The sequence below is a fragment of the Saccopteryx bilineata genome, chromosome 7 (genome assembly GCF_036850765.1).
Source record: "Saccopteryx bilineata isolate mSacBil1 chromosome 7, mSacBil1_pri_phased_curated, whole genome shotgun sequence".
Taxonomy (NCBI): domain Eukaryota; kingdom Metazoa; phylum Chordata; class Mammalia; order Chiroptera; family Emballonuridae; genus Saccopteryx; species Saccopteryx bilineata.
In genome coordinates, this window is record NC_089496.1 from 107176149 (window position 1) to 107245759 (window position 69611).

The 69611-nt window shown below is 47.9% G+C and overlaps 3 protein-coding genes and 1 pseudogene across 9 annotated transcripts; 3 read left to right on the forward strand and 1 right to left on the reverse strand.

Annotated features, from left to right (window-relative positions):
* The first annotated feature begins 5952 nt into the window (after window positions 1-5952).
* Window positions 5953-8719, forward strand: HMX3 (H6 family homeobox 3). The gene is made up of 2 exons (XM_066239287.1): window positions 5953-6393; window positions 7037-8719. The coding sequence occupies exons 1-2, from the start codon at window positions 5988-5990 to the stop codon at window positions 7708-7710; spliced, it is 1080 nt and encodes a 359-aa protein (XP_066095384.1). The 5' UTR covers window positions 5953-5987; the 3' UTR covers window positions 7711-8719.
* A 3438-nt stretch (window positions 8720-12157) lies between these two features.
* Window positions 12158-20503, forward strand: HMX2 (H6 family homeobox 2). 4 transcript variants are annotated; one of them, XM_066239375.1, is made up of 4 exons: window positions 12270-12289; window positions 16692-16781; window positions 18242-18510; window positions 19407-20503. In XM_066239375.1, exons 3-4 carry the CDS (start codon window positions 18243-18245, stop codon window positions 19958-19960), a joined length of 822 nt encoding a protein of 273 aa, XP_066095472.1. In that variant the 5' UTR covers window positions 12270-12289; window positions 16692-16781; window position 18242; the 3' UTR covers window positions 19961-20503. The 4 variants fall into 4 exon arrangements, with proteins under 4 accessions (XP_066095471.1, XP_066095475.1, XP_066095472.1 ...); XM_066239374.1 differs by lacking the exon at window positions 16692-16781 and having other exon boundaries at window positions 12158-12289; XM_066239378.1 differs by lacking the exon at window positions 16692-16781 and having other exon boundaries at window positions 12158-12289; window positions 19482-20503.
* Window positions 20504-24349: 3846 nt separating this feature from the next.
* Window positions 24350-37733, forward strand: BUB3 (BUB3 mitotic checkpoint protein). 4 transcript variants are annotated; one of them, XM_066238780.1, is made up of 8 exons: window positions 24350-24449; window positions 24873-25067; window positions 25592-25661; window positions 27404-27555; window positions 30221-30379; window positions 31973-32150; window positions 32401-32617; window positions 36062-37729. In XM_066238780.1, exons 2-8 carry the CDS (start codon window positions 24873-24875, stop codon window positions 36111-36113), a joined length of 1023 nt encoding a protein of 340 aa, XP_066094877.1. In that variant the 5' UTR covers window positions 24350-24449; the 3' UTR covers window positions 36114-37729. The 4 variants fall into 4 exon arrangements, with proteins under 4 accessions (XP_066094877.1, XP_066094879.1, XP_066094880.1 ...); XM_066238782.1 differs by lacking the exon at window positions 36062-37729 and adding an exon at window positions 34818-35158; XM_066238781.1 differs by lacking the exon at window positions 24350-24449 and adding an exon at window positions 24456-24601 and having other exon boundaries at window positions 36062-37733.
* Window positions 37734-48301: 10568 nt separating this feature from the next.
* LOC136311075 (large ribosomal subunit protein uL15m pseudogene) lies at window positions 48302-49194 on the reverse strand (annotated as a pseudogene).
* Window positions 49195-69611: the final 20417 nt, after the last annotated feature.

The window sequence follows — 69611 nt, forward strand, 5'->3', positions numbered from 1 at the left end:
AAAATCAAATCAATGGTCTCTTGCCTGACTGATGGTGGTGCAGTGGACAGAGTGTCAACCTGGGACTCCCAGGTTCGAAACCCTGAGGTCACCTGCTTGAGTTCAGGCTCACTCTGCTTGAGCACAGGGTCACTGGCTTGAGTGTGGGATCATCAAAATGACCCCATGATCTTTGGCTTGATCCCAAAGGTCACTGGCTTGAGCAAGGGGTTACTGGCTCATCTGGAGCCCCCCAGTCAAGGCACCTATGAGAAGCAATCCATGAACAACTAAAAAAAGTACCACAATGACAGATGGATGCTTCTCATCTCTCTCCCTTCCTGTCTGTCTGTCTCTCTCTAAAAATAAATACACAAGTAAATACATAAGTAAAAAATTTTTTTAAAAAGACTCAGTGGAGCAAAATGCCAAAATCTACACTTGTTTTCCCCTAATGAGAACGCTGTACTGTAGATGGAAGGCATTCTGTGAATAACTACAGGAAGAGACTCTTGGTTTGGGGATTTTTTTTTTTCAGAAAACAAGAGAAGTGGGGCATGTGGGAGGGCTAGCTCATGCCTTGATCACCAATTAAGGCCCCCCGGTGGCACGGGAGCCAGTCCAAGGCACCGGTGCCTCCCTTGTAAGGTGCACTAGATTTCTCGGAGAAACCTTGCAAGAATGGATTTCTGGCCCATTCTGGGCTCGTCCTGAAAAGTGAATGAAGAACAACAAGAGCCAGCACTTACATAGCACTTACTGTATGCCCGCACTGTCCTTGTAACAACCCTCTGAGGCTAAATGTGTTTAGTACTCTGTCCCCTTTGTCATTGGGGACAATGTCTCTGTGGCCCAGTTTGCTTATCTGTCAAATAGAAAAGGTAATAGTACCTGCCTCGCCAGATTACAGTGCCTGGCTATAATGAAGACTCCGTGACTGTTCGCTGATATCCCCTCTCCATATAATTTTCTGCTCTCAGGAATGGGTTAGATGTTCAGCCACTCTAAGGACATTGTGTGTGACTTAGGATGCATATGTGATCAAGAACAGGATGGCTCTGGCCCATGTCTGAGGGCTGTGCATTTTCTCCGAGTCATAGTCATTAGCCAAAGGGATGGAGGGGTCTTTGGCAGCCTTCCTGGCAGCACTAGAACAGATAGGAGAGAACTTTCTATGAAGAGGTCCAGAGCACAGGCAGCCTGGGGCCGTTTCCCCAGGATCACACTTCCAAGGCTTTTGTCTATTCTGCCTACAGACCCAGCAGGTTAAAATGTGCCCATCAGAACCAGCGCAGACTCTGGCTAGGTTACGGTGGGGAGCCTCCCTGCCCAGGAGCTTTGCAGCCTTCACCCAAAGCCTACACAGTCCCTCCCACTCCTTGGGGAAGCGCTTGGGCTATTCAGGGAGTTATTCCAAGAAGTACCCAATGGAGGGAAGTAGAGGAAGCTTCAGAGAATATGAAAAAGTTCTCCCCTGGGAAACTCACTACTTACTAACTCGTACATATGTGTATGTGCACGGTGTTCTGGTCACGGGGTGAGAGGTGTGGGACAGCCATTCTAAGCACTCCTATGCCAGACCTCACTCTTTTGTGTAAAAGTTGGGTGTTAATCACCAGTATTCTCTGGGGCCCCTCTGCCCTCTGGGTTCCTTGTTTTACTAGGGAGCAGTGCAGACACTGCTGCAGGGCCTATCACCTGGGATCAGCCTGTGAAAAGCCACCTAGTGGTCTGGTTGCTGGGGTTCCTCTCCCTTTGGTGAAATGTGTCATCAAAAGATCTCAGGTTCACCTGACCAGGCGGTGGCACAGTGGATAAAGCGTGGGACTAGGATGCGGAGGACCCAGGTTTGAGACCCTGAGGTCGCCAGCTTGAGCGCAGGCTCATCTGGTTTGAGCAAAACTCACCAGCTTGGACCCAAGGTCGCTGGCTCGAGCAAGGGGTTACTCGGTCCACTGAAGACCTGTGATCAAGGCACATATGAAAAAGCAATCAATGAACAACTAAAGTGTCGCAATGCGCAACGAAAAACTAATGATTGATGCTTCTCGTCTCTCTGTTCCTGTCTGTCTGTCCCTGTCTATCCTTCTCTCTGAATTTCTCTGTCTCTGTTAAAAAATAAAAATAATAATAAAAAAAGATCTCAGGTTCATTTGACTGGTGGTGGTACAGTGGGTAGAACATCGACCTGGGATGCTGAGGTCCCAGGTTCAAAACCCAGAGGTCTCTGGCTTGAGCGCGGGTTCACCAACTTGAGTGTGGGGTCATGGGCTTGAGTGCCAGGTCATGGGCTTGATTGTGGAATCATCTACATGATCCAAAGGTCGCTAGCTTGAGCAAGGGGTCACTGGCTCAGCTGGAGGCCCTGGTCAAGGCACAATGAGAAGCAATCAGTGAATGACACAACTACTAGTTAATGTTTCTTATCTCTCTCTCTCTCTCAAAAAATAAAATCTCAGGTTCTCATTAAACTTTTTAAAGATTATTTTTGGGTATGATCAGGCTATCTGAAGGAACCTAATCAACTAGGCAAGTCCCCTGCCATGGGAATTGGGAATCTGCTCATTTTTTCATTCACTCACGCATTAACACCAGGGGTTACTGAGCACCACTGGTTGGCCTACTGTGCCCTGAGTCGTCCTGGGAAGACGACGAATAAGACAGCTCTTTCGCCCAGCGTCTTCCACAGAGCTCACATTTAGCCTGCGGTCAAGATGGGCACCTCAGTTGGTGGTACAGATCCGTTACCAGCAGGAACATTAAATGGGCCCTAAAATAGGGGCAGGAAAAGAGGGGTTGAGGGTGAGAAGCAGGCGAGACCACTTTCTATAGAGATCAGCACAGATCTGCAGGCAGTTTCACTCTCTGCCTCTCCCGGAATCCAGAGGGGGAAAAATGCTTTTGTTCTCTAGCCAAGGTCGGTAAGGGTGAGACCCCGATGGCTTTTAAACACATTGCGTGCGGAGACTGGTTTTTCCCGCCGAGCTAGCAGGTTTGGTTTAGAGGACTTCCCTTAGAGGGCGCTGTTTGCCTGACTTTGAATGGAGTGGACGCGAGTAAACAGAGGCAACACCCCTCGCTAGAGGAACAGTGGAGTCACGTTTGTGCCCGGGTCCGTACGCACAAACTTCATCCAAGCAGTAGAAAAGAAAGATTTACTCTGTGCACTCGGATGTTCAAGCACAGCATCCCTGAAACTTAGGGGACTGTTTAGGGTGCTGACACCTGAGCAATTCCTCTCTGTGGTCAAAATGCTCGCGGGCTCTCTCTCTCTCTCTCTCTCTCTCTCTCTCTCTCACACACACACACACACACACACACACACACACACACACACACACACCAACACTACAGCGCCCCCGGAAAAACTTGGGAAGACCGGAGAGTGAGGCTCAGGTAGTGGAGCCTCAGGGTGCGCCTCATGGTGGCTGTCCCAGACCCACCTCCCGCCAGCCTGGACCCCTTCTAGTCCCCGAGTTGCGAGTTTCCAACATCCCAGAGCCCGCTTCTCCAGCACAAACTCTGCCAGGCGCTTCCTTTTCTCGGGAGATGAGCCTTTCTATTCATCTCATTTTAAAGGCGGCTTCCACACGTCAGAACTTTGGAAAAGTTTTGCACACATCCCCCTGGGACCGGAGAGCTGGCGCAACACCACGCACACTCGTGCAGGAGCCTCTCTACCACATGCCTCGCCCTGTGGCGTGCGGGTGCAGACGGTATCCACCCAACCTGCGTAGACCTACGCGAATCGAGCTATTTTTGCAGTTGGGAAGAAAATGACTGCTGGGTTTCCAGCGCCGGTTGGGTGACCTTGGCCCAGTCTCCTCTTCTCCAGAAGCCCGTTTCCATCTATTAAACCCGAGTATAAGACCCTCTCTGCTTGAGCCTCAGGGCTGTGATTGGTTCCAACTCGGATCACTGTTTAGCGTTTTGCGTTACAGTAAAGCCCCGTACAAACTCAAGAGAGTAATAATAATGAGAATAATAATTGTTTATGGAAGCACCATTTACAATGCTTCCAGGTTCCCAACGCAAAAATATGGTTCACTACGGTAGATGAATGTTTGCCGAAAGAAGCATTAAATGTGCCCATCGAGATTTGATGGAGGAGGTCTGAAGCCCCGGATCAGAAAATAAAACATACCCACTTCTCAACTAGGGAACCAGAGCAGTCGCATCTACCAAGGCAGGGTGGCCTTGTGTTAGGTGAGGGCTCTATCTAACGAAAAAGAAGGCGATGGGCAGGCGAAGGGACTACAGAAAGATTTCAGATGTACTGAAGATCACAGTAGCTGGTGCAGAGTGATGGCCAGTTTGCCACCTTTCTCTGACTAGGGAGCTGTTTCTAGGGAAGGGACCCCATAAGCAATTCTGATTATGTGATGCTTAAATCTAGAGCTTTAAATGCCTGCCTTACGGAATTGTTGTGCCACCTGAGGAGTTGTTTTTAAAGCCAATGGTGTCGAGTGAATGTCTGCCCAGCTGTCCCTCAGAGGTCCAGCAGGTTCTTTCTCTAGGGATCTGGAGGCCGTTGGGACACATTGCAGGTGCCCCTGGCAGGGCCACAGCCGTGGAATGTAAGCCGGTTTTTCTTCGGATCTCTTTGCCCCTATTAAAGCTGACATTCCAAACGTCAGCCGGTGAGACTTCCAGGGAGAAAGTGCTGTTTTCAGGGCCCCGGGATCCTAGCTGATCATCAAGCTTTGGGCCTCAGTGGTCGGAGAAGAGCACCCTTCCTAGAGTAGCTGAGAGTAGCCGTCGGTGCCTGGACGCCACTGGCCCAGCCGTTTCACTAAAGTTACGCGCGGGCATCAGCCCATTCTGCGTGCACACTCGAGTGAGTAGAGATGCACACTCACTCTTGCTACCAGGAAAGGCTCACCCTTCGGCTTCTCAGGGCCAAAGGCCAAGGCCACGAGGATTCCTGAGCCCGCTGACGCAGTGCAAGGACTTACACCCCGATTCCCTTCCTATCGACTAGTGACGGTGCGTTGGGAAACCAAGTCTTGGTTGCTGCGCCCTTAGCAAACATTAGGGGACCCCAAAGGGTAGGTAAGTGCTGAGTTCGCTGGGGGCCAGAGGTTGCGTCTTGCCTTCAGGGCTTGCGCTGCATTGCTTTCCATCTGCGTGGGGGTGGCCGCCCCTGCCAAGCCCCTGGGGGCGGGCGAGCAGCAGCTGCTATCACGGATAACCCGGAGGTGACCCGGGCGGGCCGGGCCCGCCCCTTCCCCCTCCCGCAAGCCAGGCGGCTGGATGCTGGTCTCTGAGCCGAGGAGAGTGGGGGTTGAGGGGGTGACAGGCACAGGCTCCGGGCCGGGTGGCTGTCAGTGCGCTCCCGGCTGGGGGGCGCCGCCAGCTCTGAGTCCCTCGATCGCCTCCTGCGCGCGCCGGAGCGCTCAGAGTGCCTCTTTAGCGGGAGCCAATATCCTTTTGTGCTAATAGGCTTGTCCTCATTTGCTGCCTAATTGGACTATATAAAGCCAATAACAGGCGGGCTCTCATAGCCCGAAGCCAAAGCGCCAAAATCCTAGGTTAGGCAAGGAGGGGGCTGTGGTGGAGGCGGCCGTGGGGCCCGGGAGCGGCTGTGCCTTCGCCTGCCTAATCCCATTTGCCATTGTACGCGCCCAATCGCCGTATACTCCCCGCATTTAACTTGGATGACATTTTTATTTCATCATTAGCATCCGGCGCCGGATTGACGCAGCCCCAAGCCTGGGACTGCTCTTGCCGCCTCCTCCGTGGGAGCTGTAGCCGCCGCCGGGCTGCTCCGCTCCCTCAGTGCGGCTGCTGGGCTGCTCCCCGCCCCTCCGCACTCCTCCCCATGCGAGCCCGCCCCAGCCGGTCCTCACCCCGCCCTCCCACCGCTGTCTCTGCGCCCAGGGCGGCCCTCGACTTTGCGCCCCATAGTTGAGTTCCGTTTATGGTCTGATTTCCGGCCGCCCGCTTGCCCGCCCGGCCGCTCGCCTGTCCGGCGCTCTCCCTCGCGGGGACCCGGAGGAGAGGGGACCATGCCGGAGCCCGGGCCGGATGCCCCCGGCACAGCTCCCGCACAGCCCCCGCCACGGCCACCCCCACCTCCCGCACCCAAGGAGTCCCCGTTCTCCATCAAGAACCTGCTCAACGGAGACCACCACCGGCCGCCCCCTAAGCCGCAGCCGCCCCCACGGACGATCTTCGCTCCGGCCTCGGCCGCTGCTGCCGCCGCCGCCGCTGCCGCTGCTGCCGCTGCGGCCAAGGGGGCCCTGGAGGGTGCGGCAGGCTTCGCGCTCTCGCAGGTGGGCGACCTGGCTTTCCCCCGCTTTGAGATCCCGGCGCAGAGGTTTGCCTTGCCCGCGCACTACCTGGAGCGCTCCCCGGCCTGGTGGTACCCCTACACCCTGACCCCCGCCGGTGGCCACCTCCCGCGACCTGAAGGTACCTACCGCTCTTTGAACTTTGGTTGTCCTTCTCGCGCGCCTGTCCCATTCCTGCCCCTGGCTGCCTCCCACCACAGCCCTGGGATACCCGCACCCTCCACCCGGCTGCTTGACCAACTTCTGGCCCCTGGCTTGCATCTCCCAGCCGCTCGCTCGGTTGCACTGCCCGAGAATCCAATCCCACTTGGTGAGAAAAGTGGAGTTAGAGCCCGGGCACTGCGCTTCCCGGGGAAACTGGCATCGGGTATGAATGGGGAGGCTTCTGGAGGCTGGGACGGGGGACTTGGCCTGGATGAAGAGAGTGACCCGGGCAGCCCCAACCAGAGTCTACCAGTCCACTCTCTCCTTGGGCCCCTGATGGGGATGCCGGGAGGGGGGAGGGAGGAAGCGGTCGCTCTGCCACCGTCCTGGGCTCTGCCGCCTGTCCTCGGGAGGAAAAGGATCCCAGGGCATCGAGCCCCTCTTCGGGCTCAGCCGGGCAGGTGGAGGCCGGAGCAGACGATGAGGCCTCGAGGCCTGGGATCCGGAGGCGGCACTGATGGAGCCTGCGGCCCCCAGGCGCGGGCCTCGCTGCCTGCGGTGTCGGTGGGTGTGCGGGTGTGCGTGCGTGCGTGTGCATCCGTCTGTCTGTCTCTCTCCAGCGTCGGAGAAGACCCTCCTGCGAGACTCCTCCCCCGCCTCTGGCACCGACCGCGACTCCCCGGAGCCGCTGCTCAAGGCCGACCCCGACCACAAGGAGCTGGACTCCAAGAGCCCAGATGAGATCATTCTAGAGGAGAGCGACTCGGAGGAAGGCAAGAAGGAGGGGGAGGCAGCACCTGGCGCGGCCGGGGCGAGTGTGGGAGCGGCGGCGGCCGCGCCGGGCTCCGAGGACTGGAAGAAGGGCGCCGACAGCCCCGAGAAGAAGCCCGCGTGCCGCAAGAAGAAGACGCGCACGGTCTTCTCGCGCAGCCAGGTCTTCCAGCTCGAGTCCACCTTCGACATGAAGCGCTACCTGAGCAGCTCGGAGCGCGCTGGCCTGGCTGCGTCGCTGCACCTCACCGAGACCCAGGTCAAGATCTGGTTCCAGAACCGCCGCAACAAGTGGAAGCGGCAGCTGGCGGCCGAGCTGGAGGCGGCCAACCTGAGCCACGCCGCGGCGCAGCGCATCGTGCGGGTGCCCATCCTCTACCACGAGAACTCGGCGGCGGAAGGCGCGGCGGCCGCGGCCGCTGGGGCCCCGGTGCCCGTCAGTCAGCCGCTGCTCACCTTTCCGCACCCGGTCTACTACTCGCACCCGGTGGTCTCGTCGGTGCCGCTGCTACGGCCCGTCTGAGGCCCGAGAGGGGAGATGGAGGGAGTGCCCGGCCTCCTTCCCAGACCCCGGAGGAGACTGGGCCGGGCCGAGGGCGCCGAGACGTCCAGCGGCCTTCGGGAACCGGGGCGTCAGCGCGCTGCCCCGGCCTCCCCTCCCCCAATCGGTAGCGTTTTGTAAGTATTGCAATGCATCTTCGTGCAATTCACCCCTAATGGATTTGAGGCGCTTCCCCTCTTACTTTTGGTTTTGGTTTATATTAAAAGAGCAGGAAAAAGATACAATTCCCGGGTCAAATATTTCGGCTCAAAGCTTTTGGAATATGGGCAACCCCTCTCTCATATTTGCATTGCGCTGTAGCTTTTTGGTTTTACTTTTATAGAAGGAAAGTAAGTGGGGGAAAAAAAAACCCTGAACCGCGCTAGTTCATTCAGTTTCTATAGAACTGTTTTCAGAAAGAGAATTCACATTGCAGTACTTTATTTCAGGATTTCTGGGTGTGGTTCCTCCTCTCCACCCCTAATCAGTTATCTTCCCCAATTTTCAAAATCTGAGCGGCCTCTTCCAAGCACCCTGATTCAGGCCGCTTTTCTCTCTGGCAGAGGTCTGTTCCCTTTGACCACTTCATCTGTCCTGCTTTGTGATGGAAGAATTCTCTAAGTGTTTAAAGGGAAAAGACAAGACAGCCAAAATCAGGCTTCTGATCATTGAAACAGCTCCACGTCTGGCCCGGTGTGAGTGGTATTATTTATTAGTGGCATTTATTTTTGGAATTTCATTTGTTGGTAACTTATTTATATTACTATCGTTCCTTTGCCCCCTGTCTTGAGAGAGTGATTTCGATATTTAAGAAACAAAAACCTCTGTGTCTTTCACCCTCTCCCTCTACGTTTTTGTTCGGCAGTAACTGTTGTACTTTTGACCTGTGCAATATTGTACAAAACTTCCTGGGAGCCCTGTTCTTCCTCCACTGACAAAAGCAGATGTTTCCACTGTATAATCCCGATCATTCGTTTAGGAAGAGAAATTTAAGGAGAAAGGCGGGGCGGGGGGGTGGGGGGGGAGGAAACAGGATAGGTAGCAATGCTCAAAGGAGTGAGACAGGATACTGGAGCGCTTTAAGTGAAGGACAATCAATTTAGGAGAATTTTAACTTATTTGATAAATGTACAGATTTCTTGTAAAGTTCACCCTCAACTCCGCAGGGCTTCCTGCCCGGCCACGCAGTCTGTTTCCGTCAGCCACACCTGTTGTTCTGCAGTAGTTTGTCCCTGTCGCCCCTCCCAACATCTCTCCATCTTTTCCCGGGTTCACTCCCTTTTTAAGAAAAAGAAAACAAGAAAAAGCAACAAAATATTGTTACACTTAATGTTGTGGTGAAACTGAATTAAAAAGAAAAGCGAAGCGTTGTGTGTTGCCGGCTGTGTGACTGAACGGTTCTGGGCGAGCAGGTGTCTATGAAACTCGTTGCTGCCCGGCTCCCGGCGGCCTCGGGCTGGCCCAGGACCGGGACGCACGTCCTCCGAACCCGGGAGGGGCCGAGACAAAGGCGCCTTTGTTCGCGACCGCTGCTGCTCTCTCCCGTGTCTTACTCGGCTTGAAATGCCTTGCGAGTAGGGGAGAATGAGGGCGGACGGGGCGAGGACCTAGGCTTTTCTAGGTTGCGAAACCGAGCCAAGCGGCGGCCAGAGCTCAGGCAGCGGCTGCTCCCTAACGCAGGGCTGCAGCCTCAGTGCGGTCCCCAAACTCGGCTCCTCCGAGTCGCGATCGCCCGGGGCAGGACGGCCCTGGCCACACCGCGGCGGGTCCGGAGCGCGGCGGGCTCTGGCGGTGGGGGGTGGGGGGGAGTGAATTCAGAGTTTAGCTGCGGCCACAGGCGGACCGGATCTCGAAGTCCGAGGGCGGGGAGAGGCCGGCAGGGAGAGAACAGCTCCGGGAGGCCGACCAGCCCCAGAGACAGGCGCGGCCTCCCCAGTCCTGGAGGAGCAGGGCTCCTGGGGCGGCTCGGGTGTGGGCGCGGTCCCGGCGTGTCCAATGCCAGAGAACAGAAACCACCGGAGTGCGGCGGCGACAATGGAAAGGGCCTCGTATCCTCCTAGCCCGGCCCATTTTTGCCAGCCTGCGTCCAACATCTCACGGGCAGCCTCCCCCGGGGTCCGGTCTCCGCCGCTGCCCGGAAGCGCTACGCGAGGTGTTCCCACGCGCCTGCTGGACGCAGAGCCATCGCGTTCGTGGCGGGCGCCTGCGGAGGCGCAGCGCTTGGGAGCCGCTGGGAAGCACGGATCCGCTGGGCTGAAGAACGTGGTTGGGCGCCCCTCGCCAGTCTGCCTTTGAGCACAGGGGCTGCACGCCAACTCCTGGAGGGACGCGTTGGAAGGCGGGGAACCAGAAGGGGGAGATGAAGAACCCGGAGAGGGCGAAGACTGCGGAGAGCACACCGCAGGGCGCGCCCACTGGGGAGCGCCTGCACGCTCTCCCAGCGCTTTGCTCGGTTCCTCAAACCCAATCGACACAATTGATTCTGTTATGACTGAAACGTCCAGTATTGTTTCCTATTGCTGGGAAACTGCCCCCAAATAAACTGGCATCAGTATTTATGGCAAAATTTTAGCCTGGACCTCAGTGAAGATAGATCTCCCTTTATTTCCCTCTGGTTTGGAATAAAAACGAGGGCATGTGTCGTAAATGAAAAATAAACAGAAATTCGGGGTCAAAATATGTTCTTCATTGTGTTACCTGCAAACACAGTGATGCCTTTTACTGTTGGCAATACTAACTGCGGGACAGGCCAATAACAGCTCATTAAAAATAATGTTGCAATAGCAAACACGTTCTTAGATTTTACAGCCAGAACACGATGTTATCAAATGCCAAGAAAATATTTTATTTGTGTTTGGATTCTGGAAAACGGTTCTTGACTGACCCAGTCTTTACAAAGTCGAGAAATAACTGGTTCTTCACACACTTTGTCCTGCTCCCTGAGGCCTCCTTTTCCCTCCTAAAGAGGCGCCCGACTCCCCCGGTGGGCAGGCGTGGCTCTCCCAGGAGCCAGGGGTGCATGCCCCAGGGGAGGAGGGTGGCAGCGATGCTGCGTGAGCCTAGAAGCCATCCCAGGTGGCAAACTCCTTCCTTTCTGTCCGGTGGGGTCGTGGTGTTTTCTCCAGTGCAAGAGGAAGGGGCTGTGCCAGGCTACGGGGCTGTGGGTGCCTTCCTGTGCCAGGCTGCGGGGCCGTGGGTGCCCAAGCCCCTCCACACAGGAGGCCCCCCAGGCTTGACTGCGGGTCTTTGGTGCCTTCCTGTGCCAGGCTGCGGGGCCGTGAGTGCCCAAGCCCCTCCACACAGGAGGCCCCCCAGGCTTGACTGCGGGTCTTTGGTGCCTTCCTGTGCCAGGCTGCGGGGCCGTGGGTGCCCAAGCCACTCCACACAGGAGGCACCCCAGGCTTGACTGCGGGTCTTTGGTGCCTTCCTGTCAGGAGAGGCCAAGAAAGTGGTTGGTGGAATGGTCACATCTGGGCAGCTGGCTGGGGTCATCTTCCTTCATGGAGAACATTCTCTCCCTGCTGCCTCTGCAAGGGATTGCGGGGAGCTGTTAAAACCACTCAACGGGATGGGGGTATTCATCTGAGGCAGAGAGGGTGCCTCTACCCAGTTCCTCCAACGTGCTCCATCATGGGAAGCCAGGGCAGTCCGCGTCCCCTACCCTAGGGCACTGAACTAACATTCCTGACTTTATCCTTTTATCTTCCCTCCCTTCAGATGGAAACCCAGCCTCCTCTCCTCCTACCCTAACTTCAGACCCTCCCCTATTTGCACCCCCAGTTAATCTAAAAGTCAGTGAAAATGACATCAGCTTCCCAGCTAAATGCTTTCTGCACCACCCAGACACATTCAGTCAGCGCGTAGGATACATTCACCACAACACACACAGTTAGTTAGATTTCCCAGCAGACTCCATACTGAGGGGCTCCCAGTACTCCCACCCACGTTTTTCAGCATCACAGCCACACGCTGCCAGGCACCCACTTTCAGGCACACGTGGCTGGAGGTTACTCCGGCGGCTGGGTAAAACCTTATGGGAAGGATTGAGCGGGGAGCAAGGTGGGGCTCCTGCCTCTCCTGCTCCCAGCCTGAAACCCTTCTGCAGGGCTGCCTCTTGCTCCCTCTTCACAAACCACCTGGGACAAATGAGGGGACCGGCCAACACGCCACCAGGGACCACCACACTCGTGTAGGCCTGGGCCTCACTGGGAGCTAGGGGCCCCACAGGGCAGGCTCTGGGCTCTGAGCACTAGAGAGCGCCTCTGGGCCCTGGGAGACCGCGGAGCCAGCGCGCTGTTTCTGTTGGCAACACAGATGTATTTCTTTTATTTGGTAGTAAATAGAGCAAGTGTGTGTACATCAAACAACAGCAAGACAGATATAAACTGCCCCCCCCCCCCGCCGCCGCCACTGGGTCCTTATTCTGAGGCGGGACGTTCCCTTGGCCAGCTACGGGCACGCCAGAGCCCGAGGCCAGGCGCGAGAAGCCCAGAACCTTCTCCTCTCCTGGCTCCCAGAGTGCACGCTGGAGGGTACAGCTGGGGGAAGAGGAGGCAAGAAGGTCGGTGGGGTTTGCTTTCTCTTCTGCAGGATGCCTGGTGGGCCTCCTAGGGTCTGGGCGCTGGGGGTGGGGGTCAGAACGATGGAGGCCCAAAGAGGTGCGCAGCTTTAGAGAGGTCGCCCCTTGTTGGGCTGCCCCGGCCGGACCATGCCTCTGCTTCCGCCTCTCTGTGCGCACTGGGCGCCTGAACTTCCCTCGGGAGGTCCTAGAAGGCCGCAGACTTTGCCAGGCACGGCCCCTGTTTGCCTCGAAGACTCCATTTTGCTCCACCTCTTGAGGTTGTCCACGCCCTGAGGCCCACTGACCTATGCAGGGGGCCATTTCCCATAGCGATCCAAACGTCGACTCCACAGAGGCGCTAGGAAAATACGTCTTTTACTGGGCCACCTCGACGAGGTCAGGGTGCAAGAACCGTGAGTCCTATAGAAATCCCCGTTTGGGGTCCAAAACGCAGGTGGGTAGCCCCAGGGGACACCGCGGGGCTGGGCACAAACACAAGGAGGCCCAGCAGGAGCAATCCAGGCGGCTCCTCCTCTGGCTTCCCGCCCCCTCTCTGCCTGCAGACCCTCCCAGGCTTTTGGGTACCAGCGATCTGTGCGCACATCTGGAAGCGTGCGGGTCTGGGTGCGCGGGGCAGATGTCGACCCTTTCACCTCCAAGAGGTTGTGGGTTGTCTCGGTGGCGGAAGAAAGGCAAGGGCCTCGAAGAGAACGAGGCTGACTGTACTCTGGAGCCCTGCCGGGTGCCTCGGACCCGGGTCTTGAGTTGAGACTGGGGGCGCGCTGGTCCCGGGCATGCCTCTCCTGAGGAAGCATCCTGAAACCTTGTCCAGCGGGAGCGGCAGCGTCTGGGAACCGCGTCTCAGACTGCCTGCCGCAGGGCCGTAGCCCCCACCGGGGTCCAGTTCTCCGCCTGGGACTTCTTCCCGTCCCTCTGCCTGCAGGATGCGGAATAACTTCACTCCTTGGTCGGGGCAGTTTTCCCAGACGCGAGACGGGGACAGCGGAGGCTGCTGCCCCTCCCAGAACCCCCAGCGGTGCACACTGGCGGTGCCGCCGAGGTCTCTTGCTTGACAGCTGCTACTGACGCCGCGTCCCTGGGGTGAAACTGTCCCAAATCTGGGTCGCTGGGGTTCCTAGAAGATCCTTTCTGGTTGCAGTGGATGGTGAGAAAAAAGAGCTGGGGGCGAGTCGTACAGCCAGCGAGTGGGAGAGCTTCCAGAGAACGTGTGCCCGTCACTGAGCCAGGAGCGGCGAGGTGGGCTCACCTGGTGTGCCTCGCCCGAGCTAGTGTCTTAGAGGAATAGAGAGAATCCCCTTCTCCCCCGAGCTCCCTCTTTGCCCTCGCCCCCCCTTGGTGATGGAGTGCACGCATCAGATTTTCATCAAAGTTCTATTAAGTGAAACATAGGTTGCAGGGCACCCTTTGATTGAAACAGTTTAAATTTTAATTGTGTTTTTAATTTGACATATAGTTGCAGAAAGGAATGACACTGCGTCGCCAAGGGGCGGTCGATTTTCTTAATTTCTCCCAGAGGAATTGATGAGTCTATCAGGCCACTAGATTGGAAACCCATTAAAGCTCTCTGGTTAGGCTGTTAATTGGAACTTGATGGATGTGGGGTGGGGGGTGGGTGTCAGGACTCGGCTATGCTGATCCAATCTTCAGGACTTTCTGTTTTACAATAAATTACACAATTCATTTTCCAGCCGCAGATTACATAAATTGTACACCTCTGGGGCTCTCTTTTTCAAATAGGGAGCCCTTTTCCCCAAAAGCCTATTGTGAGATGTCATTTGCACCAAAGAACGAACAGCAGAGGCCCTTGAATGAAAATCGAAACATAATCAACGTTTATACTTAGAAAATTTATTGAGATCATTTTCTCTGGTATTTCCTTATTTTAAAGTTTGGACGCGCCATATATCATAATCCACTGGCGTAAAGGGGGGGGGTGTCAGACTGTGTTTAATATTTATCGAAGCTTGATTCCAAGATCAAACTTGTTTATGACTTCATCTGTCATTTCGGAGAGAGCCTTCTTCCACTATTACCGGCTCAGCCAGCCTATTTCCCAACTGCTGCAGAGCAGAGGGGATCAATTTTTATTAGCCTCCTCGGCAAGTTTGCTCTGGGCCGCTTTAATATTGAGCAGTGGTATAATCTCCAGACCTAAACTTTAAGCGTCCTTTCAGTCTCAGAAAGTTTATCATTCCTTGGACCCCGGTTATGCCTGATTCCCAGGGGGTGGGGGTGGGGTGGAGGCGTCCCATCCCATCCCCCAAAAGAGGCGGGGCCACGGTCCAGAACGGAGGCTATTAATCGGAACGGAGGAGGGAGGGCGGAGCTCTCCGAGACTGGGAGGGTGGGGTCGGAGGCGGTGCGGAGTTGAGGGACAGCCAGACCCGAGGGCAGAGAGACCGGTGTCTGTCTGTGGGGGGTGGTTCCTGGAGCGCAGGGCTCCTGGGAGTGTGTTTTGCAGCTGCGCTGGGCCCACGAAAGGACGTCTGGGCCTTTGCGTTCTCGGTGAAGTCTTGGGGACCCTAGGATGCCCAAAGGGATGACGGGAAGACCGTGTTTTGGTCCCCCAGCCCCTGTAGTGTGACCACTCTTCAGTGCAGGAGGGGCGGGAGACCCTTCAGTGACCCGATGAGGCGAGCAGAAGAGGCGGGTAGAGTCCGTGGGGCTGCAGAGCCAGCAGGCTTTCCGGTCCCCGGCAGGGTCTCCCGCCTCTGTCCCGCGCCCGCCAGCACTTCCCTGGTGTAGGGGCGGGCGCTGCGCACGCTAGTCGGAGCTCAGCGGACGTTTGCTGACTGAATGTGTGTGTGTGTAAGCCTTTATGCAGGTTCGCGCATGCTACATACTTAAAGCGTGAGTCTCTGAAGATGTGGGGGAAGTGGGGTGCAGGGGTGGAGGAGGCCGCGCAAGACTTGGTTGTGGCGCTCCTCTGTGCCTCTGTGTAGACCAGAGTGTCAGTGAGTGTGGGAGAGGCGAGCAGGTGGGGAAGAGGGCAGATGGCTCCTTTGACTTTGAAACTAGCCTGGGGCGGTGTGTGTGTGGGGGGGGGGGTGTGGGGCTTCTAGGCTGGTCGTTTCCTAGCTTAGAGTCCTCAAGTCAAGCTCCAAGGGTCAGTCCCCAAGTCCCTCCCGCTCTCAGGTTTGGGAGCTGCTTCTCCAAATCCCACCCCAAGGTCTGGCCTCGGTCTGGCAAGGTGCCTGCCCTGTGAGAAGCCAACCCCGGGGCCCTCGGCCCCGCCCCCTCGTCCTGAGAGGGTGGCTCCTCCCTCAGTCTTGTACACACCCTCCCCGAACTCCACGCCGCTGCCTTCCCTGCCTCTGGGCCCTTCCCTAGGGCATGGTGTTGACAGTGCAACAACCGTGAACTTCAGTACTGGTTACTCTGCTTTGCCTGGTCACTTTTTTTTAAACCTCAGTTTCCCCACCTTTACATTGGAGTCAGGGATCTGCACCACAGGTTTGCTGTGAGGATTAAATAATGGGATGTTCCCCTCATGTCCCTGGTTGCCGGCACCGAGTATTTACCAGCCCAGAAGGGTTCAACCAACTCCTCCTCCCCTAATCCTTCTCTTCCCCAGTGGGTGGCGGGTTTCCCCAGTCGAGTTGCTCAGTTTCCCGGGTGGCTGCCTTGGCCAGGCCAGAAGACGGTGCCCAGTTAGGCTGCTTGTGCTGGTAAGGAGGAGAGGCTGCAGGTGGGTGCAAGGACCTCCCCTGTACCCCTCAACCAGACCGGAGCGTGAGAGTGGCTGCAATGTGGCCCGTACTGTGGCGGTGCAGAGGAGGACACACAGATTGTATTTCAGCGCCAGGTCCTTCCGGGTTAATGAGCTGACACCATGATTAAAGCTGACCATTTGTAATGTGTCTCGACCCCGCCGCCGAGACCTGAAGAGGTTAATGCAGTGGCGGAGGCCGGCACCTGCCCCTCGCTGGCCTCCCCGGCCTTGGCGCAAAGCCCCTGGCCCTGGCTCCCTCGCTTGCCCCTGCCCCGGCTGCGCCGCCAACTCCTAATCAATTAGCCCATTAACGAGCCTTCGTGGAGTTAAGTAGGGAGAGGTTCTGCCACTGGCAGGGCTGCAGTCGCTAACTCACGGCGGCTAATGATATTATAAGCGCTCTCCTCAATAACCTGGGCGCGGCGCGGGCAAGCAGGGAACTGCACCGTCACGGTGCAGCCTCTGGACGTCGGCGGGGACTGATTCCAGAGTCTCCTCTCACCCTTGGCTGCTCGTGTGGGGAACAGGCGGGGCTCGGCTTTTTGCTGGATTGATCGGAGGCCACAGACCCAAGAGATGGGGTTGCTGAGCGCCTTGGGGCCTCGCCTTACCTTCGTTTCCTCCAGGCTAGTATAGACAACTATGCACCCAATCGTTTTACCTCCGCAGGGGTGATTCCAGATCCAGTAACAACTGATCTGGGAATTGGAGACGAGAGCCAGGGCTCAGAGGGGCCTGTGCGGACAAGGAGGGAAGCAGGTTCGTTGAGCGGGTACTGCTTGCGCGGCTAGGAGTTGGACACTGACTTCACATGGCTTCTGCGAGGAGGACATTGCTTCCCCCAGTTTTAGGAATGAGGCGACCGAGGTTCAGAAAGTTTAAGTAGTAACAGGAGGTGACTCCTGTTCAGAGTCACCCAGTCGAGATGTGAATGGATTTTGCCAAGTCCCCTCCCCTCAACTCTTAACCCGAATCCCTCCCTCCCCCCCGCCCCCGGCGCTAAGTGTTTCTGTTTCTGCAGCAATTTAAGTGTTCTCCAGTATCTGCCAAGGGGTGGGGCGGGAAACAGCAACCGTGAAATCACGTATGGAACAGGAGGTGGCCGTGGCCTATTCAACAAAGGTCAGCAGAGTACCTACTATGAGCTCCTAGTACTTCTAGGCTTTCAGGGGCTTTTCCATTTCTACTTGAAGGCGATCCTCAAAATAGGAGGGGGGTGCTAGAGTTCATTTCGTGTATGAGGGCAATGAAGCTTGGTTCGGGACCGGAACTGTCCAAGTTCACGCGGCGTGTAAATGGTGGTGCTGGGACTTGAACCGGGATCTCTTAAAACAAGATCTAGGGCACCCAACTCCCAGCCCCACCTACGTTCTTCATGATCACGCCGCGGTGGGGTCTGTAGGCCAGGAAGGGTGGAAATGGTCTGCTCCTGGCTGCAGAACCAGGCTCTCGGGAATAGCAACAGTTTCAAGGCGCATGCTCTCCCTCTCCCTCCACCCCTCCACCCCTCTCCTCCGCGGGGCTCGTTGGTCTGGGGGCTCCCAGCCCCGCTAGCTCTCCCAGACGAGAAGAGGTGGGAGTCTGGGGGAGTCTTGGATCTCCCAGCGCTAGCTCTTCCAAGGGCATGAGGACCTGTCGCCTGAGGGAAGAGTCCGGCGGCCACTCCAGCTTGGAGCCCGGAACAGTCGCTGTCCCTCGAGGGAGTTGAGGCCCGAACGGTCAGAGCCGCAGTAGAGGCCAGGAACCTGGGCTGGAATCTATGCTGCTTTCGGCCCCGGCTTTTCCCGGTTGGATACGGCAGGTGCTCGCCCGGCGCTCTGCGCGCTCCTGGGTGCCAGGGAGCTGCTTGCTGGGTCTGGGCTTTTTGAAAATTTCCGGGGCCGCTCGCGGCGCTGCGATTGGCCACCTCCCGGTAACCTCTATGCAAATGAGGCCGCGCCACCTCCCGCAGCCGGAGACCCCGAAAGCTGGCGGGCAAAGAAGGGGCATTCGCGCTGGGGCCGGACCGGCGCACCCAGAGCCCGGCGGGCAAGGACCCCTGCGCAGCCGTCCCGTGCCCGCGTGTCCCCTGCGTGGCGGGGACGCCTTGCCAGTTTCGCCGTCCCCTCCCCCTGAGTCCCCTCCCCGCCCCTCCCTACCGCCTGCCCGCCCGCACCACCTTCCACTCAGATCATCTCTAAAGGGAGTTCTTGGTTTCCTCCGATTTCTTATGAATCCAGGATGGGCAGCAAGGAAGATGCAGGCAAGCGATGTCCTGCAGCCAGCGGCGTCTCCAGCTTCACCATCCAGTCCATCCTGGGCGGGGGCCCCTCGGAGGCGCCGCGGGAGTCGGCCGGCTGGCCCGCCAGGAAGCGCAGCCTGTCGGTGTCCTCGGAGGAGGAGGAGCCGGACGACGGCTGGAAGACACCCGCCTGCTTCTGCCCAGACCCGCACGGCCCCAAGGAGCCAGGCCCCAAGCACCACCCCCCCATCCCCTTCCCTTGCCTGGGTAAGGATCGCAAGCCGCCCAGTCGGCTGCAAGCGAGCTCTACGGGGGGCAGCTGCGCCGGGGCTCTGCGTCGGGCTCTCGCTGGCCGGAGCCATAGCCGCCCTGGTTCCGGGTTCGAGGGGAGGAAACGAGTGCGCGGTGCTGCCTCCTCGGCCCTGCGGCTGCTCGGGAGGAGACCCGGAGCACGAGCCCGGCTTGGCGCGGGAAGGTTGGGTTGGAGGGAGAGTGTAACCTAGCGGGCAGGGCACGAGCTGGCCGCACACGGGCTGCTCTCCATATCCCCTAAGCACATCTGATACTTTCCCAACACGAGGTCTGAACGTCGGGTCTGAGCGGTCCGTTTGTCTCCACCGCAATTTCTTTCAGCGCGCGTGCACTCTCTGTCTCTGTCTCTCGCTCTTTGTCTCTCCCTCTCCTCCTCCTCCTTCTCGGAATGATTAGCCCTCCAAGATGATTGACAATGGTGCCTTTCAGAGATGTTTCCTTTTTACAACATCTGACGAAGGGGAGCCTCGTGTTAGTCTGACTTCCGAACGAACGGCATGGGAAATGATGCCACCCTATAAGGCTCGCGGAACTCTTCCAGCTCGGTTATTAAAAGGCAAAATCACCTTTAAAATAATGCTAATGTTTCCCCTCTAGACCTCCTCCCGTGTTGCCACTTGTCCTTTCATGAAAATGGGAGCACAGAGACCCAGACTAGCTGGATCTCTCTGTTGCTTTAAAAACACCCGGGTGCTGGGCTTTGGGTTCCAGCGAGAGGAAAGGGTTTGGGACCAAAGAAAGTGGGACCAAGGCTGCGGCAGCGCGCCAACCCCCTGGTCCGGGCCAGAGCTGGGGCTCTCCGAGGGTCCCCAACTCCATGGCCTCCTTGTCTGTCTGTTCTCACTCCCCAGGTACCCCCAAGGGTAGCGGAGGCGCAGGGCCTGCGAGCTCGCAACACACGCCTTTCCTTTCTCCTTCGCATCCAGACTTTAAGGAAGAGAAAGAGAGGCTCCTGCCCGCGGGATCGCCGTCGCCGGGGTCCGAGCGGCCGCGGGACAGCGGCGCGGAGCGGCAGGCGGGCGCCGCCAAGAAGAAGACGCGCACGGTCTTCTCGCGCAGCCAGGTGTACCAGCTCGAGTCCACCTTCGACATGAAGCGCTACTTGAGCAGCTCGGAGCGCGCCTGCCTCGCCTCCAGCCTGCAGCTCACCGAGACCCAGGTCAAGACTTGGTTCCAGAACCGTCGCAACAAGTGGAAGCGGCAGCTCTCGGCTGAGCTGGAGGCGGCCAACATGGCGCACGCGTCGGCGCAGACTCTGGTGGGAATGCCGCTGGTGTTCCGGGACAGCTCGCTCCTGCGCGTGCCAGTGCCGCGCTCCCTCGCCTTCCCTACGCCACTCTACTACCCGGGCAGCAATCTCTCGGCCTTACCTCTCTACAACCTCTACAACAAGCTTGATTACTGAGCGGAGCGCCGGCCTAGCGCCGCCCTGCGCGACTGCCGCTGCCCGAAAGCCTGGCACGCGCTGCGCCCTCCCGGGCTCCGGAGCACGGCGGCACGTTGCCAGAAATATTAAGAAATACACCATGTGTATTCATTATCTCTTATTTATGGCCTCTGCCCTACTTTTTGTTTTGATTGTTTCGGGTACTTATCGGCATTCCTCAAACCAGATCTTCTGCTTTCTACCCCAAACAAACCAGTATGCTTTGAAAACCATTTTGTAAGGGATGTCCTCAGGTGGTAGGAGAGGGAGTTTCGGCCTCATCGGCGTTGATTGGTAGGAAAAAAAGGAAAACACCAACAAAACGAGGTACACTCTTCTCCCCACTGCCCTGCTATACATTTGTATATATACCTGCACACACAGTCGTCCACGCCAGTCCTTGGTGGCCTTGGACAGTGATCTCAACGCCTCTTCGTTTCCTTCGTCCCGAGGATGGCTGGGAATGAAAGGGGGAGATTTCAGATCTGTAAATATTTTTAAAGAAAAAATAAATAAAACATTTAAAGCATCGTTGCTAACTTTGGTGGCATTAATTGCCAGGCGTGCAGACACGTGGAAGGTCTTCTCGTTTTGGGGTGGAGGGGCTGGTGGGTGTGTGTTGGAAGAGGGCTGGCTTGGCGCACGTGGGGGGTAGCGCCGGGGTCAGGGACGAAAGGTTGGATGCTGACTCCGGCAGTGTGTGGGCTGGAGCGCACCCCCTGACCTCTCCCTAATGCTCAGTCCCGCAACTGTCTGAGGAGCCCCCGGGCCTATCCAGTCCCGGAACCGGCACCGAGAGGGACAGAAGCCGGGAGGCAAGTCTCACTGCTGAAGCGGATGCCTCCCCGGAGCGAGCATCTTCCCGCACCCGGATCTTCACGGGGTTGGCCGCAGCAGGGCGTCATGCGACTGGGCTCAACCTGTGACACTCGCTTCCTCTCCCGGGTGCGTAGGGCAGGTGGGGCGGCGCTTCCCGGAGCAGGTACAGAGCCCATTTTGCTCTTCCCCAGCCTAGCGTTGTAGGCTTGCAGCCGTGCCCAGTTCCCGGCCGGCGTCGCAGCTGTGCGTCCGCGCGGCGCGGGGACTGGGAGCGGAAAGGTGGCACTTCGGCCGAGGAGGGATCTGAGGCGAAAGAACGAGCAAAGAAAGCGCGGGAGGCGAAGGAGCCTCTCCCACACTTGCTGTTGGTGTTGTTTATAGTTTGTATCGTACGTAACTAAATGGCCAGCTCACCGGCAAGCACATGGTCGCTCGCATTGGATGAAAGCTTGGTGCGAGGCTCGCGCACCCACGGACTTCTGCTCCCCAACACCTGCGGTTCGCGCGGCACCCAGGGAATAACCTTGCGCGAGTATCGTGCAAACCCTTGTCTAGCAATGTTAGAGCGCAGCCACCTGCTCCTCGTAAAACATCAGAAAAGGGTGCCTGGGTTTAGGGGAGGCCTGTGGTTTGGTGTCAAGTGGGATGAGCCCCAGCCAGGGTCCTCCTCCTCCGTCCTCCGTCCTCCGTCCCTGGGGCTCCCGCTTAGCGGGTGCAAAGGTGCCGGGAGCCACAGTGCGCAGGCCCGATCTTATCTCCAAGGAAGCATGGACATAGTCTGCACATTGTGAAAGTGTACATGATATTTGTCAACCGTCTGAGTTACCCACAATATTCTGTCTAAAATGCCTGGCCTCTTGTCTGTTTTGATGATGATGATATATATATATTCTTCTCACATTAGATTTTATAAAAATCACAATTTATTTCCAGGTGACATCCAAAGGATGTGATCCAAGAACACACTCGCCACTGCTAAGTTAGTTCAGTTGCATTTATTTCATTCCAAGTGAATTCAATTCAATAAATATTTACTGGGCCCTACTACTTGCTGAGAACTATGCTAAATATTTGATATTCAGAGAGAGAAAACAAAAGTGATGGTAGATCCATTCTCTTCTGATCTATTTGATACACATATTTTAATTCAAGGACCTTCTCTTTCTCCAGATGACTCACTTTAACGTCTTCTTTCCTCTAAAGTTGCTATTTGAATATTCCATGCAGAAATAACCAAATTGTTTTCAAGGAATTACTTGTATAGGAATATTTCATGCATATCATTTTTGTCTGCATTTCAACAGAGTATGTAGGGTTTTTTCCCCCAAGAGATAATAGTTTTAAAATTATCGGTTCACTGTATCCTCCTTAGACTTCTCTTACAGAAAGTGGCTTCCTCTAGCCACTGTAGTTACTTAACGGCAAAATCTTGCCTTTAAGATTTTAGTTTATCATATCATGTTCCTCATTTCACTAATCCAGAAATTAGCAGTCAAAGGAATCCAACACTGTAATAAGGTTCTAGCAATTCCTGTCTCTTACAGGTGACTAAGCATATACACACACAACTTTGCGCTAAGATTTAAAATGTTGTTCGAGACTTCATTGTGGCTAGATTTCCTGTCTCAAGACTATCAATTCATTTGAATAATCAGCAAAATCATTGGCCTCCTTTCAGGTTCTAAACTGGATTTAAAAGATAGACGTTTCTTAAAACTCAAATCGAGTCTGATTACAACTGCATGCCCAGAAAGACCTGAATCATACACACATTGGATAATGAAATACACTCAGATTTTATTAGTGGATAATTCATGCTCAGAATCTCAAAACACTAATAGAATTAAATAAGCAATGGGGAGAGGAAACCAAATAAAATTATTTGGAGATAAAATTATTTAGCCAAACTTGGAATGGAGGCAAGGCACTGCATTTTAAAATTCTTAACCTAGCCAGTAATTTACTGAAAGAGAAGAGATAGAGAACCCTCTTTGAGGACTGATGAGAAGGAGGAGCAAGAATCTGACCTTTTAGCGGTGATGTCATCAATATAGTGGGGAGAAGGGTGGTTGTGGGGGCATTTATTGTGCCAAGAATTAGAAAAAGATGTGCACCCGAGTCAGTGTTTGAGATTGCATTAAAGACCAAGCTTTTTTCTTTATTAACGTGCAATAAAAGTAAAACACTTTAAACTCAACAATTTTCTCTACTTCATACAAAGTTACATGATAAAAAAAGTTTTGTGGTTTTTTGTTGTTGTTGTTTTTCTGCCCTGGCCAGGTGACTCAGTGAATAATGCGTCAGCCCAGCATGCCAGAGGTTGCTGGTTTGACCTTGGTCAGGGCACTGGAAGCAATCAATGAGTGCACAAGTAAAAAATGAAACAACTAAGTGAAATGAGTTGATGCTTCTCACTCTCTCCCCTCCTCTCTTCCTCTCTCAAACCAATGGAAAAAATTTTTTTAAGTTTCTTTTTTTTCCACAAAAGATAGTGAAAAAGAGTTTATAGCATGGATTATACTGAACACTTTTAGTGAGTTTTTGATATTTAAGAGTAATTGAGTCACAGCATTCTAGTTACAAATTAAGCATGGCTTTTCTTTTACAGAGTTCAAATTATTTATTACTGAAGCAACCTTCTTGATTTTCTTATTTGTGGAGGATTCTAGAAACAGAAAGTGGAGCAGACTGAGCTCAACACTCTAGGGAATTGTTCAGGTAGGGGTGGGGTGGACAGGGTGAAGCTTATAGCTGTCATTTTAAGAGCCCATTTTAACATATGTCTATTGCAACTTATTTGTTTCCCAGTCTGTCCATCCATCTGGACAGGGAGTTCCTCCAGAGCAAGGACTGGTCTGACCAATGCATCTTCCCAGCCTCTCACCAGGCCTGGCACACAGGAGGCACTCAAATGTCTCTGGAAAGACGCGATAGAAAGGAAAGTATGATCAAGGATGAATTTCTTTTAGATTAATAGATCTTAGGACAATAGGAAACATGACACCCTGGCTCATAGGGCAAACCCCAGGAAAATAAGAAAAAAATCAGGGCAAAATAATAAAATTCATTAGAGTAAATATTTCCTTCTCCACTTCAATTTTTGGTTAACTTCAGCCAGTGAAAGGGAGAAACTTTAGCTCTATAGAAGTAGTGATCAAAATGGGGTTCTTGTGTCTGTGAGATAAACTCAGATGGGAAGGGAGCCAGGGTCGAACCCTTAAGGAGCATCTGTCCCAGCATTCAGAGTACTGGCAGGGCATCGATCTCAGGGAGACTACAGCTCCCAGCGAGCCGCACACGTGTCCGAGAGGGCGTGAACGCCGTCTTGGCGCGATGCGCCTTGGGAGTTGTAGTTTTTAATCGTTCAGACGGGCGGGGGGGGGTGTTCAACCTAGCGGTAAAGCGAAACCACGTGATCGGAAAAGCCGCGGTTCGCCTTTGAGCCGGAAGAGGATGACCGGGTTGACTGGCGCTCGGCCTCAGAGCGAACCAATCGGCTGCTTAGATTAAGACGTTGGCGTTTGAAATCAGCCAATAGCAGGCATGCGCCGTAGCTTCCTATCCGCCTACTTCTCCTAGCCCGCGAGCGCCGAGAGCGTAGCGTGGGGATAGTGAGCGGCGGTCAAGTCGATACTGAGCCGAACTCAAGGTAGCGGGCAGAGGCGGCGCGGCGCACAAGCGGACCCTCCGGGGACCTCTCGGTCCCGGCGCTGGCGGAGCCCTCCGCAGGAAATCGGGCTCGCTCTATCGCTGTTTTATTTTAGGAGCAGACGGGCTGCAGGCCCCAGGGGAGGTGCCGGGGTGCGAGAGCCCGCGCCGGGGGAAGCAGGCGGCGGGCCAGGCTTGGGGTTGGGGTTCGGGGTGCGGAGCTGGGGCGGTGCGGATCGGGGCGTGTCAGGTGCGGCGGGGAAGGGGGGCGCGTCCGGACCTTGGTGGGCTCGCAGGCTCTGCGCAGGCGCAGAGGCCCTGTCTGCGAAGTTTTCTTGGTCCTTCCCTTGGGAGGCTTCCTCAGCCGAGCCCCCGGACTCCGTCCCCTTTGGGGGGGGTCTTTGACCGTTGCCTTGTTCTGTAGATGACCGGTTCTAACGAGTTCAAGCTGAACCAGCCGCCCGAGGACGGCATCTCCTCGGTGAAGTTCAGCCCCAACACCTCCCAGTTCCTGCTGGTCTCGTCCTGGGACACGTCGGTGCGCCTCTACGATGTGCCGGCCAATTCCATGCGGCTCAAGTACCAGCACACCGGCGCGGTGCTGGACTGCGCCTTCTACGTAGGTGTCCGCCTCTGCTGTCCCGCCGTGGCGCTGGCCCGGGGGCACGGCGACCCTCTTCCCGTGGTGGACGGAGGCTTCCGACCGCGGGGTTCTTTGCACAGCTCCTTACTTATTCCTGAATGGCCCTGAGCCAGGTGCTGGGTTTTGCCCTCGGGGAACTTGCAAACGTCCAAAACTCGGGTCTCCCTTTTAAAAGTGGCGTCGAATAACCCTGCAGACTGTCCTGACATAGGGACAGTTTGATTTTGAAATTTGCAACCAGACAGTACAAGTTGGCCGCCTTATTGAAAGGAAAGCTTACTTACTATTAAGTAGGAATGCCTGTTTACTCAACTGTTCCTCCTTAACGTCCTGGGTGTAGTTTCAGTTTGCTTAATTTTTTGTGTGTGTCTTGTTTGTTTGGAGTGAATAGTTAAGCCCAGTGTACATCCCGAGCATAAGCTGAACAACAGGTGACTGCAATTTTGGAACACTGTCTAAAGCTCTGTACGTTTTAAATGACTTGGAACTTTATTTTGTAGGATCCAACACATGCCTGGAGTGGGGGATTAGATCATCAGTTGAAAATGCATGATTTGAACACTGATCAAGGTAACGTGGCCTTTTATCAGGTTATTGTCTTCTCAGCCAGGGTACTAGAGTATTAAGTGTTTAGTTAGGAGGAGGAGTTTTGGACTTGTGTAATTCCTAAGTTGGTTAGACTCAAGCAAACATGGGTTATGTTTAGGACTTTTTTTTGTTTCAATGGTTAAACTATTAAGGTACCAATCACAAAATAGTACGCACGTATTTATTTATTTATTTATTTTTAGTAAAACCCTTTCTGGTCTCCATCTGCACTATTTACGTGAAGGGGACTTAAGGCTTGGACCATTACCTTCTCCTCAGAAGTGGACTGCACTTCCAGCTGGTCCCCTTCTCCAGGACAGGGCTGATGTTTCAGTTGTCTTTTTCAGAAGCCAGTTTAATTTAGACTGAAGGAAGATTGGTTTTATTCTGTTGCATTTATTGAATGAATAATAGGATGACACATTTTCTCTTAGTTAGTAATTTCTTAGAGGCAGCTAGGAAATGACTTACTCAAATTGTTATGGTGGCTTCGGTGCAGAGCAGAGACTGTGATGGAACCCACATTCACAGAGCTCTGCAGCAGGGCTTTTTTCCCCCTTTTCTTTAGGGCGGGGGGTATATGCATATATTAGATATAGATGTCCTTGAAGGAGATAGCAAGTCGCAGAGGTATGGCTAGATGAAGAGTTGGACAGTGGGAAGATGGATAGAGGATGGGCACAATGTTTTGTTGGAACAGAATAACCTAATTAGAAGAGGCTTTTGCAGGAAAGCCACTTTGTCTTTGGCACTTAAACTGCAGATGTTTGGTTTTGTTTGTCAGCTTATTCTGTGGAATAAGTTACTTTGTAGGTTTAGGTCATCCTATTTGTTGAAAAACAGGAGGAAAGAAAACACTGAAAAGCAAACTTAAACATTTTCAATGCTGGAGACCGTAATTAAAGGAATTAGCTGTTTATTCTCTAAAGGTCATTGCCAAACTTGGGAGATTTTTGTTGTTGTTGTTTAAAGGATATATTCTTAAAAGATACCTTTTTTCTTTGAGGATTAAGACCACATATTGTTCTTTGTTTTATCCTTAGCATTTGGCATAGATTCTGTTACACAGTAAACATTTGCTAGAGGTTAATTGAATGAATGAATGAGTGAATGAATGAATGAATGAGATAGTGAAGAGTTGAAATTGAAAGGAAAGAAACTATGTACTGGAAATGTGACCCATCATGAAAACTCAGTGGATTAATCCTAAGACTCTATGCCTTCTCATCCCCAGATCTCAGATAATCTGTTGCCACTTTAATTAAGTTTCTTATAAGCATTGACTTAATGTGTGTTTTATTGAGATCCATAGACAAGAGTTATCCATTCATTTGTTCATTCAGCCAGTATTTCTTGAGCATTGACCATATTTTAGAACCTACATTAGATAGAATCAGAACTACAGTTTAAAGATGGTTCTCTTTTGAAAGGAATCTAGAATCAAGTGAGGAAGGTAACAGATATGCCATCATTTTTATGTAATATGAAATTCAGGTCAGCCTTTGATATGTAACATGCCAGTGAATCAAACTATGCACTGTGAGGTGAACATAGAGGAATGGGTGACTTTTTTGTAGTCATGGAGAAATTTTCTGTATGCAGACATTTCCTTAGAGTTGGTGGAAGTGGACTCATTTCAGTTGAATGAGTGTTTCCTTCCATTGTTCACTTGAAGAGTCTTTGTTTAGCAAACTAGTAAAACTAGTTTTCTTTTTTTCCTCTAGAAAATCTTGTTGGAACCCATGATGCCCCTATCAGATGTGTCGAATACTGTCCAGAAGTAAATGTGATGGTTACGGGGAGTTGGGATCAGACAGTTAAATTGTGGGATCCTAGAACTCCTTGTAATGCTGGCACCTTCTCTCAGCCTGAGAAGGTAGGCTTTTATATAACAGACTGCTCACAAAATTTAGGGGGTGTTTCAAAGTGAATATGAAGCAATAAAAAGAAGCATTTGATTTTTTAAAATTAAACAAGAACATCAGAAAAGCAAATGACAAAGAAAGTTGTCCGAGTATGTAGATGAGATGCAAAACCAACTCTTATTTCATTGATGAAAATGCACAATACACAAGGCTGAAAGTACTGGAGTATCTGCATGTTCCCTGATCCCCTCATTTTTGTGAGTAGTGGTCACAAAGGAATAATGATTCTTGGGGTGATTTGATGCATGCTTTATGAATATGGTATTAATAGGTTAAGACCTGACGAGTATATTTTACAAACCCAAATAACATAGAAATACTTTGATGCAAAGGAAAACTTATTTTTGTCAACTTTTTCCTTTCACTTAGGTTTGTGCTGGAGAGCACTAGCTTAAATAAGAAATTTTCACTTATTCTTAATGCATTACATCCCAGGACTGAAATTTTCAGCGAGGTCATTTAGCAAAGATTGTTTGATTGCCTTAAATTGGGCTTGACGTGCCCAAACCAGAAAGGGATCGAGCGTCACTCATTCATCTACGACCTGAGGTTTCATCAAGTTGACTGTGATGATGGTGAAATGGGCTCTCATTTCAAGTCGAGTGAGAAAGGTGGCCTGTATTCCCTGGCCTTCCCTGATTACTTGTTTATTGTTAATACTGGCAGTGGTAGTTTGAAAGCTCTAGTGAACCACGCTTCTTAAAACTGAATCTTGTGTCTTATTCTAACCTTTTGAACTGCACAGTGGAAGTGTAATTGAGCATTCTTGCTGTATCCTCATCAGACTATTATCAAGTGGTAGTTAATTTTAAAGATTGATTGTTTTAGCAGTTTAAAGGTATCCTTCACTTGAGTCTATTTCCTCAGTGTAAATATACTATTCAGTTCTTGTTAGCCATCGTTATATATTGTAGTGCAGCCAAAGAGCCATTATTTTTGTCACTTCATAGTTGAATCTACTCCTGGCAAGACCTTTGTTCAGAATAAAATAATTGCATTGTTTCTCGTTTTGATTTATGGTTGTATGTAACATGTTAAGAGCTGTGATAAATGGCTGACAGAATATCATATAATGGACAGCCACACTGAATCAAGCTGCTTATTGGTTCAGCAAGGTTCATTATGTCACTTTTTTTTAATACTGCCTTTGATAAATGTATATACCTAGTCAGTAGCATGACAGTGGTTTCACTTGATTTATGATCAGTGGGGATAGAAAGCACTATTAGAATCTTGTGTCACCTGTATAAAGATTTAAGATAAAATTTCCAATCTGATTGTACTGCTTGCTATAAATTGATTTCTTTCTGGATTCTGTGTTTTTTAAGTCTGGTGTTTCATGTGACTTAGGTTAATTTCTATTTTTATATAAACATTTTGTTTTCTGAGTAAACTGGTAAATCTTAGTTTCTCTTATTTAAATATATTAGATCTGCTGTTTTGAATCTTTTTAATTCCTTATTTTTCCTTTAGTCAGAATAGTTGTTGAATTTTAAGGCCAGATTGTGGAGACTAGTGGGTTGTTACATTGTTAACCCTAACTTATTTTTTGCCTGGTGTTATGTAGTTAAGGTAGTAGTGATTATTAGCCATATGATTTAATGTGCTAATGAGATAATCTTACCATGTTATATTTCTTTTTCATTTTTTATAATGATTTTTCAGGTTTTAAAATATTGAATCAGATTGAATTAGAGTTGCTTTTAACAGAAATAATTGAAGCTACAGTTTTGTATGGGAAGTCAAGATTAAAAAAAAATATGATCAGGAAAATATATTTTACTACCATTTTCATGAATTTGCTATCTGTTTGATCTCCAAAACCATATTTGCAAATAACCACTTTAAGTCCTTGTGTGTAGGAAATTTTATGATTTATTATGAAGGAGTTTTTGTGAAAGTTGTTTTAAATATTGAAAAATGGCCTTATAAGGGAAAATACACTTTTATGGGTGAAACTGCTTTTTAAATTTTTCCTGAAGGTGAATTCTGTCCCGATTGTATAGTGTGATGTCTGGGTACAAGAACTTGCTTTGTCATATGCCAGGTCACTATTTTAATTTTGAGTTCTTATGCCACCAAATCAGCTCAGAAGCTAATTAGCACGGCTCCCTTGCCCTTCCTGGAAAGGCTGTTTGTTTATGTGACAGCTGAGAAAGGCAGGATTGTTAGAGTTACCACATTAAATCTTGTTCCAAAAGGTGGTCAGAGAAAAGTAACTTTGAAAATGAAAAACCAGAAGCCCCTTGAAAGGCATCTTGAATTGTTTTTTGGCTTTATTGTTTCCTTTTTGAGTATGTTCTATTCTTTTATATTGTCATTAAGTGAAACAAGGTTACAAAAGATGTGTTTTAGTAACGAGAATTAAGTCTCAAAAGTGTTTTTTCAAATTAATTAGAATGTACATTATGTGATATTTGGTTCAGTATTAAGACTTTTGGGTTTATTATTTCATGTGAATGAGCTGGTTTATGTAACTAATTATTGTAAACAATAATTTAGTATCTGTGTTTGGGAACCTGATCAGCTTTTATGGTTTTATGGTTAGTGGACTTTATTTGGGGGCAAAATGCCATTTTCAGGCAAGTTTTGACAAGTTTTGGTTTTTCCTGAAAGGTGTATACCCTGTCGGTGTCTGGAGACAGGCTGATCGTGGGCACGGCAGGCCGCCGCGTGCTGGTGTGGGACCTGCGGAATATGGGCTACGTGCAGCAGCGCCGCGAGTCCAGCCTCAAGTACCAGACGCGCTGCATCCGCGCCTTCCCGAACAAGCAGGTGCTCCCGCGCCCGCCCGCCCTTGTCCGCGTGGGGCTGGAAAAATAACACGAGTGCACAAAGTCACGATTTGGGCACTGCCTTTTAAAAACCTGGCCTTTCATTTACTTATTTCCTCTATAGTAGCGAGTTAGAACTTTTTAGGTATGTTTTTGACATTCTTGTGTTTAAAGATTGTGTGTTAACCCAATTTTAGAGACGACCTTGATGTTCACAGAGGGTAATTTGCCAGGGCGTTTGGGTCTCTGGTTCAGGCTGCTGGACAGGCAGGCAGGAGTCAAGGGGCGCTTTGCAGGTACTTCAGGTACAAACCTGAGAACTCAGACTGGATTCTGGAAATGAAGGGTTGGGCATTGCTCTTCTCGCTCTTTCTTTTTTCTTTCTCTCTTGGTGAGCCCGATGCTAACACAGTTTTTGTGAGTTTAGCAGCAGGATTGGGAGTGTTTTAGAAGACGGCCTCTGAGGTTAGAGAGGCAGTGCCCCCACGTAGTGACTAACTCTGGGTGTACAGGCTGGGTCACCCTTCCGTCATCCTTGCCAGACAAGCGGTCCTGTTTCGTAGAGAGCCCCTTCTCTCCGCAGATCCTTCAAGTTCTAAGGGGAGTTGGCGGGGTGGGCAGCTGCGGTAGGATTTTGTAAGAGGAAAGTCATTAAAAACAGCTGATATCTTGGAATCTTATGGCTGTCCTTCAGAGGTCATGGAGCTGAGGCAATTACGTCAGTTATTCCTGGGTTCTTTGCCTTAAAAGGCTAGAATCCCAACTGCTGATCACATTTCCCCTCCCAAACAGTGAAATTTCCCCTGAAGATAAGGTATTGCAGTTACGTGAAACTTCAGAGATTTGAACACTGATTAAAATATGCTTGCATTTATAAATATTTTTTATGTTATATCTAAAATTTTCTCTCAGAGTGTATTCAGTTTATAATGGAAGTATAACTAAAAGTAAGATTTTACTAATTTTCTTTTCATCTTCATAAGTAGTTTTTCAGGAGTAAATCATTTTCATACCTTGAAGAATTAAAGGAAAAATACAAATTTCATATTTATCTTATCTTTTACTTGTACGTAAACAAGTGACGATAGCCTTTTTTTTTTAAATGAAACAAGAATTAGTGGGGTTTTTTTTGTTTTTTTTCTTTAGAGACAGCAAGGGTCAGAGAGAGGGATAGATAGGGACAAACAGACAGGAACAAAGAGAGATGAGAAGCATCAATCATTAGTTTTTTGTTGCGACACCTTAGTTGTTCATTGATTGCTTTCTCATATATGCCTTGACTGCGGGCCTTCAGCAGACTGAATAACCCCTTGCTCGAGCCAGTGACCTTGGGTTCAAGCTGGTGACCTCAGGGTCTCTAACCTGGGTCCTCCGCATCCCAGTCCAATGCTCTATCCACTGCGCCACTGCCTGGCCAGTCAGTATTCTTAAAATTTTAGTTTAGTTCTGTTAGTATAGTGTAAGCACTTGATTAAAACCAGACCGTTCTATCTTTCCTTTCTGAAATAATCTTTCTGTAGTATGGGTTGAATCTGAGTTATTAGTGCCTTGCTGGATTCACCATTTTCAGCTTTCTCGGATTCCCTCTTGACAGGGTTATGTGTTGAGCTCTATTGAAGGTCGCGTGGCAGTTGAGTACTTGGACCCCAGCCCGGAGGTCCAGAAGAAGAAGTATGCCTTCAAGTGTCACAGACTGAAAGAAAACAATATTGAGCAGATCTACCCAGTCAATGCCATTTCCTTTCATAACATCCACAATACGTTTGCCACAGGTAAAGTATGGCATGCTCACCTGTTTCTCATCATTACAATTGCAGTTTTGCTGTTGAACACTAGAAATTTATACTTAGGTAGAGCGTTAAAAAAATGTGCTTGCTTTTTATGATATTTGGGGGGGGGGAATCTGATACAGTATACTTCTTGGGGGAAACTGACTTCTGTGATCTTAACAATTTGTGAAGAAAATGGTTATTTCTGTATCTGCTTTGAAAAGATCACTTGAACTTTCAAAATTCCGTGTAGGTGGTTCTGATGGATTTGTAAATATCTGGGATCCATTTAACAAGAAGCGACTGTGCCAGTTCCATCGGTACCCCACCAGCATCGCCTCGCTTGCCTTCAGTAACGATGGGACCACCCTTGCAATAGCATCATCGTACATGTATGAGATGGACGACACGGAACATCCCGAAGATGGTATCTTCATTCGCCAAGTGACAGATGCAGAAACAAAACCCAAGTGAGTATAGTATGCTTCACCTGTAGTTGAGCCTTTTCTTGCATTCAACCCAGGATTTATTAATTTTTCTAGATTCATGAATAGCATTGTTGATGCCTGCTCGATATTACAGCCGACTGTAGGGTCGGAGTTGATTTTATCTTGTTCTCCCAAGCTTTCAATATCCGTAGGTTGATAGACGTCTGATGGATAAAATTGTGCCTAGTTGTTTTGTAGAGAAGAATGTCAAACTCTCATTCTTCTTGAATAGGCACTATTATTTGAATCTCTGGAATTATTATTGCTCATTGCTTGGAAATTAAGTTGAGGAATTCAAGAATAATTTATTTAAGCAATTTCTATTTAAGATATTTAAGAATTTGAACTGCCAAAAATCTGTCCTCTCCACAGAGGTTGTTTCTTTAATATTTACACAGGGTGGATGACCTCCAGGTTTTATTGGAAACCCAGAGTAATATGGCCTTGCCTGAAATAGCAAATTTCCTTAGTTTTGAAATTTTCATAGATGTCGTTTGCTCTTGGTTGACAGAGAAGAACCATTTAGTTTGGGGGACCAGCAGGGCAAAGCTCTTTACTTAATTACCTGTACCTGGCTTAAGGGAAAATGAATACTTGGGCACTTGTTAAACCATAAAATATCAACCCACTGTGTCTTGTCCTGTTTCTTGTCCCTGTGTACCCAGCACCTTGTAGGAAGTCCTTAATAAATATTTATGGAATAACTGAGTATTCTCAGGATTCCTCTATTTTTTGGAATTAAAATGGAATAGCACCCTTGCTGAATTGGTTGAACCCTGGAGAGGAGGCAGAGTGTTGAATAGTCAGTATCAGGTATATTATTTTTATAGGTCTGACTTGAGAAAAGACTCAGCCTGTGCAGCCCGCTGGGCAAAGGGCTGTGTTTGCATTTGCTCTCTCACTTCTGTATCTCTTGTCCCTTGTCCTGGCCAGCCATTTTGAGCTCATGCTGTTCTTTCTCCTTTGAACTTGTAAGTCACCATGTACTTACCGAGGTTTTGTTTACTGCAGTGCCATGTGAGGACATTAAAACAGTTCATGCTCTTTAATGGTGAATTTATTGCTATGAACTAAGGAATGGAAGAATATTAATATTATAAAAACCTGAAAATGGATAAGAGGCTTTTATTAGTATTTTTTTAAACACTTTTCTTAAGTACATAAATGGTTTGATGACTTGCTGCATTAAAGGTATTCGGGCAGACAGAGTCGGAGGACAGTGGCTACACTTTTGAGAATCAGTTTTGACTTGGATGGTTTTGTGTCCACAATAGAAACAAATGTTTGTAAATAAATATATGCAATACAAACCCCTTTGATTTTTTTCCCCCTGGTCTTGAAGTGGAGGAAAAGGCTCTTGCACCGTGTTTCTTCTGCTGGTTCGAGCTGCTCATTCTGAAGCTGCTTCAGACTGCTTCACGAGGAGGTTAATCTACAATTAAACAATATTTCCTCTTGGCCGACCATTATTTTCTGAAGCAGATGGTTCATCACTTCCTGGGCTGTTAAACAAAGCGAGGTTAAGGTTAGACTCTTGGGAATCAGCTAGTTTTCAATCTTATTAGGGTGCAGAAGGAAAACTAATAAGAAAACCTCCTAACATCATTTGTGACTGTAAACAATTATTTATTAGCAAACAATTGATCCCAGAAGGGCAAATTGTTTGAGTCAGTAATGAGCTGAGAAAAGACAGAGCATATCTGTGTATTTGGAAAAATAATTGTAACGTAATTGCAGTACATTTAGACAGGCATCTATTTGGACCTGTTTCTATCTCTAAATGAATTTTTGGAAACATTAATGAGGTTTACATATTTTTCTGACATTTATATAGTTCTCATGTCCATTTCAGTTGCCCAGCCACTGGTGATTAAGGTTAAAAAGAAAAGAATTACAGTGAGAATGAGATTCATTTTAATGTGATGCCCAGCAGCAGAGCACGAACTGAGCTTGGCCTGTTCTAGGTGGTTCCAAATCGTACTGTTGTTGTCAAACTTTCACTTTTATTTCTGTGCAAATGTGTGGTATGAAAGGGACTTGGACCTTTACTGACATTTATTTTATCCATAATGTATTTTTTTAAATTCTTTTGATACAGAGAAAGGTCTTATTTTTAAGTATTTCAGTGAAAACCTAGTGTAAGTCTGAATCCATCTTTTGAAATGTATTTTCTTCATTGCAGGTCCACCTAATCATCTCGTGAGAGTGGTTTCTCTTGGGAAGCTTTGTTTTCCTTCCTACAAATCCATTCTTGTCCCCTAAGGGATGCATTATAGTCATTGTGGACACGTTGCTTATAGTATGTGGATTTCTGTTTTCTGTCCCACACGTAACTTGTCTGCACCCTTTCATGCCGACTTTGTAGGATGAGGAGTCTTGGTGTCCCTGTGCAGTAGTCGGAAGAGTTGTCTTTTTCCCAGCGAGCCCAGTTATTTTTTCCTGAACAGCTTGAGCTCTTTTTGTAAAATAATCTGAACCTGTTATTTTCATGCTGTCTAATAAATCAGAGATTCCGAATCCTTATATGTTGGATGTTTTTAAATGTTGGTAATTAATATAATTTGCTTCGTAAAAAGGCTTCTGTAGAGCAGAGCTCCCATCATCACGGGCCTGGGGAGGGAGTGACATTTCATCTTTAGGCTCCCACTGCCTCGTTTCATTCTGTCTGCTCTGGTGTACGTTGGATGCAGTCCTGGATAAAGTGATCTGTGGGAGTTCTGCCATTGCCCTCATGCCCTCGTGCTGGGTCAGCAGGGCCCTTGAGCCGACCATGCAGTTTTATAGGATGGACACAGCGCGGGGTGGCTGACGGCGCCCTTTGGCACGGCACTCTCAGATTTCCTAGTGCCATTGAGCTCACATGGCACGGGCATGCTTGTGCTGATGCAGCCTCATGCGCACACACAGCCAAACGACAGACCACCGCCTGTACTTACCCATCAAAAGCTAAATCAAAGCAAAGCCCTTGGGACGGTAAATAATGTAATAGCTGGAGACTAACTGATGGTATTGGTTCTTTAGTATGATGTGCTTTTTAAAGTCAGAAACACTTGGTTAAGGACAGAGCATAAGTTTAAAATTTTTAACTGAAAGAGGAGTAATAAAATATCATAAAAGGTGACTAAATTAAAGCAATGTTGGGGACCTGCTTTTGAGGGTGCGTGGGGAAGCTGGTCTGTCCTCTTGTCCCCTGACATCGTGTGGGCTCACCCAGGCGTGTCTCCTGGCTGCCCGTGCAGATGGCTGACCAGCTCTGCTTCAGTGTGTCTGTTGTGATCGTAGCCTCCTTTTCCTCACATGACCCAAACGTAATAATAGCTTAGTGTTTTCATTGGTTTCCTGTACCTAATTTTTCTTCTCAATTTTTAAGTGTCTCTTATGTTTATCTTTTTTTCTTTCTACTGCTACTATCCCACCGCCTTAAAGGGTCCCCTCCGCCCATCTGGGGGAGTGCAACAGCCTCCAGTCTGTGCCCTAAATCCTCCGTCTCCTGGAGCAGTGACCCAAGTATGAAATACATTTGAACTTTGGTCCAGAACACACAGAGGTCAATACAGTATGTATACGAGAGAAAAGATTTATAAAACATGACTTGCCTTTTGTACATGTGATGCATCTATCTGTTTGCTTTCTCTCTTTTTTATTTTCTTTTTCTTTTTTTAAAGAAATGTTGGTTATAATGGCCTCTTGAACTGATTTTGTAAGAAATGCCTGCCACCTCTAATTTGAACAGACTGCTATACCACACGGGACTTTAAAAACTCTTGTTCCTTTTATCATGTGACCCTCTGGTGTTCCCCATTGCTCACCTAACCCTGTCACTTCATAAGAAGGTAAGCTGCTTCCAGAGCTTCCAGTCACCAGGAAGGGGCTGCTGACTGTCAGGTGTCCCCGGAGGAGTGGGGTGGGACTGACCTTTACCAGGAATTCTGACAAGGGAAAGGGGGTGTTTGGGCGGCACTTGTATCTGGCTCTAAATTCTGCCATGTAGAAACTCGGGCTGTATGAACAGGTTCTCTTTGCTCTGGGGAAAATCTAGTTCCTGGGAGAAGGACTGAAGCCCGCTACCCAGTGACCTTGCCAATCAGGCCCTGTATTGTTTTGCCTTTGGCACTCAGCTCGATATTTCCCAGTGTTTTGGTTTGCACTTGTCTCTACAGGGAAAAGGAGCCAGGTCAGATAAGACCAGGTCTCTTCCTTTAGACAGGGGACCTAGTGTGCATTAGTCTAAGAGCTTGTGAGCTCAGAAGTCAAGAAATGCCTGTAACTTTGTTTAACCAACTTCCCCAAATTTCTTCGACCCCTAGTCTATTCTCTGTCCCATTATCTCCACCCCGTGCCGCATTTAACTTTTTCCCAGTTCTCCCCAAAACACTGGATTCTTTTACTGAGGACCGGGGGTTTGCTTCGCAGTTACTCAGACACACTTGTTGAGTCCCAGATTGTGTCTGCTCAGGGGGTTTCTTTTTCTGAATTGCTCTCTCGGTTTTCTTTTGAATCCTGTTACGTACTTTCAGGATCCCCCTTTCCATGAAGCCCTCCGTCCTGGCTCCAGGTCACAATGAGTGTGCTCTTTCTCCAAGTGCAGAGGAAACGCTGCCTGCTGTCGGCTGGGTAGCTCCTCGTGTGCCTGGGGTTTTAACATTCTTACCTGTGCACATCTTGCTCCTCTGCTACATTCTGTCAAGAGCAGGGACCGTATCTTTTTGTTTACTCTGATGTGTAAATGTTGGGTCACTTTGATGTTATTGAATGATATAGACAGTTACCTTTTCAAAATAATTTTCAATATAATTTTGGATAGAGGCATTTAGTATCTAGTGCACTGGACATGTGACCTTTGTTAATTCAATAAGCATTTAATAATTTGCAGAAGTAGTATATTCATTGTAGAAGAATTTAGGTAATAGCATGCAAGAAATGAATCGCATCGTCACAATTCTACACTAGAAGATAACATTGGTGGATATCCATCCTTGAGAATTTCCTGTGTATATTTCTCCATGAATAAAAGTTTGTTAACCATATATGAAAATGCCTGGGTGAAGAGTGGGAGAGTTTTATTTGAGGTGGTATGATGTAGGGTGCAGTTTGTGTGGCTTCATGGCATTGACTCTGTGGGGTGGGGTCTGAGGTGGACTTGGATGTCGTGGGTGGTCCGTCACCCCCGGAGCACCTGCAGCCTGGACGCGAGGGATCGTGCGACGGCGGCCAGAAGAGTGGCCTCGGGAATCTGGTGGCTTGGACTTCAGATCTGCACCCTCAGTGTCACGAGGGCAGGGCCTCCAGGTGCTGACACCAGTTTGCGGGCTGCTCTTTGGCCGTTCTGGAGGTGGCAGGAGCCCGCTCACCCAGTTTAGTCTGCTCCTGAGCAGCGCCGGGGCCAGTGAGCACATGGGATTTGATGAGACTGGGATCATATACAAGAATCCCTCTTTAGCTCTGGCCGGGTAGCTCAGTTGGAGCGTCGTCCTGACACGCCAGGGTTGTGGGTTCGATCTCCCGTCGGCGTAGATGTACGAGAACCAACTAATGAATTCATGGATGGGTGGAACATTGAATTGATTTTATTTCCCTCTCTCCCTCTAAAAAACCCCAAAACTGCTTTATACATATAATGTGTTAGCAAAATTCTCCCATAATTTATTTTTGGCCCTATTTTTGATAGATACTTAGTATGATATTTGACTATTTGAGACTTTTTTTAATTTAAAAAAATTATTGATTTTTAGAGAGGAAGGGAAAGAAAAGAAAAAACATGGATTTGTTGTCCCACTTATTTATGCATGCATTGGTTGATTCTTGTTCATTCCCTGACCAGGGATTGAACCTGCAACCTTGGTGTGTTGGGACAGTGCTCTAACCAACTGAGCTGCTCGGCCAGGACCAGTGTTTGACTATTTGAACAAATACGTAGTGCCCGCCAAAGGCCAGGCACTGCTAAGTGCCACGGCTGCAGACTGGGTATGATAAGGTCCTTCCACTCGGCGGGTTTCCAGTCTGGGTCAGGGAGTGTGGCAGGTAGTGTGACAAGTGCTGTGACACCAGAGAGGGACCAGATTGGATTCTGAAGCACTTGGCTGACCCATGGTCCTCACTTGCACGCCCCTGTTGACAGAAAGGGTGGTTAAGCGTGGCGATGGCTCTTAACTCCAAGCTCACGTAGCTGGTTAGGGCAGCTGCTGTGTGGCCTGGGCCCCTGGGAAGCAGTGGGGATGAAGAGCTCCTATTTTGAGAACCTTCTGCTAGTACCTTAAAGAGGGGTGGGTCTTGCGAGACTCTCCCCTCACCAGTGTGTCTGTCGCTGTGCTGGCACTGCGTGTCTTCGTGTCCCAGGTCAGGCAGCACAGTGAGCCCAGCCTCTGAGCCTGCCTTTGAATCCGGCATGGTTGCTCAATTCCTTGTGTCACTGGCAAGTTCCTTTACGAGCCTCAGTTTCCTCATCTGTGACATGAAGATACTACCTAACTCGTAGAGTTGTTAGAGAGTATATGGAATATTTATTAGGGCATGCCTGATAGTGAATAGCAAATATTTGTTCTCTTTGAATAAAAAGTAAACTCAGTTACTAGCCGACTTTAGGTTTGTGGTTCTTAGATACCTGTAGTTTCTAAATTTGACTATGTTTTTATCTTAGAAAAACTAAGAATCACACCCATAAACCCATAATCTAGATGTTAAAATTTAGTATTTGCTGTATTGGCCCTGGGTGGGTAGCTCAGTTGGTTAGAGCAGTGGTCCCCCATCCTTTTTTGGGCCACAGATCGGTTTAATGTCAGAAAATATTTTCATGGACCAGCCTTTAGGGTAGGACGGATAAATGTATCACGTGACTGAGACAAGCATCAAGAGTGAGTCTTAGACGGATGTAACAGGGAATCTGGTCATTTAAAAAAAAATAAAACATCTTTTAGACTTAAATATAAATAAAACAAATAATGTAAGTTATTTATTCTTTCTCTGCGAACCGGTACAAAATGGCCCACGGACCGGTGCCCAGGGGTTGGGGACCACTGGGTTAGAGCATTGCTCCAGTGCACCAAGGTTGTGGGTCAGATCCCTGATCAGGGCACATAAAAGAATCAGGATAGATGCATGGGTAAGTGGAACAACAAAGCAGTGTCTTTCTCTCAATCAAAAAATTAAAAATACATAGACAAATGAAACACTATAAAAAAATAAAGTATTTTGCTGAATTCACTTCTCTTTGTTTTAAAATATAACTGCACATACTTGGCTCATTTGTACCCATCCCTCATGTCCATTTCCCGTTAAGTATTGAACCTGTTTATGGCTCTGCTCATATGGTATCCGTATATGTTTTAGGAAACTTGCATAAATGGTATACTGCTTCTTTCCTGGAGTGAACCCCCCAATTCAGCACCAGGTGTGGTCAATCGGATGGAGAAGGAAAGGGACAAAGCTACAAACAGGAAACAACTAAGCCGCCCCAAAGTTGACTGAATTAAGTCCCCACCTTCTCAAACTAGGAGATAACCATCATTCCAAAAGTAATGGTGATGGTTCTCTGATGTGTTGTCTCCTTGGGTGAAAACTGCATAATGTAACAGAAGTTGTTCTTTCCCCTAGCAAAATATGTACGTGTGAAAAGTACTCAATAGACGAGACATATTAAAAATCAAACATCCCAGTGGTCATCCAGGAAGCTGTAGTTACAGTTCTTCTCTCCTTTGATTTGCCACCCCAGTCTTTGAAATGTCTCTGGGTCACCTTTCACTTGGAGAAGTACTGATTTAAGCTGTTAGGACTAGTTATAGCAGTTTCCTTTAAAAATGGCACCCGGCTATGTTGCTTTGGCGCTAACAGTAAGAGAAATGAAAGCCTGCTGGTGGCCACAAATAAATACCAATTGGACCATTGAGTACAAAGGCACTTTTCCCTTGATCAGTGATGTGTTGCAACAATGCTTTCATCTTCGAAGGCTACCTACAAGACTTGTCCTGGGATTGCCATGGGGCATTAGCTTTTTGGCTGGAAAGTGTGCGGGTGGGCAAAAGATTTACTGTTGTTTGTATGGAAAATAATGCACTAACTAATAATACAAGATAAACTTTCGTGTACTGACAACTGTAAACCTCCTTTTGCCCGTCCCTCTGTTTTGTGTCCTGTTGGAAAGAAGTCTGAAGGTAAGAACTAGAGTGCACATACGATTTATAGACAGCTGTGATTGTGAGATCATGACATGACTTAGCCTTCCCGTTTCATGTAACTCATAATTTGGCAACCAGCTCTCAATTTCTTTTAAGTAGAAAACAATTGGTTTGATTTTGTTGTTTTACTTTCCATCAGTATCGTATACCACTGGTGGTGTGACATTCCAAGTCACGTGTCTTGAATAGAGAAATGGAAAAAGAAATGCTTTGCTTTGTTGAGCTTTAATATAGCAAGGTGTCAGACTGACGTAATTTGAAGGCTCATTTCCAATCGCTCACTTTAATTCCCAATAAATATTTTACCTCTGATCATTCTAGCCAACTGTACAGTTAACACAAACCTGAAGAAGCTGTACAAATTATACATGCTCGTCTCAGAAGTACCTTAAGTTTGCTTTTCCAATGTTGTAACGAAGTACCTTTCATCGACCCTTTATAGGACTCTGTTATAGGCTATTGCAGTAATTTAAAACCTATGTACCCAGACTTCTGACCTTGTTATAACATCACTTTATAATTCTCAGAATACTTGGCTCTTGAAGATTTTCTTAGCACATGCCATGTATTCTTAATATCTTTTTTTTGTTGTTGTTTTTGTTTTGTTTTGTTTTTTTATTTTTTATTTTTTATTCATTTTAGAAAGGAGAGAGAGAGAGAGAAGGGGGGAGGAGCAGGAAGCATCAACTCCCATATGTGCCTTGACCAGGCAAGCCCAGGGTTTCGAACCGGCGACCTCAGCATTTCTAGGTCGACGCTTTATCCACTGCGCCACCACAGGTCAGGCCATGCCATGTATTCTTAAAGAGTCCAGGTGATTTGTCTTCGCTGTTATATTACCCATATCTCCGCCACTGGTTAGACCTCGCGTTCTTGTTGAATTGCCTGACAGAAGTCCTTCAGTCCTTTCATTATTTCACAGCTTAAGACGGCAGTTAGTTGTTAGCGTTCTCAATTTAAAGAAATCCCCTTGCTGGGAACAATGGCCATTATGCCTTCATCAAGCTTTGGGTGTAGAAGTGGCTCTTTTGCTGGGTTCACCATTAGTTCCTCAAGGTGATGTGATATTATGGAGAAGCCAGCTTTCCGTGTGGGACTAACCTGAAGTGGGGCATGGAAGTGGAGAACCAAGTATGTTAATTAGGCTCTGAACATGTCGCCCTTGGTTGCTGCTGTTTATCAGGTGAACATCCACGTCCGTTCCTGGAAGTCGAGAATGGGCACGGTTCATTGAGAGCTTGGCTTGGCTTTCTATTGACTCACCTTCACAGAGTGTATCCTTTAAGTGCTGGACTTTGCCTTTGCTTTGCAATAAGAAGCAAAACATCTGTACTGATACCAGTCATTATCCAGGGTTTAGTTTTTGACTCGGGTCTAAATCTATTGAAGAGTAAGAGAAATCTCATTTATTTGGACTCTACTAACAGAATTTTTGCTAAGTTGACTTTGGAGGAAAAGCACATAACATCAGAGGGAACATATTTAATGCCTGCAGGGTGAATTTTTTTTAAAATTTATTATTTTTTTACAGAGCAGAGAGAGAGACAGGGACAGACAGACAGCAATGGAGAGATGAGAAGCATCAATCATTAGTTTTTCTTTGCACATTGCGACACCTTAGTTTTTGTTCACTGATTGCTTTCTCATATGTGCCCTGACCGCGGGCCTTCAGCAGACTGAGTAACCCCTTGCTCGAGCCAGTGACCTTGGGTCCAAGCTGGTGAGCTTTTGCTCAAACCAGATGAGCCCTTGCTCAAGCTGGCCACCTTGGGGTCTCGGACCTGGGTCCTCGGCATCGCAGTTCAACGCTCTATGCATTGCACCACCGCCTGGTCAGGCAGGGTGAATTCTTTATGGATATTAACACATCGTTAATAATAGTAATATTTGATCTGTACATTGAACAGGGCTTCTGCCTGGAGCCACTTGAATAGCCATCTGCATTATTGAGGTTGGGCACATTTAATATTTCTAAAGATGACATTTTTTGGTAGAAAGCTGTGAAATTTGATTTACCCAGCACCTTGAAGCTGGTGATTGGGATAAGACTGGGTACACATGCAGTGAAAGAAACCTCTTGGATTAATTGCGAAACAGTAGGACTAACCTGAAATTTACATTTGAAATTTAAATTGGGTTCTCAAGGCAAAATTTTAATTTGGCTCCCAGTCAAAATGTCAGAAAAGTTTATTTACTATTGATCCAAAATGACTAGAACCCAGCAGAAAGGACTTTCTATGCCTGTTTCTTTTTCAGGGGCCCAGTATTTAGACAGCCCTTTTGTCAACATTCCTGATTGATTTTCATTTTTTAAAATCTAAACTGCTTTCTTCCTCATTAGAGCATCTTAGTGGAGTGGATGAGAAGAAAAAAATTCGGAAAGGTTATTTTTGGAAGTGTTGCCTTGAGCATCTAATTGGAAATTGGGAATTAAAGAGACCCCCCTCAAAAAAATAATAAATTGCCCGTAAAAGGCTCTGCCTCTTGGTGACTCAGGAGAAGAACCTGTCAGGAGAGGGGAGGGGCGACAGCTGTGCCGCAGTCCGAGCCTGTATGTGTGGGTGTAATTACCATTGCTTTTAGGGGAAAAGAACTCGTTTTTATTAGCCCTCCAGAAAGATAGATCAAGGTTAGTGATTGGAAACTGAAGAAGTCAGTGTGAAACAAGCCTCTGACTTCTTTCTGAGAACTTGCTGAACGAGGGCCTCCCCGCTGCTCGGACATCCAGAGAACTACTGATATCTAAAAGGCTTCTTCAAGCCTGGCCTCATTGACTGTGAGGGCCTCATAGAAAACATGGAGTCATGACTGTGCTCCTAATGGAATCATTCATCACTGCCAACTGCTTGCTGGAAAAAATATCAGGGGTCCCTCACCACAGCCTCGTCACCCTCAGGGAATCAAGCCCTTGCCAGGCTGTTGGGTGGCACGCCGGCTCCTTTTGGCCACTGCGTATAGCTGATGCAGGTCTGGGGTCAGGTGGTCCTGCGTTCTTTTCAGTTTTTCTCTGTTCCCCTCTCACGTCCTTCTTTCTCTTTCCCTCTCTTCTTTCTCCCTGTCTTTTTTTTTTGTCTTTCTCCTTCTCTCCTTCCTCTCTCCCTCCTCTCTCCCTCTCTCCTTTCTCTCTTCTTTCCTTCAGTCAATTGGCAGATAATAAAAGGAATCTGCATAGAAATTTACTTAGGAAAATAGGGCCACTGGTGCATTTTGGGAGAGGGTGCTCAAGACTCCATTGTGCCATTTGGTGAGGTGGTGGTGGTTGGCAATGTGTAAGTGAGCTCACTGCATGCCCACAAGAACAAGTACAGGCCCCAGTCCGGTTGGTTATGCCAGTGACATAACTGGGCCTTGTGAGGGCACGGTGAGGCGGCACACTCTACTCCCAGTGCACTGAAACAAAACCCCGTGCCCCATGGGGCCTGCCCAGGACCAGCTCGAGAGGTGCTCTTCCCGCTTCACCCAGCGCGGTTCAGCAGAACAGGCCTCGGGTTTCAGAAAACAGCGAGTGTTTGGGGCTCCATGACATTGAAAAAGAAAATGCCTATGAGGTGATTATTCAGGTGGTATCTAGGTTTTCCAAGTCTAGTATTTTTGAAGAGAGAGATGGGAAAATGTTGTGAGCTCACTTGTTCTTGAAGCAAAATTTCTACTTTCTACCCTGGGGTGCATGATGGGCCTGTGGTTCCAGCTTCCAGAAGGCTCTCTGGGCCCCCTGCCTGTGCAGACGCAGCCTGGTCTGCTGGTCCTTCGCCTTTGAAAGGCACAGGCTCTCGGCTTCTACCAGATGGACTTCAGTTTCTGAAGTATTTGACTGGATGGAGGTTTAGAGTAAGATAAACAAGTGTTTCACCTCTTCCTGCACAGAGCCCTGAAATGGCTCGCTCACTCCCCGGAAGGACACTGGATCAATGTTTCCTTGCCTAGTGCCCCCCTCAACCAATCAATGAGGGTGATACTGTTAACCTGTCAACCAGATGAGGAAACCAAAGCTGCAGAGGTAAGTGACCCCCTTCAGGTCACACAGCTAAAACAGGCAGGCCTTACTTAAGTGTGCAGCACAGGTGCTGCGGTTTTCACAAAGTGACGGCAAAACCCTCCACCAGCGAAAACACTACAACCCACTTTATTGTGATACTCGCTTTATCCCAGTGGTTGGGAATCAAGTCTGCAGTACATCCAAGGTAGGCCTGGCCCTGTAGGACCAGGATTCATCCCCAGCATAACTCCAGAGCGTGAACACTTAACCCGCTACACGATTTTGTTTATTATAGACGATGACAGTGCATCATTTTTCTGCCATTCATTCATTCATTCATTCATTCATATATAAATGTTTATTGACTCATACTAAGTTCCAGACTCTGTGCTTGGTTCGTTCAGGGCAGGCACTGTGTCTTGAGTCTCATTTATTCCACAATAAACGATTATGTGCTTAATAAATATATGTATGCTGTATGAATGACCACCTGGAAGGGAGGGTGTAGTTCATAGTACAAGAGTTTGCTCGACCCCTCTGAGGGTTTAAATTTTCCTCCATTGGGCGTGAGTATTTTACACCCAGGTTGGAAGCCCCACAGGTCCTCGCTTTGCCATCAGTTGAAGGAGAAACATGGAGAATATTTGATGGTCTGTTGGTAAGTCATTCTCCAATTAGTCCCCTAACAAGTTCCTCAATTTATCTTCAACTGTATTCTTACTTCCTCCCTGCTTATCTTTTTTCCCTCCCTCTGTGTGCGTGTGTGTGTGTGTGTGTGTGTGTGTGTCCACCCCTCCCCCCTCAGTCCTGTTTCTGATGTCCTCAGGGCCTGCCCCCACCTCCTGTAAGAAGTCTTCCCAGATTCAGGTGTGGCACTTCCCAAAGTCCCCTCTGTTTCCGTTTCAGAATGGGTTCTGTGCGCCTGTGGTTCCCGTACTGGCTTATGAGCCACTAGAGGTCAGGAACCCTCCTGGTTCACAGCTCCCAGCGCCAAACAGTACTTTGTATGAAGTAGGCTGCAGTAAATATGGAATTAGGTTAAAATTTGCCAGGAGACATTTCTCAGGTGCTCATTATCCCTTCTCGAGGTGCTTTGACGGCCATGAGAAGTAACAGCACATTCCCTAATCTCAAAGGGTTTGAAAAAAGGAAGCTATTTTCAGAAAGAATGAGATGAATGCCCCCACCTAAGTGATGGCCAGAGGAGGATGAACGTTGTTCTTGTAAACTGACTCAAATATTTCTTGCCAGATTATAATACGAGCTACACATATTCTTTATGTTTTCATCCCACATTTAAAGCCTTACAGTTTTTTTTTTTTCTTTTGGGTCATTTTCATTTCAATGCACTCTAAAAAAAACACCTGGTTGTGATACTTTACTTGAGAGATCATGTTTGAAGACCTTGAGTTACCTTCTGACCATATTTCAGTCATGGCTTTAATCACGTCCTCAGCCATTTGAATTATTTAGCATCTTTTTGAGATTACATTTTTTATTCCTAATTATATGACAAAGATATATACCATGAAATATTTATTATGTAATTATGGTTAAAATGTGCAGTCTCTCCAAATGTGAGTAATAATGTTAAGTATTCTATATTTAATTAAAGGAGTCTGGTAGACTGGGCTAGGTTGCCTTGTTTAAGTTGAGAACTACACTTCCCAGCATCCCCTTGCCAGTATGGTTCCGGTTTAGAGTTGGCCCAAAGAGGAACATGAGCAGACTGGGATGACCATTACTGTCTTGAGGTTTGTTGGCTGTCAGGTGAGGGGATGGATGGCAGAGGTGTTTAATGGGTTCCTGCCTGTCTTTGCTGTCGTCCGATTTGCATCCAGCATCCCTTCCTGACTCGGCTCTGATGCCCAGCTGCAGTGTGGGGCCATCACCGGCTGCTTGGCTGCCGGCCCACAGGACAGCAGCTTCAGAGGCTCTCCTCAGCTCCCCTGGGCAAGGTGTTTCGTTTGGTTTTATTTTTAGGTTTAAAAATTTTTTATTTTAAAGTACAGAGCCATGAATCATTTTATTTCTACTGTGGTAGGTATAACATATCTTTGAAAATCTAGATAAGCTTACTGACAAACTGAATCTTTTACATTAACTGTGTTTAATTTTCACATTGGTTTTTATGGCTTATATACAGTGTGTCTGTAAAGTCATGGTGCACTTTTGACCGGTCACAGAAAAGCAACAAAAGACGATAGAAATGTGAAATCTGCACCAAATAAAAGGAAAACTCTCCCAGTTTCATACCTATTCAGTGCAGTTCGATGTGGGCTCACGCACAGATTTTTTAGGGCTCCTTAGGTGGCTATCCCGTATAGCTTCTACAGACTCGTCACTGACTGATGGCCTACCAGAACGGGGTTTCTCCACCAAACTGCCGGTTTCCTTCAACGGCTTATCCCACCCAGTAATATTATTCCTATGTGGTGGTGCTTCGTTATAAACGTGCCGATATTCACGTTGCACTTTGGTCATGGATTCGAATTTAGCGAGCCACAGAACACACTGAACTTTCCTTTGTACTGTCCACATCTCGACTGGCATGGCCATGGGCTGCTCCGCTGTATACACGGTGTTACGTCATCATCTGCGCATGTGCACATGCTGCCACATCATCCTCCAGAAACTGGGAGCGTTTTACTTGGTGCAGATTTCACATTTCTATCGTCTTTTGTTGCTTTCCTGTGACTGGTCAAAAGTGCACCATGACTTTATGGACACACTGTATACTCACTGAACAATTTTTTAACCTCGTTGAAAATGACTGAAAGACCAAGGTCTTCAATATCAATGAAATAAGTAACTGGACATTAATAAGAATTAGAACGCTTACTTTAAGAAAGAACATTAGTGGCTGTTCATGAAGTGTCTATCTATGCATCAGAGTTGACTAAGACAAGTCCTGGATAAGACCATGAAAAGAAAATTCACCTAGAAATATTCTGAATATTATAATCTCATCTTTGAGATAGAACCCATGCAGTTTTGGTTCCTAGGCAGTCCTCACTTACTGCATTTTTATTTTAATCTTAGGTAAAAAAAGAAAAAGATAGGATTACACCAAAAACATTTTTTAAGAGGCATCCGGAGCCTGACCAGGCGGTGGCGCAGTGGATAGAGCATCAGACTGGGATGCTGAGGACCCAGGTTTGAGACCCCAAGGTTGCCAGCTTGAGCGCGGGCTCATCTGGTTTGAGCAAAGTTCATCAGCTTGGGCCCAAGGTCGCTGGCTCAAGCTAGGGGTTACTCGGTCTGCTGTAGCCCCACGGTTAAGGCACATATGAAAAAGCAATCAATGAACAACTAAAGTGCTACAACAAACAACTGATGATTGATGCTTCTCATCTCTCTCCGTTCCTATCTGTCTGTCCCTATCTATCCCTCTCTCTGACTCTCTGTCTCTGTAAAAAAAAAAATAATAATAATTAAAAAAAAGGCATCTGGAGAAATACATGTCTTTTATTCCCTTTTCAAGTATTTTCTTACAACTCTGCTTCCTTAAAAGGAAATTCATGAGCTGTAATACTCAAGCAGGTTCTCATCTGTGGGTTTTAGGATTTTCTTATCCACCATATTCAACACCCCTCCAGGAGCAAGTCCAAAGAAAATCTGCCTCGGGTCCTTTCACGTACTGAGCATTTTGAAGAGTTAATTTTTAGTGGTATCAGGTAAAATATGACCTTACTTCCTGGCAAGTTGAAGTCTTGCTTCAGGAAATTTGGCAAGACCCGCCAGGTAATCATGATTCTTTGCATCAAGGTAATAATATGGACCAGGGCTTCAGGTAAAAGGATTCTTTTTGGAATGGGCTGTCCCCAGAAAGAATGGAACAGGTTTGCATAGGATTTCCAGACATTGTGGAACGTTGAAGGCAGTAGGAACCACGCTACCGTTTTGTTCAATTGCAGCAATGGCTAGTTCTGAAGCCAACTGTACTTCAATATTAATTTTTGCCTTAAAGTTGTCAGCACGCTCTTCTACCAGCTGGACACCATAATCCCTTTTAAGTGCCTGAAATGGTCACATCTCTTTCATTTACAAGCTGGGTTAAGTCAATAGGTTGAGTGGGATCAACTCGACCCAAATCATTAAGATACTGAAGTCTGTTGAGATTCAAAGGCTGGTACCGTGTCTGAGACTACGCCTCCATTCTTTATTAAACCTATATTTAGGGATTTGGATGTAAATGAAGTCTAGCCTCCCTCGAAGCCCAGTTGGGGCCAAGTTCCCCTCTGCCATTCTTGATGGCTTCTGCCACAGTTTCTACCTCTTCTCTGACCTCTTTGGTTGTGTTTTCAGTTTCCTGGAGTCTGGATTTGGCTTTGAGTTGGCCAGACACACACAGGACAGGGTCCAGAGCAGTCCACAGCGCAGGCCCGACCACCATACATGGGACTGGTCATGACTTGCTTTGCAGTCTTTGGTGGCTTGGACACGACTGCCCTGATTTACTGTTTGGTGACTGCTGAGCCTCTAGCACCCCTTCTGAATCTTCACACCCCTCTCCCAGCTCCTCATAACAGCTAGATATGGCTGGATTTCTATAAAAAAGCTCTATTCTGTGACCTTGTGGTATCTGCTCCCCTGACTGAACCCTGCTGGACACAAGATGTCAGAATTAGAAGGAAATGTGTCTATTTTCTTTCTTTTTTTTTTAAAGATTAATCTTTTTTTTTTTTTACAATTTATTTTTTATATTTTATTTATTCATTTTTTTTTTTTTTTTTTTTTAGAGAGAGGAGACACACAGAGAGAAAGAGACAGAGAGAGGAAAGAGATAGAAAGAACAGAGGGAGGAGCAGGAAGCATCAACTCCCATATGTGCCTTGACCAGGCAAACCTGGGGTTTCGAACCGGCAACCTCAGTTTTCCAGGTCGACGCTTTTACCCACTGTGCCACCACAGGTCAGGCTGAAGTCTATTTTCAAAAGGGCTTTTGCTTTTTAATATCATTTGCTTTTAAGGTTCTGTTAAGGACAAGTGTTTAGAGGTGGACAAAGGTGCTAAAACATTTTTGACTTGCTTCTGTGGTTTCTAGGACATAATGAGATGTCTTTTTCATATGAAGATAACCCTTCTGATCTACTACCATTTGTGAAGGTGGTTTGTGCTTATCCAGACAAATTCAGATTTGCAAAAGCTCCTTAAAAAGAACCGATACTCATATGTTTATTTTTGTCCTTCCTCTCTTCTTCTCATATGACCCTTATAGTTTTAGAATGAGTAGTGAGGATTTTTCTTTTAAATTATTGGTTCAAGTTTTAGCTAGATCAGGAATACAGCAAATTCATGCCTTGAGCTTCATTTGGGAACATGCCTTCATGCTGCTAAGCTTCCTGGCTATGGAAGGATTCCCATTGTGGGTTGTGTTTTTCTAAAATTTTCATGCAACTACTCTGCAGTCCTCCCTCCCTCCCTTCACCCATTTATCCATCCATCCATCCATTGTCATCTGTCCATCTCCATCCATCTCTGTACATCTCTATCCATATCCATCCATCCATCCATCCATCCATCCGTCATCCATCCATCTCCATCCATCTTCATTCATCCATCTCCATCCATTCATCTATCCATTCTCATTCATCTATCTCCATCCATTCATCTCCATCCATCTCTATCCATCCATCCATCTTCATCATTCGTCCATCCATCCATCCATCTATCATCATTCGTCCATCCATCCATCATCATCTGTCCATCTCCATCCATTCATCATCATTCGTCCATCCATCCATCCATCCATCTCCATCCATCTATCCATCTCCATCCATCTTTATCCATTCATCTCCATCCATTCATCTATCCATTCTCATTCATCTATCTCCATCCATTCATCTCCATCCATCTCTATCCATCCATCCATCTTCATCATTCGTCCATCCATCCATCCATCTATCATCATTCGTCCATCCATCCATCATCATCTGTCCATCTCCATCCATTCATCATCATTCGTCCATCCATCCATCCATCCATCTCCATCCATCTATCCATCTCCATCCATCTTTATCCATTCATCTCCATCCATTCATCTATCCATTCTCATTCATCTATCTCCATCCATTCATCTCCATCCATCCATCCATCTTCATCATTCGTCCATCCATCCATCCATCTATCATCATTCGTCCATCCATCCATCATCTGTCCATCTCCATCCATCCATCCATCCATCCATCCATCCATCAATCATCTTCTGTCCATCTCCATCAATCCATCCACCCATTTATCCTCTCCACCCGTCTCTATCCATTCATTCATCCATTCTCATTCATCAATCTCCATCCATCTCCATCCGTCCATCCATCCCCATCCACTCATCCCCGATTCATCCATTCATCCATCCATCTATCCATATCTATCCATTCATGCATCAATCTCCATCCATCCATCTTCATCCATCCACTCCCATCCACCCCATTCACTCCATCCATTCCCATCCATTCCCATCCATCCCCATCAATCCATCCATCCCCATCCATTCATATTCATCCATCTATCCATCCATCTATCCATCTCCATCTATCCATCTACATACATCCATTTACATCCATCCATCCACCCATCCACATACCTACCTTCTGATCCTAACTTCTGAATGACCTACTTTGGACATAGCCTTGGATTCAGGAGAGTGGACCCTGTATCAGACCTACCAGGTTGAAGGTAGGTGTTATAACTCACTAACTATGGAATTTGAGGTTGTTATTTAATGTCTGAGCCTTGTGTCCTTGGGATTTATGTGGATCCACCCACCCATCCATCCATAGGCACTGGTGATAATAACCGTGCCTATTTCATAGGGTAGTTGTAGAGAATTTAATGAAATATCAGGTATAAAGTGATTAGCACCAGTATGTGACATATGTGTTATCAGTACACAATGTTAATTGCTGCTGTTATTTTTTTCAGGTTTTTCTTTCTATTCATTGAGAGATAATTGACATGTAACTTGTCATTAATGAAAGATGTCTTATATGTCAATCTTCATTTTTCAGGAGCTTGCAGTTTACTGGGGTGGGACAGGCACATAAGCCAGCAAATGAGAGGATGGAGAGAAGAATTAGGTATATTTTTCTCTTAAGCCTAGAAATATTGGAGATGTAGGGGATGAACACTGTGGTACATATAAAATTTAAATATATTACATAATCATCATCATAATAATTGTTAAAATGAAAAAGCCTCCCAAATTATCACCTCCAATATATCTTCTACTCAATTACTCTTTCAGTTCAGGACAAGTCCAAGCCTTGGGATAGTACCCAAAGTAACAGAATTAAGCACACACATGCCCCACACCCCTTGCCGGTACATTTAAAAGGGCTGGTGATGGATAGTTGATCCAAAGGCATTTGATTTTCTGGCTGGACCTAGGACAGTAAACTTGGATCAACTGGAATTCACATCAAGGGCACTAAAGAGACTCACCCAATTGGTGGTGGCCCCTGCAGCTGGGAAACCACTTTGGGCCTGCCTTCAAGCAGGTGCGTGGACTGGGAGCAGAGGTGTGCACTGCGGAGTAGACACAGGGGGCCCCTGAGAAATGGAGAGCTGCCTCCCACTGAGACGGGTGTTTATAGCTGTGCTATCAGGGCTGTGTCTGCTGTTGCCTTTTTTGCTCACTTGACTTCACTGGGGTATCTGGGATGCAGTTCCACGGTCTCATCTGTGGGCTTTTTTTTCTTTGTTCTGCAGTGTTGTTACAAGTCATTTGACTATTGATCACCAGAAATATCACATTTAAAAACTGGGAGCTTCATTTTGGAGGTACAAACCCTATTCAACTGTCTTGTGAGTTTGTAAGGTGGTCCAGTCCTGTGCCATTAGCATTTAATGTGAGCCACAGTGCAGAAGGGGCGAGCTGGGGGCATGCTCTCCATGTTCTCCAACAGGGAGGGTTTGTCAATAACTGGAAATGCGCAAGTTCACACGAGAACAGTGTGTGGCTGATAAGAGTCTTCCTTTCAGGGACTTCCATTTCCTGAGGTGTGTAGTAACTAGTTGGTAAGTAAAGCAAAGCTTGAACTTAAGTTTTGCAAGAGAGAAAACTGAAACTGTAGAAAAAGAATCTTAGGATTTCAAGAAAATTTCAAACCAGACAGACTGTGAATCAAACCGTGGCTTTGCAAGTGACTAGCTGTGAGATCCTGGGCAAGTTTGTTAGATTCCAGGCTTCAAGTCCCTCACTGGCAAAGATGGTTGTTAAGAGGGTTAAATAAAAATGTATACAAAATACTTAATGCAGTGCCTGACACACAGAACTCACTCCATGCTAATTAACTATATAATATTGATTTTTATATATTTTATATTCTTTTTGAAGGTGGTCTTTATTAGATTTGTGGTGTTGTTTATTGATTTTTATGGGGATGTGGTGGAGTGAGAAGTATCAACTCATAGCTGTTTCACTTTCGTTGTTCATTGATTGCTTGTCATATGTGCCTTGACTGAGCAAGCCCAAGGTTTCAAACTGGCAACCTCAGTGTTCCAGGTTGAGGCTTTATCCACCGCGCTACCACAGGGCAGGCTGAAGATGATCTTTGACCAAGAAAGCCAAGATTAAACTCAAATTCCCAATTTTTTAAAATGTTTTTCTTTTGTTCTATAGGAGTGTCATTCTGTTATATTGAACTCTTGGGGGACTCAATAAACCTAATATTATCTTTCTTATCTAAAGGAACTTTTATTTCTGACAGTGCATTTTATAAGTACACCCCCTCTTTCCCGTGCTATTCCCTAGTCTCTTTTAAAACATAAATTGTATTGTAAACTCTGCACCACTAACGTGGGCACGGAGCCCTCCTCTGAGGACGCCAGCTGTTCTGCCTAGTGTCAGCTCTCTGACCACAGTGAGCTGCTGCTGCACATGCATGAGGGTGGCTATTGTCAAAAAGAACAGAAAATAACCACTCGGGTGAAGATGTGGAAAGATTTGAACCCTTGTACAAGGCTAGTGGGAATGTAAAACGATGCCTTCTCATCCCTGGCTGGGTAGGTCAGTTGTTAGCGCATTGTCCTGATACACCAAGGTTGTGGGTTTGATCCCCGGTCAGGGCACATACAAGAATCAACCAGTGAGTGCATAAAGAAGTGGAACAACAAATTGATGTTTCTCTCTCTCTGTCTCCCCCCTTCCTCTCTCTAAAATCAGTCAATCAAAAAATAAAATATGTAAACAAAATCGTACAGTCTCTGTGGAAAACAGTATGGTGGTTCTTCACAAAATTAAATATAGAACTACCATAGGATCCAGCAATGTGACTTCTGGATGTGCACACAAAGTAATGGGAAGCGGGAAGGTGAAGAGATAGCTGTGAACCCACGTTCGTGACAGTGGTATTCAAAGTAGCGCGAAGGTGGAAGCAATCCTAATGTCCATCAACAGATGACTAGATGGATAAAATGTGGTGTATACATTCCATGGAATATTATTCAGTCTTGAAAAGGAAAGAGATTGTTACACCTGCTACAAGAGGGATGAAACTTGAAGACGTTATGCTAAGTGGAATAAGCCAGTCACAGAAAGACAGATATTGTATGATTCCACTTTATATGAGGTACCTCGAGTAGAATTTATAGAAACAGAAAGTAGACTGGTGACAGCCAGGGCCCTGGGGGGGAGGGTTGGGAAATGCTATTTAACAGGAACCGGTTTCAGTTTGGGATGGCAAAGGATTTCTGGAAACGAATGATGGTGATGGTTGCACAACTCTGCAAACACAATGCCACTGAACATTTTACACACTCAAAACATGCACAACTTAGCAGAGCGCCCAGTAGTACTGAAAGAACACTGACTTAAAAAACAGCCCTACTAGTGTGCACTGGACTGCAGATAGTGTCTGTGGCTATGACGAGGGGTTGGCTGATTTCACGCCTCCCTGCATTCACCCAGGCCTACCCCAAAGCAAGCAAACTAAAGCTTCTAGAATGAACAGGAGAAAAAATAAGAGTATGAATTTTCGCTAGGCTTCCACTGGAAGGTTTCACAAAGTGGATAGCCGTGTGGCCCGTCTGGCCTGGAGTTGGGGTGCTCTGCTGCTGTGGGGAGCGGAGGGGCTCACATTGCCACGTGTGCTGACACCAGTCTCAGGCAAGGCACTGTGAGCCTGGTTTCTTGTATGGGCCTAGGGTAGTTGTGTCAAGTTTATGTTCACCTTGCAAAACAAATCAGGTAGCTGCCTTTATTTTTCTAGTCTCTGAAACCATTTAAAACAAGAATTACATTCCTTGATAGTTTAGCAAAAGCTGCAGAAAAAATGATCTGGGCCTCGTAGGCTTTGAGTGTAAGGGCTTTGGGAGGCTTGTTTAGCAATTCCATCTCATTCATTCAGGTTTTCCATTTCTTTTGTGTTGATTTTGGTAATTTTGACATATATATATTTAAATATTCATTTTATGTAAGTTTTTAATTTTATAGTTCATAGTATTATGATTTAAGCAATATTTACTATTTATTTTTCTGAATATTGATTATTAGTGACCTTTATCGATCAGTCCTACTCTTTGGTTCTCTTTCTTCTCGGTGGACCACAAAACTCACTAATTCTCAGACTCTTTTTTAAAATAAATATATATAAACTATATATTTTCTTTGAAGTACATTCTTCCCGATATCGCACCAGTTTTTTTTTTTTTTTTTTTAAATAAATTTTTATTAATGGTAATGGGATGACATTAATAAATCAGGGTACATATATTCAAAGAAAACATGTCTAGGTTATTTTGTCATCAAATTATGTTGCAAACCCCTCGCCCAAAGTCAGATTGTCCTCCGTCACCCTCTATCTAGTTCTCTGTGCCCCTCCCCCTCCCCCTAACTCTCTCCCTCCCTCCCTCCCATGTCCTCCCTCCCCCCCACCCTTGGTAACCACCACACTCTTGTCCATGTCTCTTAGTCTCATTTTTATGTTCCACCAATGTATGGAATCATGTAGTTCTTGTTTTTTTCTGATTTGCTTATTTCACTCCTTATAATGTTATCAAGATCCCACCATTTTGCTGTAAATGATCTGATGTCATCATTTCTTATGGCTGAGTAGTATTCCATAGTGTATATGTGCCACATCTTCTTTATCCAGTCTTCTATTGAAGGGCTTTTTGGTTGTTTCCATGTCTTGGCCACTGTGAACAGTATCGCACCAGTTTTGATCTGTTATTTTCTAGCTGTTTTGTTCCATGTACTTTATAAGTTCCACTGAGGCTCCTCTTTGCCCACGAATTATTGAGATGGACATTTAAAATTCCAAACGTGGGCAGCTCTTTAATTGTTGTTGTATAACGATGACAGTGTAGTCAGAGTGATCTGATTGATATAAATTTCTGTGACTCAAGCTTTCCTTTGTGACACAGATTGTTTTTATAAGTGACTCCTGTGTCTGCAAAGGCTGTTCTCTGTCAGGTGCAGAGTTCAGTTTTTATGTGAATCAGATTGTTAATTCTGTTGTTTAACTGCTATATTTTTATTAAATCTTGAAGTACATTATCAGTTTTCTGATCTGTTAAGCTTTCCCTCTAGGTTGATTTGCCAGTTTTTGCTTGTAATTCTGTGTGCTTTATGTAATTTCTTGCTTTGTGTATTTTTATATATTTTATGAGTGATATTTTGAGCCTAGGTTACTAGGTATATACAAGTTTATGATGATTATATCTTCTAAGTGGATTTTTAAAAATTATGACTCTTTTTTTGGTCTCTGTGTATTGGTCAGTGTTCTCTAGAGAAACTACAAACAAGATAGGGGTGTGTGTGTGTCTGTGACACACACAGATATCCCTACACACACTGACACACACTTGTATTTACACTCGTTCTAAGGAATTGGCTCATGCAATTATGGAGGCTTGGTGAGTCCAAAATCTGACAGGGGAAGCTGGTAGGCTGGAGGCTCGGGAAATTGGATTTTAATCCAAAGGTGGCCCATGGCAAACCAGAAAGAGCCCATGCTGCATGTGAAATTGGAGGCAGCCTGTGTCAGGATCCTCTCTTGCTTGGAGGTGGTCAGCCTGTTGTCCTATGCAGGCCTTCACCTGACTGGGTGAGGCCCATCCACATTATGGAGCCCGCCCTGCTTCACCCAAAGTCCACCAATTGAAATGTCCATGTCATTCAAAAACACTCACAGGAATGTTCAGAACAATGTCTGACCACGTATCTGGACACCCTGGGCCTGCCCCTGTTGACACATAAAGTTAGCTAACCATCGCATGTGAAAACCATCTTCTCTTTAGCCTTCACATTCCGTAGCTACACTGTGGTTTGTCTAGGTGTGGATTTATATTTATAGATCCCTCCACAGTACTCAAAATGTAGCATGGATCTTCAGTTGTGTAAGACGGTCAGCCTTTCTGCTTCTGAATAGTGCTCACCCAGCATTCGCTCCACGCCCAGAGTTCACTCCACGCTCTGGCTCTGGTGCTCCGCTGGATGAATGTTGATATCTAGTCTAGAATTTATTCTACCCTGTTTCTTTTCATTTCTACAACTTCTATTTTTCCCTATTTCTCTCTTGCTTTATATTTGCATATTTTTGATACATAATTTCTTGAATTGCTTTAAGTAAATTTATGCTTTTGTTTACTTCTTTGAACACTTTAAACATAAATAAAGCCTTTAGTCGATGGAGCTGCAAAGTTAATCTCATCTGGAGTTAATACCCATTTCAATTTAATTTTTGACGGCTGATCTGTAATTTTGTTTTTCAGACCGATTTCCCCAGCCCCAGCTTTATAGAGGTATAACTGGCAAATAAAATTGTGAGGTATTCACACCAAACCATGTGACCATGGGATGTACATACACTTTGTGACAGGGTTTCCCCATCAAGTCCTGAGTGGAGGTTGTAATTTTGGCTCTTTGCTGTTGCTGTTGATCTCTCTCTCTCTTTATTCTTAACTTCTTCCTATCTAGCCATTCCCTTTTATTTAGAGAAATGAAACTTCCTGCTGCTGCTTCCTGCTTCCAGCCCTAGGGATCAGCTATTCAAGTCCAAAGTAATGCAGCTTTCTTGATTTAGAGTCTGAATCCTTTTTTGTTCCTTTGTTTCCTCTTGTAATTGAGTTGCCATTGTTGTGTTGGGAGCAGAGCGGTTATCAAAACGTGAGCTCATTGTGTTGTCTTGACTCGCTGGCTCACGTGACTTAAACATTTTTGCTTTGCTGTTGGCATAAGACAGATGATCTGACAGAAAACAATTAGAAAAATAGAAGTGGTGGTTCAAATATTCAGTCTCCTGGTATCGCCTACCTTGAGAAATTAATTCTGGTTGATGGAGGGACCCAAGGGTTGTGTTTGTGAACCTTAGCCAGATGGATCCTCTCAGAATTTGTCCTACCACCACCACCGCTATGATCAGCAGGTCTGCTGGGAGTGTCCCTTGTCTTGGCTGCTGGTGGCAGGCTTACTTTGTCTAAACCAGTTCCTATTTTGGTGGGAAGTAGAAGTTGCGCCATCTTGATTTTCCTCAGTGGAGAGGGCAAGCGTGAAAGCACTCTGGAGAGCGTTCTGGGGTGCTGTACCAGGCAGTGGCATTAGTCTCCGTGCCCCTTGGTAGTTCTCATTGGAGAACACAACCTGGTGTGGCCCCGGGACAGGGTTTCGGAAGCAGGTGGATCTGTGTTCCGACTGGGCTCAGCCTTGTTAGTTGTGTGAACTTAGGAGTAAATCTGCTAACCTGACCCCTCTTCCTTAAAGGAGATAAGCAGTAGCTGTCACTTTAATCCATCCCCTTGGGGTAGAAGGCCAACTTCTCCTTCGTGTCCTCTCATATAGAAGCTTCACTAGCGGCAGGCAGTTTCCGCGGGGAGTTCAGCGAGGGGCCTTTAAAAGCCCAGGGCACTCTGCCCTTTGTCCCCGCCCCCCAGGAGGAGTAAGGGGAGCATAGAGCACTATCTCTGTGAAGCTGTTCTCTTCCCCAGGAAACTGACTGTCTTTCAGTGGTTTTTGATTTCTTGGGAGCAGGGCCCTAGAACTTGAAGTGGCTCAGAGGCACATGTGCACGGGGCCCAGGCCCAGCCCAGAACCCTAATTCCTTGCCCACCATCGCCAACCTTCTCAAGGGCAGGCGCTTGTGCTGAGCAGACCTCACCATCGCTCACCTCGACGGCCCCGGAAGGCAGGCATTAGGACTGTGGGGCCTTCGTGAGGAGAGGGTTCCGACACGGTGGGGTAAGTATGAGCCTCGGCCTGCCCTGCTGAGACGCAGCCATCTCCATGTGCGAGTCTGACCTGGACCTCAGGCGACCCCAGCAGGAGGCTCTGTGGCCTCGGGCTGGTTTGGAGTGGCGTTGCAGTGGACAGAAAGTCCACAGCAAAGGGCACTCTTTTTTTTTTTTTTTTCTTTATTTTATTTATTCATTTTTAGAGAGGAGAGAGACAGAGGGAGGAGCTGGAAGCATCAACTCCCATATGTGCCTTGACCAGGCAAGCCCAGGGTTTCGAACCGGCGACCTCAGCATTTCCAGGTCAGCGCTTTATCCACTGCGCCACCACAGGTCAGGCACAAAGGGCACTCTTTGTTGCTCTGGCCGCACCTGTCCCGAGGGAGGGCTGGTCCTCACTGGAGGGTGGTGGTGGCTACTGATGGGGCTCAGGGCAGGGTCCTCAAAGATGGTCCTGCGGTCCCTTCCCTGCCTCAAGTTTCTTCTTAAAGCGACCTCTTTAGTTCCCTCTTTGGACATTTGCTGAGATTCTGACCAATGCTAACTCCTTTCTGAATTTTACTTGTTTTAAAGCCAAGAACCTCAGGTGGAACAGCCAGGGTCAGTGTCCCTTCTGGTTTCCTGTGTGAATAAAGGTCATTGCTACAGGAAGGTGGGGAGGTTAGATCAAATGCACTGCTTTGAGGATGAATCTTGACAAATATTAAAAGGGAAAGGGAAAGGGAAAGGGGGGAGGGGACCCCAATCCAAGCCTGGAGGCTTTGGAGCAGCTAGAAAAATCACCACATTAAGCCACAATAAACACCAATCTGCAGGTATGTTATAATTTTATTTTTCTAAGAGAACATCGAATGGCTGTAACTGCTTTTGTATTGGAACAGAGAAGCCGTACCCAGAGCCGAACATATTTCATCTGTTATCCCTGATACACACTCACAAGCACATCACAGTCCTGAGGAAGTACAATTAAAACGGGGGGGTAATCCTCTTTTCGAGTCCTTAAGTTTAATTTTCATGATTACGGTAGATTATGAGTCATTCTGAGTCTCGGTCTCCAGGAGAGACAGCGCCTTCCCTCCGGTTCCTTTCAACAGTTGTTTATGGCGGGTTCAGCTTCTTTCTGCCTCTTTATTTTTAAAGCAAGGCAGACAAGGCCTGAAATTATTCCATTAAAGAGGGGCAATTTTTGTAATGGGACTTAGAGTGCTTTGCAGAAGTGCAGGCAAGTTTCTTCAATATCCTGAGCATTATTCGCTCATTTAGTTAAATGATGTTTCTAATTCCCCGGTAATTACATGTAATGAGGCACTTTTTCTCATCTTGATGAGACTTTAGCCTAATATGAGATGGCGTATTTTTTTTCCTTCTTTCTTTCTTTCTTTTTTTCATTTTTTTTCCATGGGGATAATTACCCCTTCCCGGGAAAAGCAGGGTTTGTTGTGCAGAATATAGCAAATTATTTTATTTCCTGCCAGTAAATTATAAAATTAAGTTTCAGTGGTGCATTAGCACCATTTTAGAAAAAGCTCGAGACTATTTTTCCCTTTTTCTTTTCTTTTTCTTTTTTAAAATTCATGTACTGCTGTCCTCTGGAACTGTAGAGGCTATTATTCACAGAATAGATGTTTTTCTGCCAAGTCCTAGTATTCAGATGTATTGAAACAGCAACATAGGTTTAATTTTCCTGGCTGATAGCCAATGTAGAATGTTCTTGTAAGCGTCTTTGTGTGTGGGTAATTATCATCACAAAGTTAAGTAATATGTCTCTTTTCTCTGTTCTCCCCTCACTCCTCCTTTGGATGTCAGATTACCTTTCTTTTTGTTCAATGCTTCAATTAGATGCAAAGCAACGAAATTGGAATCACACGAAGGTGGTGACACCGACTATTAAAAGGCAAGAAATTCAGAGTTAATACAGACATTCGACTTAGCTCTTCCTGTTGTTTCAAAGCAAATTTGAAGAGAGAAAAATAGGAGAGCGTTATTAATTAGGGATAATGTCAGGTTGAACTTTGGCTTCCTGGATTCAGTGATTTTTTTTTTCAATTTTAGGGCTAGTGCATGTGTGTACACATGTGCGCGTGTGCCTATATGTCTGTACATGCACGTGTGTGTGTGTGTGTGTGTGTGTGTGTGTGTGTATGCTTCTGCTTTTCTATGTTTTGTTTCTGAAGAAGAAATATTTCTTAGGGATGGAAAGGGAGAGAGAGAGAGCCTGGGATTGGGAGGTGGGGGCTTGAATTCAGGGTGGGATCCACCTACCCCTACCCAGCTGTGTACTTTGGGCAAACAACCGCTTTGAGTCTCAGCCTCTCCTCTGGAAAATGCACGGGTTCCAGGAGACAGTCTCCAAAGTCTTTCAAAACTTGAAAGGTCTTCAAATCAATTAATAAAGGTCATGAGCTGGGTCATTCTAAAGCAGCCTAGACTGAGGTTTGTGGCTATACCTATGTGTTGTGTGGCTGTCCCTCTGCTCCACTGCCACACTGCAGTTGCCATTCTGCAGTAGTAATGCTGCTTCTCATGGGCCCGAGTGCCCCTACCCCCGGCTTGCCAGAGCCTGGGCTGGTATCTGTTTTTGTTTAAGTGAGAGGTGGGGAGATAGAAAGACAGACTCCACATGTGCCCTGACCAGATCCACCTGGCAATCCTTGTCTATGGCCAATGCTTGGACCAACTGAGCTATCCTCAGCACTTGAGGCCAAAGCTCAGACCAATCAAGCTACTGGTTGCAAGAGGGAAAGAGGGAGAGAACAGGGAGAGGGAGAGGTGGAATTCCCCCCTTGGGGGTCAGTGGATCTTGACAATCTTTGTATTTTTTAATTTAATTTTTTATTTTTCTGGACTTATCGAGATATACTTGACATAAGTTTAAGGTGTACATTATGTTGATTTAATACATTTATATATTGTGAAATGATACCACTGTAGTATTAGCTAACACCTTCATCACATCACATAATTTCCCTTTCTTTTTTTGTGGTGAGAACATTTCAGATCTAGTCCTTCAGCAACTTTTAAGTAAGTGTATGATGCACTATTGTTAACTATGATCACCGTGCTGTGCATTGGATCCCCCAAACTTACCTATCTTATAACTGGGAGTCTGTGCCCTTTGCTACCATTCTACCATCCTACTCTGTTTGGCTTGTTTAGATTCTACACATAAGTGAGATCATACAGTATTTGTCTTTCTCTGCCTGACTTATGTTGCTGAGCACAGTGCCCTCAAGTTCCATCCATGTTGTTGCAAATGGCAAGATTTCCTTCTTTCTCATGGCGGAATAATATGCCATTGTGTGTGTGTTACATATATATACACACACACACATTATGTGTGTGTTTTTTATGTGTGTATATGTGTCTTTATCCATTCATCAGCTGACTTACATGTAGGTTGTCTTCATATCTTGGCCATTGTGAATAATGCTGCACTAACATGGGAGTGCATATATCTCCTCAAGATTCTGATTTCTCCTGACCAGGCGGTGGCGCAGTGGACAGAGCGTGGGACTGGGATGTGGAGGACCCAGGTTCGAGACCCCGAGGTCGCCAGCTTGAGCGCGGGCTCATCTGCTTTGAGCAAAAAGCTCACCATCTTGGACCCAAGGTCGCTGGCTCGAGCAAGGGGTTATTCGGTCTGCTGAAGGCCCACGGTCAAGGCACATATGAGAAAGCAATCAATGAACAACTAAGGTGTCGCAACAAAAAACTGATGATTGATGCTTCTCATCTCTCTCCATTCCTGTCTGTCTGTCCCCATCTATCCCTCTCTCTGACTCTCTCTCTGTCTTTGTAAAAAAAAAAAAAAAAAAAAAGATCCCAATTTCATTTTCTTTGGACATACACCCAGAAGTGGGATTGCTAGATCATACGGTAGTTCTGTTGTTCATTTCTTAAGAAACCCCCACGCTGTTTCCCAGAGTGGCTGCACCAGTTACATTCCCACCAGCAGTGCACACCATTCCCTTCTCCCACCAGCCTTTGTTACCTCTTGTCTTTTTTTTTTTTTTTTAGATTTTTATTCATTTTGGAGAGAAGAGACAGAGAGAGAGAAGTGGGGGAGGAGCAAGCAGCATCAACTCCCATATGTGCCTTAACCAGGCAAGCCTAGGGTTTCAAACCTGTGACCTCAGCATTCCAGGTCTACGCTTTACTGACTGCGCCACCACAGGTCAGGCACCTCTTATCTTTTTGATGACAGCTATCCTTACAGGTGTGAAGTGATGTCTCATTGTGGCTTTGATTTGCACTTTCCTTATTCATAATGATGTTGAGTATCTTTTCATGTACTTATTGGCTATTTGTATTTTTTTTTTATTTATTCATTTTTTTTTTTTAGAGAGGAGAGGGAGAGACAGAGACAGAGAGAGAGAGAGAGAAGAAGAGACAGAGAGAGAGAAGTGGGGGAGGAGCTGGAAGCATCAACTCTCATATGTGCCTTGACCAGGCAAGCCCAGGGTTTCGAACCGGCGACCTCAGCATTTCCAGGTCGACGCTTTATCCACTGCGCCACCACAGGTCAGGCGGCTATTTGTATTGACAGTTTTCTTTTTCTAACTCAGCATTAAATACTAACAATGTAGAATGCCTCTGGCCTACACGGCACCAGCGCATCCGGGTTTATTGTCTGCCTGGCCAGGCCTGAGCACTCCCAGGGAGGAAGCCAGCCCCCAGTCCTGCCTGGCATCAGCGCCCAGTTCTTTGCTGCTGCCCTGCGTGCAGGAGCCTCTGGGGTGTTTGCGGGACATCTTGCAGGAGGTGAGGTCGCAGGGCAGGCTCTAGGCTTGGCGGCCCTTCCTCCTTCTTGACCTCATGGAGCCTCAGTGTTTACCTGTGAAAAACGGAACTAAATTGGTGTGAGTGAGCATCTGCTGGAGCCAAGAACCCATGACTTAACTCTGCCACGGGCTGCAGACAGTTTTCATTGCTGTAATTTTGATTTTACTTTGGTGTGTGGACGACCCCAGGCTTTGAAATGGACACATGGAGACGGAAGCCACATTGTTACCCTCTTGTAAGTGGAGGCTTTATCGAAGGAGACAGAATTTTTTCTCTATAAGAATAAAAACTGGTCGCAGGAGCCTGTGTGGTACTGAATGTAAGAAATGGAGCATCTGGCCAGTGGCATCGGGGATGCTCCTAGCCGATTCCGCCAGCCTGGCTTGGGTTCCTGTCCACGGCAGAGGCCACTGAGTCTGCTTGCTGAGGTGCCTCCATCGCGGTTCAGGGGGCCCTCCTGGTGGCTCAGGGCGGGGCCGGGGAAGCAGGGAAACGGGCAGAGGGCTGGAAAGTTCCTCTTAGCGTAGGAATCAGCACAGATTTGAATATTTAGTCCTAAGGGTTATAAATAATGTGAGTTTTCATTGACGGGTAAGCAGTGCTACATTTAGTACAATAATTAGTTATTTGATTACTTTTGTTTTAGCCTGAAGTAGAGGACAATTGACAAATGTGAATACCCCGGAGACTGATGAGGCGCAGTAAACTAACTTTATTTATTACAAAATGCAATTTTATTAATATGAATTGACAGTAATTAATTTGCTAGTGTTGATGTTAATAATTGCATGTAATTTATGAAATATTTATGCTAGAGAAGAATAAAATAATGCATAGGTTCTCTGGCTTATTTGTTAAAAACTATTTCAACAAAAACTTTTTAATTCACTGTTTTCATTGGTACAGTGGTTTGAAATCTCACAAAATATTTTAATTGCATTGCGGTTTACATTTCTTATTTTAGCAATTCTTGACTTCCAGGTGTTTCCAGGGATACTGTGCCTATACTTTAAGACCGTGAAACCCTTTGAAATTGAATAGGAGAATGCATTTTTTACAAGCTTCTCCCAAAAGATGAAGCACTGCTGTGTTGTCTGACTTAATCTTTGTGAAAATTCCAAAGGAGTTATTTTATTCCCATTTCACGGATAAGGAAACCAAGGCTAGGAGAGAAGTCTTGGCTCTAAGTTGCATGTGAATTGAAGTGTCAGCAGCAAGACTTCACCCTGACTCCTTCATTTCCTGAGTCCAGGACCCGCAGAGTGAAATCTAATTTAGTTTTTATTCTAAGTTGGTTTTTTTTTTTTTTTTTTTTTTTTTTTTCTGAATGAAAGTACGGACTGTTTCCCCCTCCTAATTCAGTTTGGTCCTCTTCTTCCTAGAAAAGGATTGTAATTACACAGAATCACAATTGAATTGAGCTAATGTGATCAGCGACATGGGGGCCGGAGTCTGTGACCGGGCTCTGTTGAGGCCTCTGGTCGGTGTCTCACTTCGGGGGACCCCTCCCCATGCAGGAGGCTGCAGGCTGGGGGCCGCGGTGTGTAGGGACAGGAGAGGCAGCCACGTGGTGCTGGAACATGCCCCCAGAGGTTCCGGCATCGTCCCTGACCCCCAGGCTGACTTCGTGGGCGCATAACCTGTTCCCACGCTCAGAAGGGCCCCAAGTTGGGTGTCAAGCTCCTAGTACCATCAACTTGACATTCTTAATAACTTTTGAACAAGGGACCCCATGTTCGCACTTTGCACTGGCCTCGAAAATTACGTCGCTGGTTCTTTGCTCCCTCTGGCCCGCTGGGCCGAGTGATTTTCCCTCTCTGGGCCTCCGCTACTCATCTGTGAAATGGGGCAGATGTTTTCCTCCACACGTATTCTTCAGGGGGTAAAGGACAGCCTGCCCATGAGGGACTTGGAAATCCAGAAGCCCAAGGCCAAGGCCGGGGTTTGAACTGGAGACTGTCTTCGCCCAGCGTCAGATCTTCCAGCTTCCCTGGCCTGACCCAGAGCCAGTGCTCCTTCCAGAAGGAGGCGGCAGGGAGGTCAAGGCCCGTCCAGTGCCCCTTCTGACCCCACTGAGCCGCGCCCCAGGTCGGAGCCATCGGTCAGTTAAAAACCCCACAACAACCTAAGTCCATGGATAGTTCAGGGTGATGTTTGCCCCACATTCTTGGCTGTGGGGGGCTCAGAGGTCAGTTCTGGAGCCAGACTGGCATGGGAGCGTTGAGGGTTCAGGAAGCCACCACATGGTGGTGTCACCCCTCAGCTCTGTGCTCTTTCTGAGAAGGAGAGAGAAAGAAAAATGCTCTCCACACCGAGTGTTCGACTCTTATATCGTCTTCCAGCTGTGACCTCGGACGCATTTTCCTCTCTGATCTCAGTCTTTTTTTTGTTTGTAAAATGATGCTAATCACTGAAGTTACCTCTTGGCGCCATGGGGGGTGTAGACAAGGACTGTCAGCACAGTGTTGGCCTGTGGGAAGCACTCAGGAGGGGTTACTTATCTCTGTCTTCCGGTTACTATGAATAAAATATCTGTAGCTAACAACTCTCAGCTCCCTCTGACGGGTACAGAAAGGGTTAACTTGAGGGCAGAGGATTGCTCTAGGGCCAGCGGCCCTCCTGGCTCCCCCTCCTCCATTTTCTCTCTTTATTCTCCATGAGTAGGAGAGAGAGGGTGACTTATCATCTCTACTGCTACCCCCATGCCCCGCAAAGCTGGGGGAGATTTCAGGAGGGAGCTGGGCTGAACCTGGATTTTTACCCCTCAGCAGAACCATGTGCACTGGGACGGTGACTCAGTGTCTACCCGGAGTCCCAAGGAGGCAAGCTTCTCATGGAGACGGACACTTTAATTACTGAGGACTGCATTCTGCACCTTACCTGTGCCCGCTCAGCGCGGGCGGTCCACGGCTGGTTCCCATGGACATCTGCTGAGTAAACAGTGAGATGCCACCTTGAAAGGAAAGGACCTTCTAAATATATACAGAGTACTTTTTCCTTTTTCTTTTTCCCCATCCATTTTTTTTTTTGTATTTTTCTGAAGTGAGAAGTTGGGGGGAGGCAGTCAGACAGACTCCCGCATGCGCCTGACCGGGATCCACCTGGCATGCCCACCAGGGGGCAATGCTCTGCCCATCTGGGGCCTTGCTCCGTTGTAACCAGAGCCATTCTAGCACCTGAGGCAGAAGCCATGGAGCTGTCCTCAGCGCCCGGGCAAAGTTTGTATCAATGGAGCCTCGGCTGCAGGAGGGGAAGAGAGAGATAGAGAGGAAGGAGAGGGAGAAGGGTGGAGAAACAGATGGGCTCTTCTTCTGTGTGCCCTGGCCAGGAATTGAACCTAGGACTTCTACACGCTGGGCTGATACTCTACCACTGAGCCAACTGGCCAGGGCCTCCCCCCCCCCCATTCTTAAACTGTGTAATTCACAGTGTTAAGTATATCCACAATGTTGTACAACCATCACTGTTATCTGGCTCCAGAATTATTATTATTATTATTATTTTTTTATGTGCCTTGACCGTGGGCCTTCAGCAGACCAAGTAATCCCTTGCTTTAGCCAGCGACGTTGGGCTCAAGCTGGTGAGCTTTTTGCTCAAACCAGATGAGCCCTCGCTCAAGCTGGCGACCTCAGGGTCTCAAACCTGGGTCTTCCACATCCCAGTCCGACGCTCTATCCACTGCGCCACCTCCTGGTCAGGCTGGCTCCAGAATTTTTGATCATCTGAAGCTGATGTTCTGTCCTCATTGAACGTGAACATCTCACCTGGGCAGACAGACCTACAGCAGGATGCACCTGAACCTCCCTCATCGCTGTGTCCCCACAGCTGGCTCAGTACCTGAACTGACTTTCTGGGCCCTCAAGAAATGCTGGCTGGATAAATGGACACATTAGTGACGGTGCCATCCTTCCAGCCAGGCTGTGACACGGGAGTGCACAGTCCGTGAGACAGGATTTCTGCAAGGTACTGTTTCCCGTCGTCCCTCTAATCTTGGGGGAGGCCCCCTAGGGTGGTCCCTCGGGCTGGCAGTGGACATGGAAGGTGCTGGGAGTGTGGGGAGGAGAGGGTAGCTACAGCACTGAGAAGTCTGAGGGGAGGCTGCTAAAAACCGACCAGCACAGCTGGCCCCATCCTTCAGGGAGACAGTAAAGCGAGGAGAGAGGGAAGTTAATATGGGGCCTGTACGATTGAGATCGAGGGTCCCTCTAAAGCAGAGGGGACTTGAGGGGCAGGGGCAGGTGGATGGGCGGGGCCCTGTGTGTCATGCACATAGGCTCATCTCCCTGGACTTTTCCTGGGGGGCCCTAATGGGGCTGTTTCTTACACCCACCGCATGAGAACTTGAGGAGGGCCAGGTGGGCGAGGGAACGAGGAAGCCTTGGCTTTTCCAGCGGCGATCTGGGGAAATACATCAGCAGGAGAGAGGTTGGCGAGAGAGAGTGGTGCTGGCGGGGTGAAGGGTTACCCTGTTAGCACTCGGAGGTGGGCGGTGAAATCATTCTTACCTCGGCTGACCTGTGATATGAGATGGGCCAAGTAGTAATTCCTTGAGGGTGACAAGAGAACAGTGGTGCGAAGCAATTTGGCGCCACGTGTCTAAAGGGAGGAGCACCAGCTAGCGACAGAGGCATGGGGGAGGGCCCGACGGTGACTGAGGGCCACTGGACTAAACAGAGCACTGGGCCCCATCAGAGCTGCGACTCCCCAGCGGCCAGGCAGGGTTGCTCTGGCGGGAGTCCGCTCCAGCAGACCAGGTGTCCTTGTCTGTCCTGCTGTCTTAATTCTCTGTTGTCACATAACAGATCACCCCAAACCTTAGTGGCTTCTAACAGAAAATGGTTTGCAACAGCCCATGGGTCAGGAGCCCAGGAGCGGCTTAGATGGATGGTTCTGGCCTGGGGTCTCTGGAGTTCTGCTTGCTGGGGCTGCAGAACTCACTGGTCTGCCTGGCAAGTTAGAGCTGCTGTTGGTGGGAAGCCTCAGTTTCTCACCATGTGGACCCCTGCTTGACCTCCCTGAGAGCAAGCCATCCAAGGGGGGCCAGGAGGAAGCGACCCCTTTTGTGACGAGCCTCCGCAGTCAACACGCTGCCCCTCCTGCAGTGCACTGTTGGCCTCGCAGGGAGCCCTCTTCAGTATGGAGGGGACCACACAAGGATGTATACCCAGAGGCAAGGGGCATGGAGGACCAAGCCCACCTGACCTCTGTCCTTACCTGTCAGAGAGCCACCTGTAGCTGTCCTCATTGGGAATGCTGTGGTGCTTGGGAGCCCCAGCTCGGCGACAGGATGAGACGGCTGAGGTTTGCTGTACGTGTAAGACACACTCCAGATTGGTCCTGGCCGGTTGGCTCAGTGGTAGAGCATTGGCCTGGCGTGCAGGAGTCCTGGGTTCAATTCCCAGCCAGGGCACACAGGAGAAGCGCCCATCTGCTTTTCCGCCCCTCCCCCTCTCCTTCCTCTCTGTCTCTCTCTTCCACTCCCGCAGCCGGGGCTCCATTGGAGTAAAGTTGGCCTGGGTGCTGAGGATGGCTCCATTGGCTCTGCCTCAGGTGCTAGAATGGCTCTGGTTGCAACGGAGCAACACCCCTGATGGGCAGAGCATTGCCCCCTGGTGGGCATGCCGGGTGGATCCCGGTCGGGCACATGCAGGAGTCTGTCTGACTGACTCCCCGTTTCCAACTTCAGGAAAAAAAAAAAAAAGACACCAGATTACCAAGACTGAACCCCAAAAGGAGAATGTAAATGAGTTCATTAAATGTGAAAATGATCATTTGAATATTGTGCTCAAGACATTTTTATTAAAATACATTTCACATTGTTTTTGTTTTCTATTTGTTGTGGCTACTAGAAAATTTAAAACTGTATATGTGGCTG

Bases quoted from the DNA above. Each gene is read 5' to 3' on its own strand.
- HMX2 (XM_066239374.1), top strand. From the start codon at position 18,243: ATGGGCAGCAAGGAAGATGCAGGCAAGCGATGTCCTGCAGCCAGCGGC. The intron at 18,511-19,406 runs GTAAGGATCGCA...CTCACTCCCCAG, and splicing joins CATCCCCTTCCCTTGCCTGG to GTACCCCCAAGGGTAGCGGA.
- BUB3 (XM_066238780.1), top strand. From the start codon at position 24,873: ATGACCGGTTCTAACGAGTTCAAGCTGAACCAGCCGCCCGAGGACGGC. The intron at 25,068-25,591 runs GTAGGTGTCCGC...TTTATTTTGTAG, and splicing joins TGCTGGACTGCGCCTTCTAC to GATCCAACACATGCCTGGAG. The intron at 32,618-36,061 runs GTGAGTATAGTA...ACCGCCTTAAAG, and splicing joins GATGCAGAAACAAAACCCAA to GGTCCCCTCCGCCCATCTGG.
- HMX3 (XM_066239287.1), top strand. From the start codon at position 5,988: ATGCCGGAGCCCGGGCCGGATGCCCCCGGCACAGCTCCCGCACAGCCC. The intron at 6,394-7,036 runs GTACCTACCGCT...GTCTCTCTCCAG, and splicing joins CCACCTCCCGCGACCTGAAG to CGTCGGAGAAGACCCTCCTG.